This window comes from Procambarus clarkii, chromosome 6 (genome assembly GCF_040958095.1).
Source record: "Procambarus clarkii isolate CNS0578487 chromosome 6, FALCON_Pclarkii_2.0, whole genome shotgun sequence".
In the NCBI taxonomy this organism is placed as follows: Eukaryota; Metazoa; Arthropoda; class Malacostraca; order Decapoda; family Cambaridae; genus Procambarus; species Procambarus clarkii.
Genome location: NC_091155.1, coordinates 30,781,055 through 30,853,143, shown reverse-complemented (window position 1 = coordinate 30,853,143; position 72,089 = coordinate 30,781,055). Strand labels below are relative to the sequence as shown.

The 72,089-nt window shown below is 42.4% G+C and overlaps 4 protein-coding genes across 11 annotated transcripts in view; 2 read left to right on the top strand and 2 right to left on the bottom strand.

Annotated features, from left to right (window-relative positions):
- The window catches only part of LOC123753784 (NACHT and WD repeat domain-containing protein 2), a 73,472-nt gene extending 63,498 nt beyond the window's left edge, over nucleotides 1-9,974 (bottom strand). Inside the window, exons 1-4 of one of the 3 annotated variants that reach the window (XM_069307875.1) lie at nucleotides 9,816-9,974; nucleotides 1,598-1,723; nucleotides 1,191-1,279; nucleotides 1-7 (exon numbers count right to left, since the gene is read on the bottom strand). The exon at nucleotides 1-7 is cut by the window's left edge and continues 110 nt beyond it. In XM_069307875.1, coding sequence (XP_069163976.1) covers nucleotides 1-7; nucleotides 1,191-1,279; nucleotides 1,598-1,700 — 199 coding nt within the window. In that variant the 5' untranslated portion in view covers nucleotides 1,701-1,723; nucleotides 9,816-9,974. Of the gene's footprint in view, nucleotides 8-1,190; nucleotides 1,280-1,597; nucleotides 1,724-8,038; nucleotides 8,312-9,815 lie in introns of those variants that run through there. The other 2 variants (XM_069307872.1, XM_069307884.1) reach the window with 2 other exon arrangements.
- A 4,679-nt stretch (nucleotides 9,975-14,653) lies between these two features.
- Nucleotides 14,654-27,359, top strand: LOC123753967 (oxidoreductase HTATIP2). Of its 6 annotated transcripts, none has more exons than XM_069307857.1 (6): nucleotides 15,020-15,156; nucleotides 16,392-16,473; nucleotides 21,465-21,683; nucleotides 22,001-22,184; nucleotides 23,640-23,752; nucleotides 26,674-27,359. In XM_069307857.1, the coding sequence occupies exons 2-6, from the start codon at nucleotides 16,417-16,419 to the stop codon at nucleotides 26,839-26,841; spliced, it is 741 nt and encodes a 246-aa protein (XP_069163958.1). In that variant the 5' UTR covers nucleotides 15,020-15,156; nucleotides 16,392-16,416; the 3' UTR covers nucleotides 26,842-27,359. The 6 variants fall into 6 exon arrangements, with proteins under 6 accessions (XP_045591951.1, XP_045591957.1, XP_069163958.1 ...); XM_045735996.2 differs by having other exon boundaries at nucleotides 15,022-15,156; nucleotides 16,392-16,452; XM_045735995.2 differs by lacking the exons at nucleotides 15,020-15,156; nucleotides 16,392-16,473 and adding an exon at nucleotides 14,654-14,906.
- A 2,245-nt stretch (nucleotides 27,360-29,604) lies between these two features.
- Pfdn1 (prefoldin 1) lies at nucleotides 29,605-39,674 on the bottom strand. The gene is made up of 4 exons (XM_045736003.2): nucleotides 39,504-39,674; nucleotides 36,960-37,082; nucleotides 35,840-35,968; nucleotides 29,605-30,183 (listed from the first exon to the last, which is right to left on the bottom strand). The coding sequence occupies exons 1-4, from the start codon at nucleotides 39,537-39,539 to the stop codon at nucleotides 30,091-30,093; spliced, it is 381 nt and encodes a 126-aa protein (XP_045591959.1). The 5' UTR covers nucleotides 39,540-39,674; the 3' UTR covers nucleotides 29,605-30,090.
- A 26,053-nt stretch (nucleotides 39,675-65,727) lies between these two features.
- Nucleotides 65,728-72,089, top strand: part of C3G (C3G guanyl-nucleotide exchange factor) — a 268,377-nt gene continuing 262,015 nt past the window's right edge. Inside the window, 2 exon segments of the mRNA XM_069307852.1 lie at nucleotides 65,728-65,841; nucleotides 69,344-69,965. Of these exon segments, the coding sequence (XP_069163953.1) occupies nucleotides 69,569-69,965 (397 nt within the window). The 5' untranslated portion in view covers nucleotides 65,728-65,841; nucleotides 69,344-69,568.

Genomic DNA, 72,089 nt, shown 5'->3' with positions numbered 1-72,089 from the left:
CCACCACCTGCACCACCACACATAGTATACCATCACATTCATATATATATATATATATATATATATATATATATATATATATATATATATATATATATATATATATATATATAAGATAACATAAGATTGTATGCATCCACTCTGCGTCTATTGGGTGGAATGAATGAACATTATGAAGATTTGAGACGGAAATACCAGGTACCCTAAAGGAGTACAGGCAGACGTAAGACTTGATATTGGCTGGTAATAATAAGTTCAATTGTTAAGGCGGAAAGAGTGTAGCTCCCTGAAGATGTAAACAGTTTTAGAACATTTATGAGGATGACTAAGATCCTTTACTAAGAATTGGACAAAGTGAAAGAACCAAGAAATAAATGAGAAAATTTAATTTTGTTAAATGCCACATAATACGAGTGAGAGTAGGCCTACACAGGTCTTCCTAATTGTATATGACAATGTTATCTTCTAAAATAATAATTATCCTGTATACACAAACCACACGATCACTCCATTGTATAATCACAGGCCCCAGGATACATTTCTCATAAACTCTTAAATAACATAACAGTACCCTAACAAGTATTGCAGAACAGGTTCTTCATCTTTTCTTTATGATTTTTCGTGTTGTTATTTATATTTGTGAAGTAAAGCTAGGGTTACTGGGGAAGGAAAAATATGCACAAAAGTGGAATACAGTTATGACAATCCATCTTGTTTATTTCCGTAAATGCGTCATTTTATTTATTATTTGTGTTTTTTGCATTTACTTTTTATTTTTGTTTTTAATAACATATTTGAGGGTGAGGGCTGTCGCTGGATAGTTAGTCATACAGAGACATGTAATCAACAGCCTCCACTGGTGAACTCTGGATGGACGGTGAAGGTATCCTTCAGAGAGGAATACCTGTGGGTTCTCTGGGTATGCAGATGAAAAGTCACAATAACGTGGCTGAAAAATGTTGACCAAACCACACACTAGAAAGTGAAGAGACGACGACGTTTCGGTCCGTCCAGGACCATTGTCAAGTCGATCAACTTGATAATGGTCCTGGACAGACCGAAACGTCGTCGTCTCTTCACTTTCTAGTATGTGGTTTGGTCAACAACTCTGGGTACTCTAACGTACACTACTATTGAACTGCTACTCCTCCTACTCCTGCACCTCCTCCAACCTTGAACACTGGACCCACCTGGAACTCAAGCCCGTGCTTCTCCCTGCAGAACTCCTTCAGCCTCGGGTACACCTCCGCCATCAGGGTGTTCCGCTCCATCAACATGTCTGCCCGACCACACATGTGTATCATTAGAACCAAAACAAACACCAGTTACCTTCATAAACGTTTAGCGTATTAGTGCTTTATTTAATATGCTACAGTTTACCTACAAATACACCTCTGTAATATGTTCTTATGTATATTTTATGAATAAAATTATTATTATTACAAGTGGAGGGTGAGGATAGGTGGAGGGTGAGGACGGGCGGAGGGTGAGGACAGGTGGAGGGTGAGGACAGGTGGAGGGTGAGGACGGGCGGAGGGTGAGGACAGGTGGAGGCTGAGGACAGGTGGAGGGTGAGGACAGGTGGGGGGGGCCGTACCTGTGAAGGTGGAGGAGGTGAAGATGCGACACACCTTGGAGCTGACGGGTGGCAGCGTCTCCAGGCTACCAGAGAAGATCTTGTCTACAGTACGGTCGTCCATCCCTTACACCTGTGGACACACACCTGTTGTAGCAGTAACACACCTGCTGTGAGAGTCGCACAACTGCTGAGAATCCCACATGCACTTATCCAACAGGAAGTACCCGAGGCCAGGAAGAGCAGTAATCGCAGCCTAGGGAGTCCCCGAGGCCAGGAAGAGCAGTAATCCCAGCCCAGGAAGTACCCGAGGCCAGGAAGAGCAGTAATCCCAGCCCCGGAAGTACCCGAGGCCAGGAAGAGCAGTAATCCCAGCCCAGGAAGTACCCGAGGCCAGGAAGAGCAGTAATCCCAGCCCCGGAAGTACCCGAGGCCAGGAAGAGCAGTAATCCCAGCCCGGGAAGTACCCGAGGCCAGGAAGAGCAGTAATCCCAGCCCGGGAAGTACCCGAGGCCAGGAAGAGCAGTAATCCCAGCCCCGGAAGTACCCGAGGCCAGGAAGAGCAGTAATCCCAGCCCAGGGAGTACCCGAGGCCAGGAAGAGCAGTAATCCCAGCCCAGGGAGTACCCGAGGCCAGGAAGAGCAGTAATCCCAGCCCAGTGAGTACCCGAGGCCAGGAAGAGCAGTAATCCCAGCCCCAACACCTTACATCAACACGACTAATGGCTTCCGCGGAACCTGTTGTGGCGACCGGTGCGGACACAGGCACAACAAAGCGAGGGCGCGTGATAGCATTACATCACACGCACAAACTCAAGACCACAATAACACACATTTACACACTCCACAACACATACATGGTCAAGAAAGGCCCACATTTATAACCGCAACACTGCAAAAGAAGAAAGACTTCACGTCCGTTTTGGTTTCAATCGTGTCTTAAACAAACAAGTCAAGAGTCACTATCGATGAGACAAAATAAGACAAAGAAATCTAAACTAACTGGGTAAATATTCCACAAGAGGCGTGTGCGTGTCGCGTGTTCATATAAGCTGGAAGTGCAAAATGCACCCCCCAAGAGCCGGGTGTAAATTAAGGTAACAAGGGGGAGTTCAGAGAGTGCTGATCCAGTCTGTCAGCCAGGCTCCGTGAAGCCTGTTCCAGCACAATCAATGTACCTGAGGCGCTGTCTGTTACCACCAGTCTGACAGTCGCCTTCTGCTGGTGTTCAGGCCTACCCACACCACCGTGCACCTGGGGTAGCCTCCCCACACCACCGTGCACCTGGGGTAGCCTACCCACACCACCGTCCACCTGGGGTAGCCTACCCACACCACCGTGCACCTGGGGTAGCCTACCCACACCACCGTGCACCTATATTGCACAAAACGCATTTTTGACCGAATATCACCTTTCTACAATTTTTCCTTCGCCTGTATTCACCATCATCTTCACTCCCAAAATTCCCCCTCTCCCTTCCACAAAAAACTTGTTGGCGACAGATGGATTCGATAGAATAATTAGGGTTATGTAAGAGGCAGCTATACACGAATTGTTGAGTAGTGGAGGCAGACGCTATACTCGAATTGTGAAGTATTGGAGACAGAAATCAAGCGTGTTTGGTAACGAGAATACCAGTTGATTCAATCCAACACTCACAAACAGGCTAGTAGATAAAGCCCTCGTTATACACACACTAGCCACCAGACAAGTCAAGGAATCGACTTGAAAATGGTCCAGGACGGACCGAAACGTCGTCGTCCCTTCACCTTCTAGTGTGTGGTCTGGTCAACATAATTTAGCCACGTTATTGTGACTCATCGCCTGCATCACTTTGCAAAATATTACAAAACATTGCAAAAGTTATTACACTCAGTAGCATCAGGCATCAATGTAAGACCTCTGATACACGGCAAGATTCTATGGTTTCAGTCAACAGACTGTTCTACTGTGTAAGATATCTTTTGCATGGTCAACCGTTTAACCACTGGCGGTCCACTGGCCACAACTCATGCTACCTCATAACACAGAAAATGGATAATATGATTCACTCAAATTACACTGGCGAGAAAAAGCTGGATGGCGCGAGGTCAAGGATGCCAACATGGTATGCTGCTGATGAAGCCCCGGGGGTTGCCATGGGTCACACCATGCAGGTAAACACGCATGTGTTCATGCGACACTTAATTGTGGCTCGAGGTCGCCACTCGTCATGTACACCTCATGCAATGGCTAGCACTATCGGTCAGGGTATACGGGTCTGTACGTTTAATTTCCTAGTGTCGTGAGTGACACTGGTTTGCTTGTTATTAAGACGTATCCATAGAATTCAATGCAGCAGTCGGAGGACTCTTGATTGACCATGCAATAATTCAGGCTGCAGTCTTGAGAGGGAGTACTTGTTCAAACCCCTGTTTAGTGTTAGAAATGGAGGTGGCCTGTTTTTGGCAAGTGACAACGAGGGATTACGATGTAGATTCAAATTGTAACTTATATAAAAATATTCTTACTAAAGCCAAGGAATGTAGCATACCTTAAAAGTCGATTCGACTGAATATCAATGACTAAATGAATTTTGAAAAGGTCGAAAAATTGGCAAATGTACTGCTGACAAAAGTAGGGTTCAGAGGCTAGGTACCAATGATAGTTACTAAATATCAGCTGGATAGTATTGAAATTAGAAAGTTTAATTGCGAAAAATATCATGATTAGTCATGATTAGTTGGAATTTAAAAAAAAAACAAAAATTATTGCATAAATGTTCGAAATAAGTCAAACAGGATACTGGGATTTTTTCTAGACGCGTTAAAAATAGAACCCTTAATGCCATTTCTTCAGCTATATCTTCCTCTTACAGGCCTATTTAGATTATACAGTCCAATTTTAGTCGATATACTATGGATCGAATGGTTGACAAAGTTAATTCCAGAAATTTTAAACTTCTCAGGGCGCCTGACAGCTGAGTGGACAGTGCTTCGGATTCGTAGTCCTGAGGTTCCGGGTTCGATCCCTGGTGGAGGCGAAGACAAATGGGCAAAAAGTTTCTTTCACCCTGATACCCTGTTCACCTAGCAGTAAATAGGTACCTGGGAGTTAGACAGCTGCTGCGGGCTGCTTCCTAGGGGTGTGTAACAAAAAGGAGGCCTGGTCGAGGACCGGGCCTCGGGGACGCTAAGCCCCGAAATCATCTCAAGGTGACTCAAGATATGGGAAATGGCATAAGGGCAAATGGCATATCTTTCTTCAAGATATGGGAAGATCGATTGAGAAAATTTGGGTAGAAAAAACTAAGTGCTACCTCGTATGGGCTAATTGGCTTTCTGCACTTTTATTAATTCTCATGTTCTTTTGCAAATACCTGCGGCAACGATTAACGCTGCACTAATGATTAGATTGATATACAACTCTAAGAAGAGGAATGATTAAAGGACTAGTTGCGGGTAGCCACAGCCGTGTACAGGACTCATCCAATAACAGTCCCCGTGGCGTAATGGCAAAGCACGGCGCTTCGCGAGCTCTTAGGCCTAGGTTCGTATCCTATCCAGCGAGGATTCACCGGGTGCCAATACTTAACTGTTGCCTCTGTTCACCCAGCAGTGAATGGGTACCTGGTTAAACGATTTGGCGGGTCGTATTTAGTGGGGGGGGGGGATAAGATTAAGGACCTGCCCGAAACGCTTTACATGTAAGAATTCATATTTTATATTATATATATATATATATATATATATATATATATATATATATATATATATATATATATATATATATATATATATATATATATATATGTGTGTGTGTGTGTGTAATTACCTAAGTGTAATTACCTAAGTGTAGTTACAGGATGAGAGCTACGCCCGTGGTGTCCCGTCTTCCCAGCACTCTTTGTCATATAACGCTTTGAAACTACTGACGGTCTTGGCCTCCACCACCTTCTCACTTAACTTGTTCCAACCGTCTACCACTCTATTTGCGAAGGTGAATTTTCTTATATTTCTTCGGCATCTGTGTTTAGCTAGTTTAAATCTAGTAGTGTGTTTAAAGCTAGTAGTGTGTGTGTGTGTGTGTGTGTGTGTATGTGTGTGTGTGTGTGTGTGTGTGTGTGTGTGTGTGTGTGTGTGTGTGTGTGTGTGTGTGTGTGTGTGTGTGTGTGTGTGTGTGTGTGTGTGTGTGTCGATGAACCGATATCACTTCCAGGCTGGCCGGTTCTGACATGAACCGATGTCACTTCCAGGCTGGCAGGTTCTGACATGAACCGATGTCACTTCCAGGCTGGCCGGTTCTAACATGAACCGATGTCACTTCCTGGCTGGCCGGTTCTGACATGAACCGATGTCACTTCCAGGCTGGCCGGTTCTGACATGAACCGATGTCACTTCCAGGCTGGCCGGTTCTGACATGAACCGATGTCACTTCCAGGCTGGCCGGTTCTGACATGAACCGGTGTCACTTCCTGGCTAGCTCATCATGACAGGACATGCAACCTTCACTCGATGATAGCAGAGCAATACCTGTGGATGCCAGCTTTCACTCGGTGATGGTAGGGCAGTGCCCCTGGTGGCAGCCTCTCTCTTGTTACGGTATAACACTAAAAACTGAGACAACAAACACTATAAACCGAGACAACGAGCACTGTAAACCCAAACAACAAGCACTGTAAACCGAGACAACAAGCACTGTAAACCGAGACAACAAGCACTGTAAACCGAGACAACAAGCACTGTAAACCGAAGCAACAAGCACTGTAAACCGAGGCAACAAGCACTGTAAACCGAGACAACAAGCACTGTAAACCGAGACAACAAGCACTGTAAACCGAGACATCAAGCACTGTAAACCGAGACAACAAGCACTGTAAACCGAGACAACAAGCACTAAACCGAGACAAAACACTGTAAACCGAGACAGCAAGCACTGTAAACCGAGACAACAATCACTGTAAACTGAGACAACACTGTAAACCGAGAAAACAAACACTTTTTGCACAATCCTCATGATAGCAACATACAGGCAACAAAGATCCCTGCAGCTTCTCGGAGGACCTGTCTCACAGCTCCAAAGAGTGGTGAAATGAGCAAGAAACCTCAACTGGTGAACCTCTACCACCAGCTGCTTCACACTCAGTTGTTTCGTGCCTGTACAGGGCACATTCTTAGTCAGCAGGCCGTCCAAAAGCTCTTCACTTTGAGTATAGGAGCTCCCACACCCAGTATACACCATATACTCTACTCACCCCTGTCGCTCTTCATACAACCACAAAAATATAAATGGGAGGCTAGGATACTCCTTACTTCTTATAGAATCACTCGGGCAGCTTAACCGTATCACTACACTGACAGTGACACTGAAGGATCTCTCAAATGTTCGGGACGAACGGCCAGAATTAATGCACACGTCCCTTCACTTTCACGGCGTTTGCAGAAATGTACTCAAGCCTATCATCTCCCTAATGTGTTCCACAAGTGTTCAGAAATTATTTGTAACTCAGCCTATGTAGGGTTAATTAACTAATCCAGACAAAGGAGAGACGCCGAAACGCAACGTTCATAAAATGTAATATAATTGAAAGAAAAGCACAAAAGAAAAGATCCGTTAATAGCCTCCTCTCAAAATTGAAATTAAATGACCAGCCGTCTCTCAGCTCATTAGACTGCCATGGCCTTCTAAACTCATATTTTTTTTTTATTCACAAACACTTCCCGAGTGTCATAATGGAAATGAAAGAGAAAACTCTTAAATCTAAATTGACACGGCTTATTTCAACTTTGCTAGTACTTGAAAATCACGAAGCAAATAAATACCACTGGCTCTCCTAGTCGTCTCAGAAATTATAATTTCAACAATAATTATAGGCAAAAGAATGATCAAAGACATTAGATACTCAAGCATACGCCAAACCTAAATTGTTCCTAGGAACCATACTTCTAAAAGGGGAAATAAGGATGGAAATGTTACTAAACAACAGATCCCTGGTGCCGACCAGCTGACCGCCCTTACTTCCGTGTGTGGTCACAGGCGCGCGGGAAAATTTCGCAGCTACTCCCACAATGGGCGCCAATGCTGGTGTCTTGTCACCACTCACTCACTGGTGCGGAGGTCCACTGCAGGCCTTGCGTAATCCAGGCTACCTGCCGTGTGACTATGAGAAGCCCAGGTGCTCACCGTACCTCGTCACTGCAATACCGAGAGGCTCTCACACCTCGAGACAACCTCTTAACACTCGTAGCCAGATACCAGTGACTCCTCCCAGAGGGCTACCACTACTAAATATCACTAGAACAGTCTGTTCACTTGGGCTACTGCACAGCCCAATGTCACTGGAGAAAAATCACAGCTTTTCACTTCTCACGAATGTCTCCAAATTACAATAGGCTATCACACTTCTCTACTCCCTACCTCGTTTCTCTCACTTGGCAAATTCAGGGTTACTTTTGCATGTAACATCTTCATTGCACTTCTTACCTCAGCAATACCAGTCCTCCTAGGCTGGGACTGTCCTCAGAAAATGCGGCACATCCGGAACAAGCTGAAGTGTCCTTTCACGTAGCCTCTGCATAATGGAGTCCGCTCAACTGGGCATCTGAACTTGCAAATTCTTAGAGAAAACTAGGAAATAACCTCCCTGAGGTTAACTAGGTTGCTCCTTGTAATGATACAAGGCCCATAATATTTCACGGCCTCGGCCATCCTCACAATCGACGATTTGTTATAAAAATCCTGGAGCTCAGGGAACGAATCTACTCTCCACCAAATCTCAGAGTACACTGGCAGTTTCCAGCCCAAATGACAGGCCACCACGTTTGTTCTCGCTGATGACGTAACCTTGGTTTCTTCAAGCAACTGCAACCAATCATCTTCCTTTTCTTCATCCTTGTCTCCAACGTTCTCGCCTGTCTCTAGGCGCCAAAAATGTTCTTTCCAGCAACGATGCCGCAACCGCCATCTTGGGAAATGTCACTAGGCTACACCCTCTTGACAACGTAAAATTCGAATTTATCAGAAGTCCTGTAACTCGCAGCCTTTCTTTATTAACTAAAACGTCATGTGGCCGTCTAGTATACACAAGGGGATGGGAAAATTATTCTTGAAGCCGAGAAGGATACAAACAAGATGGCAATCGTAACACACTAAGGCTACAAACACCATAAACTGAGAAAATAAAAACCAAAAATAGACAACACATACTGTAAACCAAGACAACAAACCACCATAAACCAAGACAACACCATAAACTGAGACAACAAACACCATAAACTGAGACAACAAACACCATAAACCGAGACAACAAACATCAAACTGAGACAACAAACATAATAAACTGAGACAACAAACACCATAAACTGAGACAACAAACACCATAAACTGAGATAACAAACACCATAAACTGAGACAACAAACATCATAAACTGAGACAACAAACATCATAAACTGAGACAACAAACATCATAAACTGAGACAACAAACACCATAAACTGAGACAACAAACACCATAAACTGAGACAACAAACACCATAAACTGAGACAACAAACACCATAAACTGAGACAACAAACACCATAAACTGAGACAACAAACATCATAAACTGAGACAACAAACACCATAAACTGAGACAACAAACACCATAAACTGAGATAACAAACACCATAAACTGAGACAACAAACATCATAAACTGAGACAACAAACATCATAAACTGAGACAACAAACATCATAAACTGAGACAACAAACACCATAAACTGTAACAACAAACACCATAAACTGAGACAACAAACACCATAAACTGAGACAACAAACATCATAAACTGAAACAACAAACATTATAAACTGAAACAACAAACATTATAAACTGAAACAACAAACATCATAAACTGAAACAACAAACACCATAAACTGAGACAACAAACACTATAAACCAAGACAACAAACACTATAAACAGTGGCAACAAACATCATAAACTGAGACAACAAACACCATAAACTGAAACAACAAACACCATAAACTGAGACAACAAACATCATAAACTGAGACAACACATACTATAAACCAAGACAACAAACACTATAAACAGTGGCAACAAACATCATAAACTGAGACAACAAACACCATAAACTGAAACAACAAACACCATAAACTGAGACAACAAACACCATAAACTGAGACAACAAACACCATAAACTGAGACAACACATACTATAAACCAAGACAACAAACACTATAAACAGTGGCAACAAACAATACCTGGCGTATATTTTGTTTATCAATCAAGGGAGGAGAAGTAGAGCCGTTGAGCCTGGAATGACCTGAAATACGTTGACCTGGTGAACGTGTGGTTGTCTCAGGTCATGTTGAGCGTTGACCCGCGTTGCCAGGAGGAGACGGGCCCCACTGACCAACACGTAACAAGTACTGACAGACATGCTCTCCTACACCTGGTACCCCGTCTCTCATCATCCAACCCCAACCTGTAAAATATTTTCATCCTAAAAGAGAGGTTTCATTCAATTCAGTTGGGGGGGAGTCATTCTTTATTGTGTACTATATTAAGAAGCAATTAATCATTATAATGTCTGTATTATCTCATATTGCGTAAAATGATTCGTACGTCAGGTAACGAGGTTGGTGTTACGTCATGACGCGTCTCCATAGCAACGGGACGCCACCAGACACCGCACATGGGAGTCTAGGAGCTTCCAGTCTTCACATTTACCATTTTAATTACTTAGCGTCTTACGGATAAAACACATGATAATTATTTAAACAGTAATAACGCTCCTCTGGTAAACCACGGATCTGATTGTTAACCTGTACAATGGGTGCAATTCTTTTAAGTATGTTTTACGGCAATGAATATTCACTTAACTATATACTTACCTAGTTGTACTTGCCTAGTTGTGCTTGCGGGGGTTGAGCTCTGGCTCTTTGGTCAAAGAGCCAGAGTGGTGAGTAGCCAGAGCCAGACTCTTAAATATACCTAGCTGTGTTTGCGGGGATCGAACTGGAACCCGGTGATTGACTGTCGGTTGTCTGATACAAAGTTCCTACCTAGATGCTATCTCATACAAAATTCCCACCTTTAACACTATGAATGGACTTCAGTATCATTCCGCTTCAGAATCAATGGACGTGAGACTCATTCCACTTAGTTGCCTTGACGATTCAGAACTAGTCAGACTTTAAAAGGATGCATGCCACAACAGTTGAGTTACTCCGGAGATACATTCACTGCTAGGTGAACAGAGGTATCAGGTGTAAAGAAACGTTACCCAAACGTCCCGTCCAGCTTGAAAATTAATCGGGACCATTGGGTTGTCAACCGATTACCCGTGTACTGAACATTTCACTTGTTTACTATTTACACTGAACACTCCACTTGTTCATTACCTATACACTGAAGAATCCACTTGTTCATTAAGTGTACACTGAACACCCCACTTGTTTACCAACTATACACTGAACACCTCACTTGTTCACTAACACTTCGCTTATTGTCTAACCATGCGCTGAACATTCCACTTGTCCACTATCCATACACTGAACACTTCATTTGTTTACTACCCCAGGCACTGAACACTCTGTTAGCAGTAGTTTATTGTGCACCCCATGCTCATCCCGAGAGCGGTTGTTTATTGTGCACCCCATACTCATCCCGTGAGTGGTAGTTTAATTATTGTCCATCCTATATATATCTTGTCAGTGGTAGTTTGAATCGTGCACTTGAATGATTCTCCAGGACTAGTCTGGTGACATACCTCTGAGTCTTCCCTAAATTTGTCTTGTGTTTAACTAGGTATGGATTCTAGGCTGAAGCTGCAGACTCCAGGATTGGTCTGACATATGTGGTATACAAGGTTCTGAATGATTCCTTACACAGGTTTCTTAAGGCAATTCTTATATTGGCCAATCTAGCATATGCTGCTGATGATATCTTTTGGATGTGGGCTTCTGGGGACAGGTTCGGTGTGATATCAACACCAGATCTTTCTCTCTACCTGACTCTTGAAGGATTTCACCACCCAGATGGTACCTTGTGTTCGGCATCCCGCTCCCTTTACCTAATTTCACTACAACTTGAACTCCTAATTGTGGAACTCCGCTGATGACATCTCACCCCTCCGAAATCGTTCTTCTCACTCTGTTTTATGTTTATTGGATGGTCCTTTGTCCACTGGAGCATCTTCCTTATCACCTGTCTGCTTCTCTACCAGTGCGCTAATCTCTTATTAGGAACTGTATCAAAGGCTTTCTTGCAATCTAAAAATATGTAGTCTGCCCCACCTTTCAATATCTTGTCTGATTTATTTCGCCCGGTCATAGAAATCCATCATGTTTGTGAGGCTTGAGGGATGATCAATCTTCTGAGGAAGATTGATCATCCCTGAACTCAATGGTAATGGTACATTGTACACCGTCATATCTCCAGATGTGTTACAAGACTTCTTTCAGTATCCACGGTGAGTTTATCTGGTCAAATAGCATCAGTCGTGCCTATCTCCAACAGAAACCTCCATACTTCATCTCTGGAAATCATGATGTCCTTTAGTTCTGACTGGTTTGACAAGTGACAACATCCCACTTAATTCAAGCATTTACCCCATGCTTTATTGTGATGACGTTCTCGAACCTCTTGTTGATTTCCTCACACACATTCTCGGTAATAATGTTCTCGAATCTTAAATGTCCTCACCTTTTCCTGTTGTTTGTTGGAAAACTGTTTGTTTGGAAAACTGTTGTTTTTCTCCTAATGTGGCTGTGGTACAGCTTGGATTGAATCTTTGCTCTATCTGCTAAGCCATTTTCAAAAGTAGTCGCCATGTTATACTCATATACGATATCACTCCTGGCCACCCCTGACACCTCTCTCTGTTCTTTGTTGCTGTCCCTGTGGTTTCTCCGTGCTCTCGTACTTATAAGTGCTTTGCTTCTGTACACCTTTGCACCGTTGAATAGCCATTTTCTTTTCCGTGAAATCAAAGGTTTGTTTGACCGTTCCTAGGGTTAGGTTGACCATGTACTTTAACACTATCTGCAGTACTGTAATTAGATCAATATCCGTGTAACTTGATCACAAATTTCAAACAAATTAAAACTGTTTACCACAACTGAAAATTTCTTAGCTTAATTAACGAATATTTTGGGGTTTAATGAATGACCGCAACCTTAACCACCACCACACATAGGATAGGCATTAGGGTTTATAAAACTAATTAAACTACCCCCTTGACACGTGGGTGAGGTAATCCTTCACGTCTTGTGCAGGATAGTCCTAAGGCCTACTTAGCTACGCTATTCCTAATTGATATGATACTTTAATATTTAAAAATGCAAGCCCATGCATGTGGGGCATAAGAACCCATGCCACGACTACCAAACTAATAGCATTACATTACAGCAGATTGGTGAAGAAAAGGACCTTGGAGTCAAAATCCACCACTCATTAAAAGTTGCACAACAGGTGGGTGCAGCAGTCAGAAACGCTAACCAAACTCTTGGGATAATCAAACGTATTTTTATACTATAAGGAAAGGAAGATAATGGTTCAACTGCATAAATAATAATAATAAATAAATAAAAAACATTTTATTCAGGAAAAGTACATATATAGTTGATTTACAAACATAATGTTGGATTTTATTTATTTATTTATTTATATACAAGAAGGTACATTGGATTTGTGAGAGTACATAGTATAGTATTTACAATCTTGTAAAGCCACTAGTACGCGCAGCGTTTCGGGCAGGTCCTTAATCTAACAGATAATTTTAAGTAGGTAAATTCTAACAGAATTAATAAAATGATAACAGATACATTGCAAGAAAAAAATGGATTTATAGATAGAGCTAGTACATGCAATACCTAAAGCCACTAATACGCATAGCGATTCGGGCAAGGTGGGCCGGCTGGCCGAGCGGACAGCACGCTGGGCACGTGATCCTGTGGTCCCGGGTTCGATCCCGGGCGTCGGCGAGAAACGATGGGCAGTTCCTTTCACCCTATGCCCCTGTTACCTAGCAGTAAATAGGTACCTGGGAGTTAGTCAGCTGTCACTCGCTGCTTTCTGGGGGCAGCGAGTGTCTCCGCGGCCTGGTCGAGGACCGGGCCGCGGAGACACTAAAGCCCCGAAATCAACTCAAGATAACCTCAAGAAGGTGTGAGGGAAAAAAACCCCACTTAGACTAAAACTTAATAATAATTATGATTAGGTATAAATTGTGTTGTAAAAAGGAATAAAAAATAAAAAGGGGGAGCATGGCAGAAATCAGCAATTGTACAAGTTGGTGAACAAACAGCATTGTTTAACAAAATCAAATTAAATAAAATGTTTATTCAGGTAAAGTACATACATACAAACATACATACAGACATGCCCGAAACGCTTTGCGTAATAGTGGCTTTAGGCATTGTATGTACTAGCTCTACCTATAAGTCAACCAATCTTTGTAAAAATTTCTTGTATGTATGTACCTTACCTAAATAAACATTTATTTATTTATTTATTTACATTGATGATGTTGACAAACATTGATGGAAGCATAAATCTCAGGTGCTCTGGTGATACTGTGTCCATTTGGATTACTGTATCTAAGCATTGAGACCTCATTTCCAGAAAGGCATAGCTGCTCTGGGAGAGGTTCAACATCAGGTAACAAAAGTCATTCCAAAACTAAGTCATCTCCTCGTAGCCTGGTGGATAGCGCGCAGGACTCGTAATTCTGTGGCGCGGGTTCGATTCCCGCACGAGGCAGAAACAAATGGGCAAAGTTTCTTTCACCCTGAATGCCCCTGTTACCTAGCAGTAAATAGGTACCTGGGAGTTAGTCAGCTGTCACGGGCTGCTTCCTGGGGGTGGAGGCCTGGTCGAGGACCGGGCCGCGGGGACACTAAAAAATAAGCCCCGAAATCATCTCAAGATAACCTCAAGATATCTCCCGTATCAGGAACGCTTGAAGGCCACTAGATTAGGCTACACTGCAAACCAGGCATGACGGCAGATCTCATTGAAACTTTTAAAATACTGAGCAAGTTAAAGGATGTTGATCCATATATTTTCTTCAGAAGGTCAGATGTAACACAAACAAGGAGCAACAGTTTCAAACTCAACAAGCCACAATGTAGGACTGAGAACAGGAGATCGATGCTTTTTCACCCACCGGGTTATTAACCCGTGGAACCGCTTACCCGTCGAAGCCGTAACTGCCAAAACTGTGTTGAGTTTTAAAATATACCTAGAAAAGAACAATGCAAATGAGGTGGAGGGGGGGACCTTCGACAAGCCGCCGGCTTCCTGTCTTTGTCGAGGCCACTAGGGTTAGTGGCCCCTCAGGTAAAAAGGTAAATTTAATTGGACTGGGGCCATAGCAGCAGTGACTGGCTACCGTGGCACCCGTCAACCGTAATTATGTATGGTACTGTTATTTAAAGTAGAGTTTATGCTTGGTGGGATCAGATAAATCTGTATCGAGTGGTGTAGCTGGTGGGGCGGGTAGAGGGGGCCGGGGTGCAGCAGCCAGCTCACCACCAGCCACACCAACCCCCACCCATACCACTCCCCCAGCACAACTTTAACCCCTCCAACACCCAGGTACGACCGTGGACGTTCTAGTTTCTTGTTGTAAAGAAGTGTAGAGGATGGTTATGGGCCCGGGGCATGGTGTGTGAGTGGTGGTAGTGTAGAGGGACGGGTGACAAGGGCAGAGTGTGGGGTGAGCGCCCTGCCTTCACCTACAGGCTATCTCTGCTCTGGAATGCCAAGGATTTGAATATTTGTAATCATTATATTCAAGTCCTTAAAATGTTGGAAGAGGAAGGCGTATACCCGTGGGCACTTTTGTGAAGGCGTTGGCATATGACGAGTGACTTTTTTTTGGTATATATATGGAGACTTAAGGTGTTGAGTCAGTACCATGGGTGACGATCTAGTTCCTGAGTTACTCATTATAATTCATCACGTGAAGCTCTTTCATGTATATTAGAGCAGTTGCATGTTTCCATCATCAATATACAGTATTATCGTGATCAAGTGCATAATGTGAATATGGATGGCGTTGTGCCAGTTGGTAAGATCAATGATGTTCACTGCTGTCATCAATCACATCACTGCTCCCTGTCAAAGCCTTAGCCTTACTGTTATATTCTTGTTTTAGCCTGACCCACAGCAAGTGGGCTCATTAGGCCTACATAAGTAAGTACACAAGATTGTATGATGTAGTGTATTATTAGTATTAATAATATTACATCAGGCCTGTCAGGTCATTGATGCTTAACCTTATTTATCAAGTGACATGCACATCATCCACTATACAATGCCACTGTACACAATGTATAGCTGTTAAGCTGCTTTTAATTTGTAAAATACAGTATAATTGCTTCCATACACAGTGCATACAGAATTGTATCATACACAGGCTCCATCTAAATTATTTGTAATAATTCATGAATATTTTGTGGGTGTGGCAGAGTGGCTGATTTGTTAGGCTGAGCACCTTTGAGTCTGGCTAATAACTAGGTGGGTGATCTTGCAGACTGCTTTGCCTTTGGCTGGGTGATGGGGGTTTTCTCAACAAGCCTAATAAACTTCCTGTCCCCTACAGTGGAATGCCTATACATATACTGTATATCATAAGGATTTTCAAGTAAATTTTAGCATTAGACCTACAGATGGAGTTTTAATTTGTTCCTTGTGGTGCACCATTGCATATTTTCCATTATTTAATTATTTAGGTGATGTATAATATTGAAGTGTGATTAGTGAGTTCAGTATTATGTGCTGTTCATAATATCATAGTGTATAATTTGCAAATTTATCATTATTGGCAGGTATTGCAAGAATTTATAAACTTCTATGAGGTCTCCTGTCTTTCAGCGAGTCAATAAAATTGTAAGTTGGTCGGTTTGTCAGGTAAGAGATCAGTAAGGTGATACACTCTTGCCTGCTGTTTAGTCTGTGCTACGATGATAATTGCCATGCCAATTAAAGCACTGGAACATAGAGATGCAAAAATAAAAATTACAAATGATAAATTTAGAGCCTCTTACGTTATTCACCTACATGAGGTATAGAAGATATAGCTTTTGTTTTAAACATTGTTGTCACTACCATTATAGATATAATATGCATATACAGTATATGTATTCATTATTAATACTGTGCATTCTTGTTCTAGTTTGTGTAGACCAAAGCATTTAGTAGTGTTAAATGTATGTTGTGGTTTATTTAGTTACATCCAAAATTGTACACTAATGTTGAATTCCAAGTACAGTATTGCACTATACATAGACATGCCCTCATTCTTAGATGATAATTTCCCAATATCCAGCTAGATAGCACTTGCAAAAAGTTAAAAATTTATCTTTAAAGGGATGCCTATTAAGACAAATTTTAAGTTAACACCTTGGCTATGTAGTTAGATGTCTAAAGTGTGAATCATTTCGAGAAGTGCACTTTGAACATTTGAATAAATGTTTAATGAAGATAAGTTCCAGATTCTGCTCTATGGAAAACTACATTAATGATATTTTTCAAGACACTACTGCTCTCTAGGATGGAATATTGTTGCACAATAACAGCCTCATTCAAAGCTGGAAAAATTGCTATCTGGAGAACATGCAAAGATCTTCTAATTCTAGAATCTGTTCAATAAAAAATAAAATATTGGGAACACTAACAATTTTAAATCTATATTTTCTACAATTCAGACAGGAGAGATATATAATATTCTACACTTGGAAAAATACTAGAGGAACTATGCAGGCGATGAGTCACAATAACGTGGCTAAAGCATGTTGACCAGACCACACACTAGAAGGTGAAGGGACGATGAAGTTTCGGCCCGTCCTGGACCATTCTCAAGTCGACAATCGACTGTCATATCGGTCGACAACCGAAACGTCGTCGTCCCTTCACCTTCTAGTGTGTGATCTGGTCAACTTAGAGGGACTAATTACAAATCTGCACACACAAAATTCACCACATGAAGCCAAAGGGTATGGCTGAAGTGCAAAATAACCCTATTGAAAAGCAGTGGTGCAATAGGTATGCTGAGAGAGAACTCGATCAACATTAAACACCCAAAATTTCAACACTCTTCCTCTAAACATAAGAGGCATAACTAGCCAACCTCTCATGATTTTCAAAAAGAGAACTTGATAAACATCTCCAAAGAATACCAGGCTGTGATTAAAGCATATGGGAGCGAGCAACCACATCCAACAGTCTGATTGACCAGAGCACTAATCAGGAGGCCTGGTCAGAGAACGGGCTGTGGGGATGTTGATCCTCGGAACCAATGCAAGGTAACCGCAAGGTAAGGTAAGCTCTTATTGAGAAAAGCTAGAGTGTCATCAGTAGGGAGTCATGTAAAGTTCATTTAATAAACAGTGGGAATGGGTGGTGCATGAAATTAATATGGGCCTTTCGTTAAATTCTTTCAAGGACAGATTACCTTCAAAGTCCCAAACTAATATAGTACAGTAATTAGATGTATTTATATTTTCCCGACTTCAGAAATAAATGTTTTGCAAAATAAAAAGGAGAAAGCATTTCTTTGAATTTTATTTGTATATGCACCTAGACAGGAACAAAAAATAGTGCACAGATAAAGGGTTTAAAGTGTCTTAGCCACCCATCACTATACAGTACAATGCCCGATATTGTTAATTTTCATATGGAAGTACTTTGCAGTCTACATGAGCAGCCATCCTGGTACTTAGAGATTTTTGTTTTTAATATAAATTATCCTTCACTATTCCCACACAGCAACAACAATCTTTACTTTAGCATGACTTTAGCCTTTTTCCTCTGCATTACTTTATCATTTTCATTTACAGTACCTTGTATTCAGTACATATCAGAGTTTTATGGACTCTACTTTGCTCTAAATTGACTCCTAATTTCTGCTCAAAATTCATTATAGCATGTACCCTTTGTGTATTTGTTGATGGCATAGATGCCTTCATTAACTCATTTCCTGTACTTTAAGCTGACATGGTGATAGGCTGTTCAGTATTTTCAACAAAATATCATGAGATGCAAGTTGCAAAAAACAAGCATTGAATGCAAGACCTTTCTGGTAGCTACATAGTCATCTCGGCTTTGCACCTTCTTTTGATAATTACTTACCTCTTTCTGGTTGAGGCCTGGTGGCTCCCTGAAGCTATGTTGCTGAGATGGCTTCCTATGATGAGTCACATTAGACATAGGCATCCTGTTGGCCTACCAAAGAACTGGGGATTCATTTAAATCTCCCACATAGAAAATGACAGGCAGGAGCTGCAGCTGAAAGGACTCAAGTGACAGCATCCTCAAGAAAAATGGAGGCAGCTGAAAGCTTACTGCCACCACCTCCCAGAGGATGAGGTGACCAACTTGTGTAAGACTACCAAAAGTGGCTCCACAGACAGCAAGGCCTCAACTCTTTCTGGGAGCTTTTCAGCAAGAAGTCCTTCACAGTCCAAAAATGCATGACAATTGCCAAATTGGTATGAGCCCTGTGGTCATCTGCAAAAGGACTTCAGAAAGCACAGGCAGCTGCACATGGAGCCGCCACTTGCCCACGAGCAAACAGACAGTCCTCAAGCAGAGAATAAGAATAAGTTCTCCTAAGAACACTAGAAAAATGAAACTCACTTGTCGTCAGTCAAGCTTTCAAGTTTGACAACCCTTGCCAAGCCCCAATGAAAAAAGGAAGGGTTGTCAGCCAGCCAGGATGAATTTGAGAAATTATAACGGCCAATAAGCTGAGGCAGACCTGTACTCAAATGAGGACAGGTCCATCAATGAAGCAAAATTCGAATCCTATAGGAGGTACAAAAACAAGTCTACAGAAGCCACAGATTGCACAACACAGGATGACAGAAACCTCCAGAAATATAACAAGTCCAAAGCACCAAATGGCACATGGGATCAAACCCTGTGAGAGCCACCGAGTAATCAAACTCATACATTGAAGGGGGATAGGAAAAAATCATCCCCCAGGTGCAAAATACCCTCTGCTGAAAGAACTAACATCCAAGGGTTGAAGGTCATCCATGGACCCTACTCGGGCTTCCTCCAAACCCAGAAGCCAGCCATGTTGACCTGGGGCAGAGCCATATTTCACACCTAATGCCTGGGATAGAAATGCATTGTCCCAAGGACCAAGGAGAAGGATTGGAGCCAAAGAAGTGTGAAGGTGAAGGCACTGCATTCCCGGTGGGTAGAGAAGGTTCAACTGCTTCTGCTGTTAAAGTGGATAGGGCCACCCTCAGACGAAAAACGAGCATCATGCTGTTAACTATGAATATGGTAAAACCTCGCTCGTAAAGGGAGAGCTACTTGGTAAGCTGTCTTATTAGAAGCAGGCGCTGAGAGAATACTATCTAGCATGCACATATATTGCTTGACTGCGTTGAAGGCGTTATTGATCCAAAAGGCAGCATGACAGAGGCAAAGAAAATTATTGTCGGCCAGTAGCTGGACCGAGAACCCTTCAAACTCGTACTTAGCAAGTGTGGACTCGGCAGGTCGATCCACGAGCCACGCTGTAAACTCGCAGAGGAATCACTAGGGCCTGAAGATCATTAACCAAGCAGGACACCCAGGCATTAGGGACACTTCCCTATAGAGACAGAATATAGCCTACAAGAATTGCTATGAAGGGTGTCTGTAATGCCATATAAACAAGTGCTTATGTTCCCTAGTGCACCCCACACAACTAAACAAGACACCCCCAGCCTTGGGCCTATGCAGAGTAGTCAACAGCTCATTCACTTTCCATGGTGAGGCAGGAAGTAAATACACAGATGCACCAAGTGCAAAAAAGAAAAGAACAATATAACAAGTAAATGGCCCCCTGCATAACAAAGTTCAAAGGATAACTGGCACTTAGCTTGAGAAGCAGTGGGACCCACTGCAACAGTTGGTGATTCAATACTGGATTCAATCACATCAGTTACAGGACTGACCTTTGAACCTGTTATGGGCCTAGAGTTCTAGGCTGCCATCTGTATTAAATGGCTTGAGATATAGTGTTTCAAGTGATCCAGTTATTTGGAATGAATTGTTTGTGGAGTTGCTTTGGCTGTTTTGATGCTTTGTTTTTTCTAGATGTTTTCCCAATGACGAGAATGATAACCATCCCCCTTCCCTGTGCCTCTGTAAGGTGATGGGGGGGACCAGGTTCTGGCACTGGTCTCTGGTAGGCCAAACATGATTCCTGTGAATGATATGACCCAGTAGTAGGTTGGCATGTCAGCGAGATAGTTTCAGGAAGTCACCTGAAGTTGAGATAGCTTTGGGGAGTTGCATAAAAAATAGTACAGATACCAGTGCAACTGGCTGGTGACAGTCGGGACACACTGTAGTTTCATTACCATTTCTTCCCTTTTCACGTAGTGTATGGTTAACATCTTTTTGTATTTAGCTACAGTGCTTCAGCCTGACTAATGGTATGGATAGAAATCTTTCCTACTTTATATTAATACAGTACACTTAAATAAAAGAAATGTCACAAATCATTCAGTATTCACAAGATTGCCTAATGGTAATACACAAGGAAAATAAAACAGTGCACATAGAGGAAAAACATAAACACAACCATATATTTTATGTAATTAAATGCTTTATTATTCTATTATGAATGATGTACACTATACTTTTACACAGATACAGTATTAAGGTTTTTGCCATACTGTATTTGGGTATACAGTTCTATACAGTATTATATTTTATTGTTACTGATAATGAGAAGTTCTTGTCCTAAAAAATGTCTGGCGGTTTGACCTGAAAGGTTATGAAAATATTAGTGCATCCTGTGTTGCCCAATATCCCCACACACAATTATCCTTTAGATCCCATTTTCTGAATAAAAAAGCATTACAGTATTCATGTTTATCAATGCATAATGCTTTCAGCCACTAAGCATCATGAGTGAAGGGATGACTGCATTGGTGCTAGGGGCTTCAGGGGAGATAGGCAAACAACTGGTCCGAGAACTCATCAACAATGCTGCATTTTCCCGCATCACATTAGTGACAAGACGCCAGTTAGATGTTAACAGTGACAAAGTAGAGCAAAAAATTGTTGACTTTGAAAAGCTAGATGACTACAAAGAAGCATTTGAAGGTGCACAGGTAAGCAGTGATGCTCTTGGGATTTAGAAGTACAGTACTGTACTATGCTGTTTAATTGTGTGTTTTTGGTTGGTTTTATTCTTAATCCTTTTGGTTCCTCCTGGTAGGATAATTTCACAGCAGAACCATTTTAAATTTTAGCACATTAGTGCATATTAAACTGGACAACTACCAGATTGTATATTTAACTACAATATTGTATGTAGGTTACCTTATTTTATCAATTACTATACTGAATAACACATGAGCCAGCCAATATAATCCTTTGTGAAGCATTGATCAAACTGTAAATTTTAACAATGCTGCCAATCTCTTAGGTTGGTTTCTGCTGCTTGGGAACTACAAGAGGGAAGGCTGGTGCTAAAGGGTTTGTTCATGTAGACAGAGACTACGTGTCTCATGCAGCCCGACTATTGAAGGAAGCAAACTGCCCTCACTTCCATCTGGTTACCTCGAATGGTGCTAATAAGAATTCATTTTTTCTCTACACTAAAACCAAAGGTAATAAATAATTTAGTATCAAACCTAGAGATAATATTCTGTAATAATAAAAATATAGGAATCCCTAGATGACATGCATGTTCTCATACTCTGTTACTGTGTTAAATGTAATATTAAATTGTTAATATGCCCCATGTTCAGCTGCAGTTTATGTATGAAAAATAATGTTCATATTTTTGCAGATGTTATTAATACTGTATTATGTTTAGGGTCTCTCTCTTTAACCCATTGGCTGCTCTAGGTAGGTGATAGCAGTTGATGTAATGAAAACGGACACGACGTGATAAACGACCTCTGTTAGTGTGCCTGGTGAATATTGCCAGATGTCCCATCATTGCTCTGGGCTATCATGATCTTAGCCTCCAGAGCAACGGAGATTTCTGTCCAAAGGTTATGTCCCCTAGAGCCCATGCTGCAGTCTTGTTCCAGGGCACCAGCCCCAGAACACTGTAGATACATATCAGCTCCACAGTCATCCTTCAATGCTGTGCTCACAACTGCTGTGAATAGTGTAGCACACTAGGAACATCGTCCCAGAGAGGGTGTGTGTGTTTGCATCCACACATTCCAGACCACTTGCCCAGAATCCACACAACTTCACCAACATACTCAAAACCATGCAGCTGTCATCATCTTCCTCACGAATTCGCTTCGTCACTACTGCACATAACCTCTGAACATAACTACTGCATCTGTAAAAATATTCCTGTCCCCCTTGGCTCTGAACACATTAGTAAATGTCAACCCCCTTGGCTCTTTACTCTATTTCCTTTTATAATCTAAGCACAGCTGCAAATCAATACAGCTGGGCCTTATCCCTGCTTTATCCCTGGGTTGGGGGCAATTCCTGCCCATACTGTCACATTGGGCTTCTTTTCCATCTTTTTTTTCTCTCTACAAAGAGTAATTACCTACGTGTAGTTACAGGATGAGAGCTACGCTCGTGGTGTCCTGTTTTCCCAGCATTCATATAATGCTTTGAATCTACTGATGGTTTTGGCCTCCAACACCTCACCTAACTCGTTCTAACCGTCTACTCACTATAGTAGTGCTGAAGACCTAACTACTGTACTGTGTTCCTAATTTTCCAGTTATATTTTCCTTGCAATTGTTTGTTATAGTGAGCTCTACTTTTCTGGTGATTTTCCTCTGGGTTAATCTAGTATCCCTAACTCTGTCTCTCTCTCTGAGTGGCCAGAGAAACCTCTTTCTGTCTCTGGTCTTTAGTTGGCAATTACGATTTGCAGGGACTTGGTGGGGCATGATCCGTGTAGGGCTATCCAGGTGGAAACCTCCAGGAAACCTCTAAAGGGGTTCCCCCATAAAAAGTTGTTGCAGCCAAAGTGTTAAATGGGTAAAATGCAACTAAAACTTTTAGATTTATCACTATGAAAAATATAATCAAATCTATGAATGATTTATGTAATTCTCCATTGCATCTGCCTTTCTTCTCAGGTGAAGTGGAGGAACTGGTTAAAGATTTAAACTTCCCCCATCTCACGATATACCGGCCCTCATTACTTCTGTGCGACCGTGAGGAGTCCAGACCTTTAGAGAAGGTTGCACAGGTAATTATATAACAAAGATTTCTCTTTACATTGAGTGAACAAATAGCATGGTAATTTAAAAATAGTAATTATTTATATTAAGTGTTATTTTAGTGTTAGGATATCCTCTTGTAATTACTTAAAAAAAATAATTTTAGTAAGATTATTATTGGTAGATATTACCAATTTAATATACAGTGGAACCTCAGTTGACTACTGTCCTAAAGTATGAATTTTTTGGTATACATCAAATTCATTGTAAAATTTGAATTGGTGTATGACAATTTACTTGGAAGATGACATCTGTTCGTACATGTATGGGTCAAATGAGCGCTTGGTGCAGGGGGTGCAGGGCAAGGCACTCTCAGCTTGTTTACAAGTCTATCCCGTGTTATCTTGAGGTTATCTCGAGATGATTTCGGGGCTTTAGTGTCCCCGCGGCCCGGTCCTCGACCAGGCCTCCACCCCCAGGAAGCAGCCCGTGACAGTTGACTAACACCCAGGTATCTATTTTAATGCTAGGTAACAGGGGCATAGGGTGAAAGAAACTCTGCCAGGCCTCCACCCCCAGGAAGCAGCCCGTGACAGTTGACTAACACCCAGGTACCTATTTTAATGCTAGGTAACAGGGGCATAGGGTGAAAGAAACTCTGCCCATTGTTTCTCGCCAGCACCCAGGATCGAACCCGGGACCACAGGATCACAAGTCCAGCGTGCTGTCCGCTCGGCCGACCGGCTCCCTGATAGTGATAACCGCGGCCATGCTTGAATTCCTTGCAAAGAATTTCATTGTTTGACTGTTTTTTTGCTTTTATAACATAAAAGTTCTTATTATATATCACACCATGGATCTCAAGAAAGTCAGTGGTAAAGTTCAACCAAAGAAAATAATTGTGAGGATAACCATAGAGGATAAACAAGTGTTGCTAGACAGGTTTTTAGTGAGAAAAACAGTGAGCCAAAAGCAGGTACTAGTGGTATGCCTGCAAAACTTAGGAGAGAGTGAGTACCCCAGAAGAGTCATCACTGCCTGATGTTATAATGGAAGGGAACTCTCCTTCCAAATACTAACCCCTCTCCTCACCGTCTTCCATATTCCAACAAGAGTCCTCATTCAAGGTAAGATACTGTATACATACTGTATTGTAGCTAATACAAAATGAGTGTTATTCAGTATAAACTGTATTTTTAAGTTATTATTTGGGGGGGGGGGGTGTTATGGATTAATTCAATTTACATTATTTCTTATGGAAAAATTAGTTTTGTTTGATGACATGTCTCTAGGAATGGTTTACGATCGTAAACGAAGGTACCACTGTATAAGTATTAAAAACCTGTCTGGATACCGTAACATAATAATTCTATTATTTTCTTCAATAATTGCTTCCTTTATATGCTGTATATCCATTACTGAAATGATGTTTACTCCATTTACTTTCAATATATTCCACCCTTTACTACAAATTCAACATATAAATGCATCTTGATGACCAAGTTGTTAGGTACATTTTCCATATAGATTGGGAAAAAAAAGAAAAAAAAATTCAAGGCTAATGCAAACTAGTACAGTGGCTCCCTCCGTTTACGAATATAATCCATTCCCAGAGATGGTCAGTACCCAGAAATTCGCAAACCGAAGCAAATTTTCCCCATAAGAAATGATGTAAATTAATCTATTCCACACTCAAAAATATTAACTTCAAGGTAAATTTTATACCTAATTCACCCAAATCTTTAGTACTAAAGTATCTACAAGTTATTGCTTACCTTTATTGATGACTCTTGTTGGCATATGGAAGATGGTGAGGATGTGGGGGGGGGGGAGAAGTGTTTGTAAGGGGAGTGCCCTTCCATTATAACATCAGGCAGTGATGGCTTCTCTGGGGTACTGTCTCTCCTACGTTTTGCAGGCATACCACTAGGATCTGGTTGTGGATCACTGCTTGTTTGTCTCACTAAGAACCTTTCCATAGACTTGTTTTCCCTACATTTTAACACTTCTGTAGTGAGACAATCACATTGTCATTTAAAAAGGTCAATGCAACGGCTTGCTACAGCTTTATCTGGGCGAGTTTTTTTCAACAAAACTTTGCAGTTCTTCCCCATACTTCACACATTTTTCTTAATGAGGAAGGGACATCCTCTACTCACAACTATTTTCCTAAGTTGAACCTTACCACCTACCTGTACTTTCTTGGGAGCTATGGTGAGATATATAATAATTACTTTTATGTTCAAATACTCAAAAATCTGAAAAAAAAACACTGAAATTCTTTACAAAGAACTCGGGCACGATTGTCACTAGGCAGGAGGGACTGATAAACTGAGGTGCAGTCACTGTACTACCATGTGCTCGGTCGGCCATAAGTTTAAAACTCCATTCGGATTTTATGAAGAAATTAGGCTTGTAACTTGATAAATTCGTAAAGAGGGGCATTTGTAAGCCGAAGTGTTACTGTAGATGGTATCACCTCAGTGTATACTGTAGCAGCTTTAGGGAGTCATCAGGGCTTACCCAGAAATTGGTGTTTTAATACAGTCAATACTGATTTTATGCTTGTAGCAAGTTGGTACATTGGCATTTTACTGTTTAAGTGAAATGACTCCAATGATGGAACATCGCAGAGCTGATCCCATATAGTGTATGACAGTTTGTAAAAACAAGGTTGCATTACACCTATTTGAGTAGCCTATATTGCAATTTTTTGTAACTATTTTGTCCTATTACATAATTTTTTTTTTATATTCAGAAGTTTGTACATATTTTGTATGCATATCTGTTCAGTTCCTACTCATTTGCAATTTTCTTTACAAGCATTCAACTTCAAGGTCCATTTCAGACAAAGATACTGTTTACTATAATATAACTTTCAGATATTTTGATTTATGATGTAGCCATAAGTACAGCACTTTCTTATTTGTCTCTTATTTCACCGTTGCAGATTGTAGTTCGAGGTTTTGACTGGCGAAACAAAGTCAGTGTTGGAACTGACACAGTTGCTAGTGCAATGATTGCCAACACCTTAGAATCCCAAACATCTGCTAAGTCTGAGGAACCCAAAGTGGAAATTTTGGAGAATACAGACATATTACGGCTTGGAATTGACTAGAATTATTTTGCAAACTAACAAGCGTTGTGATTTTTATGCATTTCTAGTACTAAGTCATATATTGCTGTTCATAAATGTGTTGAATGTATTAGTAGAGTATTTTTTTTTTTTTTTAAGTATTTGCAATTTATATATTTTCTCTAAAAATGCAGTCTCTGAAACACATTAAGGTTAGTACAGTAGTTTGAATGCAGTGCTAGAAAACTAAAATTATATTTATTTATAATTCATTATGCTATTGTATTAAACAGTAACAGGTAGTCATGGTTTGTAATGAACAGTATATTATAAAAAAAAAAAAATTGTCAAATAGACGAGTTTGATTATTAATGAAATTATCACTGTGGAAATACTAAAGGAAAAGTATATACAACACAGGATAAAACTTTTCCCCAATTTTCATTCAAACTAATGTTTCAGTATTAGATCTGCCATGCATTCCCAAGTTTGGTGCTAGCCAATTAATATTTTAGTGCTATTTTGATTTTGTTCTTTATTAAATGGCTTTATTGATTTAATATTTTTTGGAATTTAGTCCTACATTCTCTTAGTCCACTCTTTTTGTAACTGAAGTGTCCTTATTTATTTGCACAAATTATTGTCGTGTGTGTTTTCACCGTAATCTATGGGCTTTCTGCTGCAATCACTTGAACAACAATTTTCTCCTCCAAGTGACCCACTGATGCGGGACAACTTACCAGTCTGCTTTAAACTTACCTGATGCTGCAAGTGTAATCTGAATCAGCTGGACATGACATTAGAATAACTAGCACTGTATATGTAGGGTACTGTTCGTCATGCACTAGGTGACTTGATTAAAGAAAAAATGTCCAATTTACTACAAATAACATTTATTTTGTGACATGTAATAGCAACCAGATATTTCCTAATGCCCCTTAACTATAATTAGAAATTAGTTATGTTGCTCTGAATAAAATTATGGAATTTACTACCTTTGTGGGAAGGTAATTTAAAACTTGTGCAACACAATAATACGACCACAGTCCAGGTCAGGTATGCATGCTCATGGCTGTATCTAGCAATGGAATAAGTCTCAGAAGAACTACCACCTTAGTTCCTCCCATGAGAAATTCCATTAGTCATGGATGTGCTTAGCCGAAGTCGTTTAACGGAGGAATTTATACTTGCCATATCTTGTACTGTATATTAACACTGTGCCAGCAGTAATAATGATTAAAACATGCAATAATAATAATATCCAAATAAATATTAACAGTAAGATAAGCTGGTTATTATTGCACACATGCCACACTAGGCTAAGCTCAAAAGTAAATAACATAATACAGTGCAACCTTGGTTGACGACTGCCCTAGAAGACGAATTTTTTGGAACACGTCAAATTCGAATTGGTACATGATGGTTTGCTTTGACGGCGACTTCTGTTCATACGTGTATGGGTCGAACAAGTGTGTGGTGCTGGGGGCGAAGCACTTTGTTTACACGTCTATTGTATGTAGTGACGACTGCGGCCGTGCTTGAATTCTTTGTGAAGAATTTGATTGTTTGCCTGCTTTTTTGCTTTTTTAACATAACTTTTATTATATATATCATGCCATGGGTCCCAAGAAAGTCACTGGTTCACTGGTAAAGTTCAATGTAAGAAAATAGTTGTGAAAAAGACTATAGTGTGAAAACAGGAGATCATTCTTAGGGAATGAATGATGTCTCTGCTACATAAGTGTTAAAACATAGGGAAAAACAAGTGTCTTTAGACAGATTCTTAGTAAGACAAGCAAGCAGCGAGTCACAACCTTAGCAGGCCTAGTGGTATTCCTTCAAAACGTAAGAGAGAGAGAGTACCTCAGAATTGTCATCACTATTGTTATAATGGAAGGGGACTGCCCCTTCCTAACACTAACACTTCTCCTCCTCTCCATCTTCCATATGCCAACAAGTCCTCATTCAAGGTAAGATACACACAACGTATTTTATTGAAGCTAGTACAAAATCAGTGTTATTCGGCATAAAATGTATTAATAAGTTAATATTTTTGCCAGTGTGAAATGTATTAATTCAATTTATATTATTTCTGATGGAAAAATTCGTTTTGGTTGACAATGCGTCTCTGAAGTACTCGTCAATGAAGGTACCACTGCATAGGTCAAGAAGGCTTATTGGCCAAATTCTCAGGTGGGTTCTACCCCCCCCGTCACTTGCCATTGGAGCTGGCATACTATGACACCCACTGACTACAGCCACCTGTACAGGTAATCTGATCAACATCTTTAGGAGTCGCCCATGTGAGGCCACCTTGTGTGGGTTGATCTTGAGTTGGGAGGGGGGGGATAGGGTCTTTGTACTAGAATGAATGAATATTTGATACAGTAGATCTCTCGTTGAAAAGTGGGGAAGTGCCATTTGGGACAAAATTCATTACAGTACTTAATTAAATATGAAAAAAGTCTGAAAATTAACATGTTTGTAGTTGACAAGAAAATCTCCAGTTTTTCACTAAATCTACCTATCATTTACAGTTGTCCAAAATGAACGTCAGTAGCTTCTTGTAAACTTGATGTCTCCCCCACCTTTTATTGTCAAAGCATGTAGGTAGGCAAGTAATTATCAAAAGAAGGCACCAAGCCAGGAAGGCTATGTAGCACCAACAAATGTGCAGGATATTCAAAAGGCGCTAAATATCATTAAGGATGCCAATATAAGAAAGCATGTAGGTAATATTCATACATCAATCACCAATAGTTAACAACTTTGTGTTTAGTTCACGTTTAGGGTTTTGAAAGGCTCTTGCAAATTAGAATTTGAGGTGCATTTAATAGATTTTCTTCATAAAACACTGTACAACCTATAGGCTGGATATATTTAAACAAATAAAGCTATACACCCCACCTTCAAGATAAAGTCAATGTACATTACTGTACCTTTATCAAAAGATTATCAATGAACAATTACGTTATTATGCTGTATAACAACAATTTACTTATAAAATAAATAAACACACTGCACAGTATTCAAAATGGAAATACTGTACATGCCAATAAAAATGAAAGTAAATGGAAAAACTAACTGGAACACAAAAGAAGGTGCAAATTTTAATTAATGATGATGATACAAGGTACACCCTTGCTAAGCTTGCACAAGAGTAAAGAATTCACCAAGTGGCAGCTTGTGTTCATTAAACTTTGCTCAAATGTCCATCAGTGCAGATGATGCCTCCCGGAATTTGTGATACATTAAACTTGGCTCCAGATTGTCTTGTTTCCACTTGAATCATTAAGCTGCACCAACAGACTGTTTTTGTTTAATGAGCTCCCTCAGGTTATTCTGGCTCTCTGCCATACTTCGTTCCAGGTACTCTTTGTTTGCCTGCCATAAGAAATTGCTCATAGTAAAAGGGATTAATAAAATATAAAACATTATAACTCTACAACTTATGCATTACAGTGTTGTACAGTATTTATATTAACATATACAGTAACTATAAAAGATAAAGTTGCCATTTAAGAATGGTAAAAAATCCAGCATTGAATGTAATGAAATGCCTTTTCCTGAGTGAGACCCGGAGGCTCCCCAGAGTTATCCAGGCTGATATTGATACATTAGACTTTGGCATCAGTCAATGTGCATGGAGTTCTACTCCTACTGGGGACCACACGCCAGAACCTGGCCCCCTCAAAGAGGCACGAGGAGCAATGGCCTATAGAAAGCCCCGTGTGGTTGGAAGAATTCTATGTCTGTCATTGACCGTGTCAGGAACCCAGAAAGGTAAGCGTCCCAAAACAAACCCCTATTCTGATTAACATTCCTACTGAAAACTGTACTAGTGGAGAGAACTCCTCCAAATTAAAATGAGCAAACGAGCATGACGTCACCACGTTGCCGCCCTGCTGTCTGCACAACCCCCCCCCCCTCATCCCGGGAGGGAAAAGGGGGAGCCCCAGACCCTCACACCGGCTACCCACACCCCAGTTCTGAGGCTGGATGTCAAAACACGCAAAAAAAAAAAAAAAAAAAAAAAGCCAAACGGAGGGAGGGTGGGTTGCCAGAGCACCTCCAGGTCTCGCCCAGAAAATGGCGTTTTATTACATTCAACGCTGGTTTTCTGGGTGAAGCCCCTGTGGCTTCCCGGAGCTACTTACCGAGAGAGAAACCCAAACAATAGGGATTTACCGGGGAGGCTGTCGGCTCTTGCTCCTCAACTCGGAGTCGAGGCAACTGGCCGCTACCCGACAACACATGATGCACCCCCGACCTAACCAACTAAGCATCAACAACCCAAAGACCCCTCTGGAAAGCAGCAGATTCATTCTGGTGAAGGCTGCAAATGAACAAACCTATCACCAGGGCCAAAAGAGCAGAAACCCCCTGCACCGGAGTAGACTATGAAGTTCCCCAACCCGACTCCTTGAGACCAATGCCAATAGAAAAAAAAAGAGCTTTAGAAAGAATCCTGAACTGAAGGGGCCACCACAAACCGAGAAGAGAGAAAGGAGAGCACCAGGTCCAACGACCAGGACAACTCGGGTGGTGCATGAGCAGACTAGAGGTGAAACAACACACGAGACAGCTTGCGTAACAGAGAAGTAACATCAATACCGAACGCAAACTGCAGCAGCTCCGCTAGCACCGCACGATATGAGACGACAGTATTCAGCATACGATGACAGTCCTGGAACAACCACGAAAGGAAGGACAAGACAACCCTATCTGAGACACGAAATAATGGAAGGACCACCAGGAAACTTCATACTGCCGCCGAGATGAAGCACACAGGTGGGACACCATCAACAAAGCCACCTGCGCACCATACAAATGATGATAGACCCGAGTCAGAAAGTCCAGATGCAAAAACTTGAGGAGAAGAGCGAACCAGCCACGTACCGGGCTGGACCGATGTGCTGAAAGAGGCAGAGCCGCAGGAAGACCCTTGGGTTCGGACACCGAGCAATTAGGGCCTGAAACCAAGGCTGGGCCGGCCACCAAGGAGCCAGAAGGACAACTTTTCCCTGGTAAGTCTCCAAGCGAGCTAGGACCTGGAGCAACAGCTGAACGGTGGGGAGATGTATAGGTAACCCCACCTCGTCCAGTCCTGCCTGATGGCATCGACCCCTGACGGCCTTGCATGTGCCCCCCCCCTCCTCCCAGAAGCAACAAATCCGACATGGGACGGCAACTAGAAGCAGCTGCCTGCAGATACTGCAAACAGAAACAGGCAAAAAGGCTTAGAAATCCTTAGAACCAAGGCCGAAGCGGATTCCACAGAAGCAAACACTGCCTGCCGACACGCAAGACGGGAAGCAAAAACAGCGACACCTCAACCCACAGGATTGGCGTGAACAGCTCTAACAGAGCAGCCTACGCACGCACCACTGAGGTCAACACACCAGACTCAGGAGCGGCCCCAAGCACCTTCATGTCCTCCTCAAGTCAGTCCGAGGACAACTCGAGAAGGAAAAAGAACCGCAAGATTGAATCCAACAGGCCACGGGCACGCAAGACCTCAGGGACTAACGCAGCCGAAAGGGAAGGTACCTGCACTACATGGACATCCCGAGGAAGGGAAGGAGTGAACAAGCATGCAGTGGGGGTGCTCAAGCTTGCCCCCCCAGAAAAACCTGGACCCTTGGAAAACGTATGAGCCTCGCGCCACTCAAGCGTGCGAGACCAACAGCATGAATGCCATGCCTCCAGCAAGAACAAGGGGCAGTCCGCAAGCCAGGACAACTCTGGAACCTCATAAAGAGACCCAGGAGGACCCTGTAGGGACACGAAGAGTCATACACGAAAGTAGGAGGATCCATTACAACGGTGTAATCCGGGTCGTGAGGAGGTAAGCCACGATGGCCTCCTGCACCACATGGGACGGAATGCTGGAGGCCGAAAACCCTGGAAAGACGGGACCGAAGAACCCACGGGACTACAAAACTGAACCCTAGGAAGGGTAGATGCCAAATACAACTCGTACAAGGATGGGAAGAAAGAGAACCCCAATCCCTGTAACACCAAGCCACGCTGAAAAGGTACAAAAACCCAAGCGGGGTCCAACGGAGCCCAAGGCTCCCAAGTCGACCCCTCCCCTGCCCCGGGAACCCCATCACTAGGACCCGGGGCTGAGCTGTCCTCCACACCCCTGGTCTCAAAAGAAAAGGCCGAAGCAGCCGAAAAAGCAGGAACAAAGAGGACCCACTGGTCAGACCTAGAAGCTCCGGCTGGAAGACCAGGCTCAAATGCCTCCTCCACCACTCCGAAAAGGGCATCCCCTGAAACCGCCCGAGTCTCAACACCAACTAAACCCTGCCCCAACTTCGAAACCCTCAGATGCTTCAGAGCCGGAAGCTAGGATGGAGGAAGGACCAGGACAAACAGAAGGGGAAGGACAAGGGGTGCAGACATAACCAAAATCGAGGTGACTAGGCGAACTGGAGTACGAACAAGGAACACCCACAAGACTATGGGTTGAAAGTGTCACCGACCCAACAGGCAGCATGACAGACAACCGGTGAGTGTCACCCTGAGACAAGGGGGACAGAGCAACCTGCAAACTTGCATGAAGCTAGAGGGGACCCAGGGATCGCATCCATTGGACCAGAGCCCTTGCGGGGTTTCCCAGGGCCCTTGGTCGCATTATCTCGCTAAGAAAAGCCTAGGCAGGGTACTACTAACCAGCGCCCAAGACTACTAAGCAAACTGCTAAAGCTGAACCCCCGGGTTCAGCTTTGTACACTCGCGGGGGCCTAGCAGAGGACCACCAAGATACAATAGGGTGTGACGAAACCAAGGGGCAGACCCCTACCAGGCAGGAAAACAAAATAGAAAAAGAAAGAAAACCCCGCAAGAGAACAGCATGCCTAGGCAGAACAGAGCCAGCGGCTATGAGAGGTGATAACTAGCTGCACAGTATCCTGCACTCCAACCAGTGACAAAAACTAGCCCCTACCCAGAGGCAAACAAGGAAGCACAAGCACCCAGCTGACTCCAAGGGCAGTCAATCACCGAGCAGCAAAAGATTCAGCGGAGGTACTGTAGATCTTAAGATGACTTGTGAAAGGCGGCCCCAAGACCAGTACTTACAGGGCACCTAGGGAAGGTGACCCTAGGCGCATGCAGCCGGAGTACTTGTGAAATTATTCCTGGCTTGCACACCACCAAAAACACAGTGCCACACCACAAGGCTCAGAGCTGGAGGACAAGAAAACAGGCGTCAGAGACACACGACCATTGCCAAGCACATCAGCCAAAGAACTGGGGTGTGGGTAGCGGTACGACGGTCTGGGGCTCCCCCTTCCCCCTCCTGGGGGGGGGGGGGGTGCGCAGACAGCGGCGTGGCGACATGGTGACGTCATGCTTGTTTTCATTTGGAAAGTTCTGTCCACTAGTTCAGCTTTCAGTAACACTGTTAACCAGAATAGGAGTTTGTTTTGGAGTGCTTACCTTTCTGGGGTGCCTGACCTGGTCAATGGCAGACATAGAATGCTTCCAACCACACAGGGGTTTCTATAGGCCATTGCTCCTCGTGTCTCTCTGAGGGGGCCAGGTTCTGGCTCGTGGTCCCCGGAAGGCCTAGAACTCCACTTAAATTGACTGATACCAATGTCTAATACTGTGTATATCCATATCTAATACTGTGTATATCCATATCTAATACTGTGTATATCCATATCTAATACTGTGTATATCCATATCTAATACTGTGTATATCCATATCTAATACTGTGTATATCCATATCTAATACTGTGTATATCCATATCAACCTGGATAGCTCCAGTGAGCTGCAGGGGCTCCCCCAGAAAAAAAATTTGGACAATTAAGCGATAGTGTTAAGTGCCATATGTTAAAGATCAGCTTAATGACAGATATGTCATAAGAACATGTTTTCATTTTTGTCACTATGCCATTTCATGAGGTGGGAAGGCATCGGCATAAAAGAAAATGGAGATGAATGAATATAAATGCCCCAATCATTTGCTGCATCTTTAACATTACATACTGCAGCAGCATGTAAAACCAGCAGTCAATTCAGTAATACATTCTACATTCACAGCAGCCACCCACCACTTCACTCAACCAGGTATGAGGTGCTTCCTATAAGTTTCTATTAAATAAATTCAAACATTTACTTCACTAACAAAATTATTTCATCTAATTTTATTACCTACCACTTCTTCACTGCTTGCTTGCTTGCAATCCCTACTTCCTTATGCACTTAAGCCAGTTCTTCTATCTCCTCTTCAGGCCTTCAAATTCATTCTAATATACTCTCTTTACTATCATTATCCATTTTTTCATTGTGACCAAATCATCAAACACTGTCCTCAGTCTTATTATTCACAGACATTTGTGTTACACATTTCTTATTTTCAATCTGTATTCTAATTTAACAGAAATACATCCCAATTTCTCATCTTGACATGCTTGACACAATCATGAAAAATTAAGGTATGAGAACTGTAGAAAGGGACAATTAAGATGCATTTGCAACCACCAAACATACATCTTGCCCTACCTATTCTTCCTGCCTGTTAATTACCTGTTGTTTTCTATAGTACTTTCCATCAAAGCCTAGCCTGGGACCAGCCTTTCCTTGTGATTACCTGATCCATGAGACAGTTTGTGCTTGTAGCATGCAAGGTCACAACCATCACAGGCTGATCCAGTACCTCCAAAGGATACTTTTAAACTTTCTTCTTTTCAAGCTTCTCCACTTGTTCCAGTGATATTTCCCTTCAAGTTATAACTTCCCTTCTAATGAGCCTCCGTTACAGCTCTTACCATAAATTAGGATTAAAATTACACTAACAACTTGGTACAATTACTCAAGGCAAATTTAAAGAGAATAAAGAAATAAAGGTGGTGAAACTGTTAACTGTATAGTTTCCTATCTAGTACTTGTACTATATAGAAAACTATTGTAAGCAGTTTACAATTTACTATACAGTATAGAATTCTCTCCATTGCTTGATAATAAACATTTTGCTCATAATCGTCCTTTATTTAAAAAAAAAGGGCAAATTGTCAACTTACCTGTAAATTTGTAATTTTGTCGTTGCATTTTGAAACTTTAGCCTTTAGATTCTCACGTACCATCGGAATGTCAGTCAAAAGGAACATACGCCCTATACTTTCATATACTCGAGTGCTTTCACCAAGAGACTGGAAAATGAAAGACTATTATTCAAAATGTTCATTGACTATACAGTACAACAAATGTTACTGAAACAATAATAAACACATTACAGTGGTACCTTCATTAACAAATTTAATCCATTCCCAGAGATGGTTCATCAATCAAAAATTTGAAAACCGGAACTAATTTTCACATAAGAAATACAGTAATGTAAATTTAATTAATCCATTCCACACACCAAAAAATATTAACTGAAAAATACATTTTATACTGAATAAAACTCATATTTTGTACTACAGTATACCTTCCCTTTATTGATGACTTTTTGGCATATGGCAGACAGTGAGGAATGGGGGTAGGAGGAGAGGTGTTAGTGTTTGGAAGAGGAATCCTCTTCCATTATAACATCAGGCACTGATGACATTTTCCTACATTTTGCAGGCATACCACTAAGACCTGGTTGTGGCTCACTACTTGCTTGTCATACCAAGAATCTGTCTATAGACATTAGTTTTCCCTTACGTTTTATCACTTGTCTAGCGAGACGTCACATCTCTCGTTTTTCCTCTATTGTCATCCTCACAACTATTTTCTTAGGTTGAACTTTACCTCAGGCTTACTTGGGACCCCAAGGCGTGATATACAATATAATAATTACTCATGTTCAGAAACCAAAAAGGAACAAAAGCAATGAAATTCTTGACAAAGAATTCAAATGTGGTCCTCATTAGGCGGGACACACTGGTAAGCTGAGGTGCGCCTTGCCTGCGCCACCAGAACCATATGCTCGGTCAACCCATAGTGTATCAACAAACTCGAGAAGTAAGGCAAACCTCGAATACAGTCGAATTTTATGAAGAAATTAAGCTCGTATGCCAAAAAAGCTCATAAAGAGGGGCATTCGGAAACCGAGGTTCCACTGAATAAATACTGTACTGTATATCTAATGTGAAAATTTATCAAAATATTGAGCCATGTCATATTTCATGTTCATGGTAACAATATTACTTAACTGACCTGTATTTCCTTATCTGTAAGTTGAGCATGAACGATCTGCTTCTTGAGACTCTCCACTTGAACATCAGCAATGCGCAGCTTTTGGTTCGTTTCCTGCATTTTGCCTTGTAGTTCCATAAAGGCCTAAATGGCAAACATATTTCATGAATTATTTTGACAATACATTACACTTATTAACTCTATAATATAATGTATAGTACAGGTAAATTCAAGTAAATAACCCTAGAAAAACAAAATTTAAGGAAAATCTCAAACACTCAAGATTAACTTTCAAATACAGTGGTTGTGTAGATGGTCTGGGGTAGAAATGGAGACCCTTTTAAAGAACATGTGGCCAAATTGGCAATAATCTTCTAATTGAAAAAATTATCTTGCATGTCCATGGAGAACAAAATGGGCATTTAAAATAAAGTTTGTTTACACGACCAATTACTGTGCTTCTGAAATGTCTTAAATGGGACAGCTTTGGGAATTATACATTACTAATAACTGGTAATTCACAAGAAGTATAAGGAAGAGTTCTATTGATTATTTATGTGCATTAATTGTTTTACATGGAGAAATCACACTATAGATATATCAATGAAAAAATCTACTGGCACTCAGGTGACACTCTCCGGCAACCGAGAAAGATTTGGCCACAGACGCTGACCACTGAACCAACCGGACTTGGTGAAAATTATTTTCAACCAGATTTCTACTGAAATCACAGTAGTCTGGAGGCCTGGCTTCAGTAGAGGCCTCCAGATTTGCTGTGATTTCGGTAAAAATGCAATTGTATCAATTTCATCAGGTCAGGGTGGTTCAGTGGTTAGTGTCAGTAGCTGGAAGAGTCTCGGTCGTGGGTTTGAGTCACCTCAGAGCTCCGATTCTCATTCATTATTTTAATACTGTATTAACAAAAATATAACTGATTGAAATGAATGATAGTATTTTAGAAAGCCTGCTCCAAAAAAATTAACAATGATTTTAAAAGACAACTGAAAAACATCCTTTATAAATAATACTGTTATTGTACCTTATAAGCAACAAATGTGAACCTAAACTGCATCTGATGGTTCCGAGAGTAATGCACGTAGGACTGATATCATCATTAAGCTCTAAATTGTCATAATGGCTTAGCACTTTCTCCTGATAATTGCCTTACCTTACCTCATCAGTACGTCTGTGCCTATAATTAGGCTTGAAAAAATTTATCACTGAAAACAATGCCTCGCATGAACATGTGGATGAACAACAGAAATGATAATCATTATATCGCCTGTATATTCATTTATTTATGGGTGGGGTTTAAAGAATCGAGAGGCAGCACTGAATATTGTGTGCCTCTTTGGCTTAGGCTCAGTTACAAGTATCTCTGGTAATTCTCATTATCTGTTGATGTAGACCTGACCAAATGTAAACTGTCAACAAAATTATTTGCACACCCTCCGTCACTATGTGACGGAATGCGAAAAGATACATGAATTCAGAGACAATTCTATAACAAATGTTCCAGAGATGTGTAAATATTTCATTTAAAATTATCTGCTGCCAGAAATAAGATATCTATTAAGGTAAAGGTATATACAGTGAATACGAGTTACAATGTTGGATTAATAGATATAGCCAGTACATACAAGGCCTGAAGTCACTAATACGCACAGCGTTTCAGGCAAGTAATCAAGTTAAAATTTTAGCCAAATATCTCCAGTTTGCTAACTGTAGGTAGTAACTAAGTGATTGTAACCTATCCACCACTGCCCACTGGATGGGGGGGGGGGGAAGGCGGTGTGCAGGACAAACATATCAATTATGACACTAGCTCTCCACATATGTCAGTTGCTCAATTTAGAAACTGTACTTATTTATTTATATACAAGAAGGTACATTGGGTTTGTGAGAATACATTGCATGGTAATTTACAATCTTGTAAGGCCACTAGTACGCGCAGCGTTTCAGGCAAATATAGTTGTGGTCGATCTCGAGCCCATTGTTGATGTGACGACTTGCACTGAATTTAGTAACTAGCTCATCACTTGCTTAGCTAAGTGAATTGTGGGGTTCAGTCCCTGAGCCCATTATGTGCCTCTAACCCTTTCCACTACCACCCACAAGATGGGTATGGGGTGCATAATAAGTGAACTAAACTAACAATAAATTTTAAAAACCTACTATAGCGTTCATCAAATCTACCCTAACTCAAACAAACCTAACAACACAAAGCCATAAAATCTTACTTAACACCACCTACGTTAATGCATCCTAATCTAACAATATGTAAAGTTGTAAGAGTTAGTTTAGTTCATTTATTATGCACCCCATACCCATCTTGTGGGCGGTAGTGGAAATGGTTACTGAGGCACATAATGGGCTCCGGGACTGAACCCCACAGTTCATTTAGCTAAGCAAGTTACAATCTTAATGAGCTAGTTACAAGATTCAATATAAGTTGTCACATCAACAATGAGTTGTAAGAGAAAAAAAATATTAGTCATGTGGAATATTCGTGAACAATTTGGCCCAGCCCCCCAGAGTGCCGTAGCTGCTGCTGGCTAAACTAACCCTTTTTAATTCTTGATCAGGCTCTCCCTTCGACATTATAACCACGTGTTGGTGATGACTGAGGGAGCGACGACGACCTCCAGATGACTCTTGTAACCAGGTGTAGTGACCAGTCTCTGCTATAACGGCCTCACGGCGAGTTAAGACACAGTCACTGTTGCCAGCACCTAGTCTGGGCCTCAACACCGCACCTAGTTCTCCTCCTACTTATTATCGCTCTTCCATATTATTCATCCGGTATTTATTAGTATATATTAATTAATGTATTTTAAAGTATATAATTAATCCTTCTATTTTAATATTTTGTATTAATTAATGCAAAGAAGGAATAAATAGCATTGATTTATCGAGAAGTGGAGCATGGCATCAGTGCTAAGAGCTCGGCGGTGATATTTTGAGGTTTATCAATAATCTTAAGGGATCACTTTACACATTTATATACTGTGTATATGTTAATCACGTGTTTATTTTCGTGATATACACACATATACTGTAATATATAAATGTAATTTAAACGACTTTAAAGGAGAAATTGAGTATAACCTTAGATTGTCGATAAGCAGTCTGAGAGCAATAGTACACCAAAAACTTCAACAAAATCTTATAGATATGAGGCAAAGTAAAATCAAATAAAGATTTACCTTGGTATCAAAGGATAAAGACTGGTATCAAATTATCAGTCTCCATGGTGTAGTGGCAAGACACTTGCCTGGCGTTCCGCGAGCGCTTTGTCCTGGGTTCGTATCCTGGCAGGGGAGGATTTACTGGGCGCAAATCTTTAACTGTAGCCTTTGTTTAACTCAACAGTAAAATGGGTACTTGGTTGTGAAAACGATTCTTCGTGGGGGTCGTATTCCAGGGACCATAGGATTAAGGACTTGCCCGAAACGCTACGCATACTAGTGGCTGTACAAGAATGTAAGAATTCTTGTATATATCTAAAAAAAAATCGACACCAGTAATTCCATCTATCACCATACTATCATGCAAGAGGAGCCACACATCTATGGATCATCCAATAAAATCAGCAGACTTCTAGATGTTACTACTGCTCAGCTTAGATTCGGTTACAAGTATCTTTGGGATTTCTCATTATCTGCTGAAGTAGACCTGACCTAATGTAAACTGTCAACAATATTATTCGCACACCCTGCGTCACTATATGATGGAATGCGAAAAGATACATGAATTCAGAAACAATTCTATAACAAATATTCCAGAGATGTGTAGATATTTCATTCAAAATGATCTGCTACCAGAAACCTTAGCCAAATCTCTCCAGTTTGCTAACTGTAGGTAGTAACTAAGTGATTGTAACCTATCCACCGCTGCCTAGGAGCCGCCTAACCACGTTCTGTTTTCGCGTCTTGGCTTTGCTACTGCCGTTTGGCATCCCTATTCAACGGTCTTGCTGTATGACGCCTGGCGCACATATCGCCTTGGGTCACGGGACTGTTGATAGATTTTTTTTACGTGCTCTGGCTGGTTCTCCCGGCAGAGTGACGGTGTTCCGGGACCGGCTTGGCCGAGAGGTCCCGGGGTGTTGGTGGGTCTTGGTGAGCTCCTGATGTGCCCTCAGACGTGGTGGGCGGCTGGCTTCTGCTCTGCCGGAGAGCACTGGATGACTTTTGCGATTTAGTTGGGGGCCGAGTTTTTGGTTTTGGCTGTGTGGGGCTGTGCCGGTGCCTGCTACTCTGAGGGACTCCTGGGGCTCCCCAACCGTCTGGCTGTCTGTGCATTTATTGGCCGCGACGCATATTAGTTTCCGGTAATAAGCGTCATTCGTTTCAATTCAATTTCTTTCTTTATTATGCACCCCATACCCATCCCAGCACACTGGACTTGTGATCCTGTGGTCCCGGGTTCGATCCCGGGCGCCGGCGAGAAACAGTGGGCAGAGTTTCTTTCACCCTATGCCCCTGTTACCTAGCAGTAAAATAGGTACCTGGGTGTTAGTCAGCTGTCACGGGGTGCTTTCTGGGGGTGGAGGCCTGGTCAAGGACCGGGCCGCGGGGACACTAAAGCCCCGAAATCATCTCAAGATAACCTCAAGAAGATCCCGTGGGCGGTGGTGTGAAGGATTACAAAGGCACATAATCGGTTCAGGAACTGAATCCTCTAGTTCGCTTAGCTTGTAGCGAGTAAATCTTATACTCGCTCCATTATCTCATTATCTTAATAGCATAACTAATTAGCACTAATTACAGATGCTACAATCCTTTCTCCAATTACAGGTAATACTCTTCTCATCTTGTTGGAGGGAGCTGAGGTGTAATCACCATATAAGCAAGTGATATGAGGAATAGCAACGGGAGACATCTCCCGTCACGCAGGGTGCAGCCGCACCTCCACAAATCTCCAGTATCATATATTGATACTGGTAATGACTCAAAAGGGCCAGCACTTCCGGGCTATTCGTGCCCGTGCCACCTTTTGGATGGCTTAATCTTCATCAATCGTCAATCAATTGGACACATTGAACGGGAGACATCTCCCGTCACGCAGGGTGCAGTCGCACCTCCACAGATCTCCAGTATCAGCTCTTGATACTGGTAATGGCTCAAAAGGGCCACCACTTACGGGCTATTCATGCCCGTGCCACCTTTTGGGTGTCTTAATCTTCATCATCATCATCATCATCGGAATAGCGAACAGTACAATTTCCAGTCAAGAATGTAGCACTTGGCGTAGGCAGTTCTAATCGTCTACAAGACGCTATAGCTTCGACACAGAACAGACAGCAGACCAGGACCACATCGAGCTACAACGCTCTCCCACATAGAGCTCCGCGACTCCGGCCACACTCAGCTCTCTGCGCTGCTCCAAGCTCCGTCTCTACGTCGACGACACTGCTGCATCCAGGTCTACTAAATAAATATGAAACTCACTTAAAACTGTGTATCTCATCTACCCAACAACGTAATATAATCGTACGTTACAAGCTAAGCAAATAACAATCTTTTGACGCTAGTTACAAAATTATTAATGTTTTATATACATGTACACATACTCATGCATACATGTACATATACATACGTATACATATATACATACACATACATATTTAATCACCCACACAAATACACACATCAATAATCTTTTGTCACAAGTGATCAACAAGAAGCTCACAAGTCACTATACAAGGCACTTTACATCTATGGTGAGTCACACAGTTACTAGTCTTGCTGCACACCCACCCAACTGGGCGGCAGCTTTACAGTCATGTGCATGCATTACCTACAGTAAGCAAATTTTGGATACTTCGCTAAGATTCCTGGCAGCACATCATTATGAATGAAGTACTTACCCATTTCTTGGACACTATTGATGGTGTTATCTCTAAATTCCGCGATTTTTTCACATTCCATTATATAATGACGCAAAGTATGCGAATAGTTCTGCTATCAGAGTTTACATTTAGTCAAATCTACATCAGCAGATGTTACAAATTCCCAGAGGTACTTGTAGCCGAGCCTAAGCCTAGCAGTGGTAGTATCTAGAAGTCTCCTAACCCTATTGTCATTCGTTTCGCAATTATGCTTCGCGATTAACCCTTCATGTGAACGCCAGGGCTCATCTGATCCCACGATCGTAGTCGCCCCTAAATTCACTACACCATCAATAATACTAGTAATATACACATTGTATACTTGTCTTACCTTTTATGTTGTATGACATTTCTTGATCAGTAAACGCCGGTAGACTTCACTTATGTACATTTATGTAGACAAATTGGAATTAGTTTCACATCTTTCTAACTAAAGGGTCGTAAAGAGTAGTACAGTCGTTCGACTCACAATATAGTAAATTCCGGGCTCGAATCCCGGGCGGGACAAAAATGGTTGGGCGCGTTTCCTATTACCTAATACATCTGTTCACCTAGTAGTAAATAGGTAGCCAAAAGTTAGTCAATGTATGGGGTTGCATCCTGGAGAAGGTAAGTAGTTCGCCCCTGGAGGGTGGGGGGGGGGGCGAACTCGATATAAGCCTAACTTGTATAAGTGCACTGGCTGCCTGTCCCCGACACAATGAATTAAAACAATTTATATATTCTATTGATGTTTTGTTGCTATACATACTGACCAAGCCCGCAAGTATATGTTTGGGAGCTTATGTTTTAGAACATTAATCAGAACTAATATTAACTCAGTGTATATTTACCGAAAAATTGGTTACACTTCACGAGGCTGTAATTTAATATATTTACTTTGCACCTCATACCCATCCTGCTATCGTATGGTACTGGAAAAGGTTACATTCATAATGGGTTCAGGAATTGAATCTCCATATTCGTTTCTCTGTGTTCACCAATGTAACGTACGATTATGTTACGATATTTGGTTGATTAGATACACAGAGTTTAGTATTTTTTTATATTTATCTAGTTACATACAAAATAAACTGCTGCTTGGTTACAGCAGTCGGTTGTTGGCAGTGTCGTATAAGTTAAGACGAAGCCTAGAGCAGAGAGCTGAGCGAGACTGGAGTCACAGAGCTCGATGCGGGACGAGCAACCCGTCCTCGATTCAAGTCCATTACATTCAGCGGTCAACCCCACAGACGCATTCATAAATTTTAATATGCTGTTCATTCAAAACGGGAATTTTCTCAAGTATAAATTAATATTATAATATATTAGCATATTGTGCATATATAGGCATAGGTTAGGTTAGGTTAGGTGTTTAGGTTCTGTTGGCGATTATTTGTATTTGTAGTACGTGGGTGAAGCATTTATAGCGTTGTGATTCGAACAAAATTCGTCAGTGAAACATTTGTTCCGGATATGTTCGAACGTCAGCAGTTGTGAGTCGTCTGTAAACCGCTTTTCATTCATAAACAGGGGGTTTGGCGGGTGCATGGAATCACTTTTGGATCTTTGTTTGGAGGACAGGCTGGAATGAAAAGCGGTTTACACACGAATCACAACTGCTGACGTTCGAACATATCTGGAACAAGTGTTTCACTGACGAATTTTGTTCGAATCACAACGCTATAAATGCTTCACCCACGTACTACAAATACAAATAATCGCCAACAGAACCTAAACACCTAACCTAACCTATCCTATGTTTATATATACACAATATGCTAATATAGTATAATATTAATTTATACTTGAGAAAATTCCCGTTTTGAATGAACAGCATATTAAAATTTATGAATGCGTCTGTGGGGTCGACCGCTGGATGTAATGGACTTGAGTCGAGGACGGGTTGATCAAAGTTACGTTCCGGCAATTTTACAATATTATGGGAGAGTAACATTTGGGAGAGAATGGGGTAACATTTGTTCACTGAGACACTTCTTAAGAAACACTTGATTTTTAAGAAATAAGATTTCGCAATGGAAGCGCGGAAATTGGGAACAAAAGGTTGAAGAGCAAGGAAGATTGCAGAGAAGATAACAAACTGGAAGGTACGAAATTAAATCGAAGTTGCTATATCCAAAATTAGTCATTGACTCAGCCCTGCTTAAAGCAAAAAGCACATTTTATTATCACACAACTAGAGTTTTTCCTGTTGTCAAAAACTCATTTCTACAATATCCCCACATTTTCAAGTCTTTTTAGTGTCAATTTAGTTTAACACAAAATTACAATAAAATTCATTATAATTAGGAACTGCCCTGCTACGTTAACAGCGTGTGTGTATTGTGTTCCTTGCATGGACTCTAATTTTGTTTATATTGGTCATTCAGGAAAATCTTGGTAAATGTCTTCCACAACATAAATATGCGATAATTACTTTGCAAGAATCTAATGCACTATTTTTGCATGTTAGCCAGTCATGCCGTCAATTTAAGTTCATTACAGTGCATTACCTATAGCAATGGATTCATTGCAAGGAATTTGATTAGAGTCACCCCCTCATTTACCACTGGATAGGGATTTATCACTGTCCTAATAATCTCCATATTAGCCAAAATTTATTTAAATTAGACCCCCACTAGGTGTCTTCAAAATTGGCAGACGGTATAAACTTGTTTATTTTTCAGCTTTTCCGCTGCTTTGCTTCATTTGGGCAATTATCATTAGTTATAATGAGTCCCTTTAATGTAATTACTCTGCAAATACATTACCTGGACTTTTGTTGAAGGTGTAACAAGTTATCGTAACATTATGTTCTTCTTATACCCCTATTTTGTTGTAATACTTATCCCTGGTTCTGGTACGCCATACCTGGAAAGTTGGAATACCTGAGTCTACCCCATAAATTAAAAAAAAGCATTTTCTGTGTAGACCGTCTGGTCCATGTTTGTTTCATGAACAACTGTGATAATTTCCTACCATATTAAATATAGGAATGTTATTTGAGGCATTTTTTACTTTGGTTTTCGCACTTTGTAATGTTGTTTTTCCTTACTATAACATGGAATTGTTCGTCATATTATATTTTTTTAGAGCCATACTGTTGTTTCACTGGTTTCTAATAATATATTTTCTGAGAGGGGGTAATGGGGCGACGGACAGATTTTTTTTTTTTTTAGATATATACAAGAGTTCCTTCATTCTTGTACAGCCACTAGTACGCGTAGCGTTTCGGGCAGGTCCCTGGAATACGATCCTCACCGCGAAGAATCGTTGTTACAACCAAGTACACATTTTACTGTTCAGTTAAACAGAGGCTACAGTTGAGGATTTGCGCCCAGTAAATCCTCCCCATCTGACCCGCGCCACATTTATACCTGGCGCCACCAACAGCTAAACACAGACAACAACTGCCTCGTCGCAGCACTAAGGATCAGCTGACGCCATAAACACAACACACCGCCCTACGGTGCAGCAAGTCTCCCTCTAACACACACCTCTGTTGTAGTCGCCGCTCCTCTGTCTACACCACAACGCAACAAGCACTTTTGAAACTCTTATCATCCTCAACATAAACGCCTCTACCAACATCTGTACTGGTGCAGTCATCGGGAGGACAAACCCTTCATGCAAACTGCACTTGCTATCAAGAAGAAGAAGAAATCCTCCCCGGCCAGGATACGAACCCATGACAGCGCTCGCGGAACGCCAGGCGAGTGTCTTACCACTACACCACGGAGACTGTAAATGGTAAATGGTATAGATAGATAAATGGATAGACAGACAGGCCTAGGCAATGCTGGGTACCCCTCTAGTATACTATAAGAGAGAGAATATCTGAGAGAGAATATGTCTGTCTGTCAAAGGCTGGAGGCCAGATGTTAGGAGTTAGCCTCCCCCAAATTTGCAGGGGGAATGGTCTGGGGGTACAACCCAGACAATCAATGGTCGTGGTAGGCAAGGCAATTATCAGGAGAAAGCGCTACGGCATTACGACTATATAGCGCTTAGAAGGATTTACATTAAGTATTTGGGATGAGACAGGGGTAGGGGGTAAAGGATGCTGCCCAACCACTTGGACGCACGAGTTCCAGCCCCGCTCCTGTGCCAGGTAAGTCCACTACGGGCTCTCCATAGTCAGTGCTACTTTGGAACTTTTGTTCTAGGTAGTTGAATCTAAAACAACAACTTGGACGGTCGGGGATTGAACGCCGACCTGCATTAAGCGAAGCTGTCGCTCTATCGTTCAGCCTATAAGTTAAATGCTTTAGGAATCTTTAGCAATTATAAACATCCTCTAGGCAATTATCATTAAGTCTATCTTGGAGTCAAGTGTGAAATATGGCATCTGATTAACGTGTAGTTGTCTCTGAAAAGAAAATTACAAATTAAAAAGAAATTATCTTCATAATGCACTTAAAATTTGCCAGTGCAAGTTATTGATCATATACCCCCCTGTATGACTAATTATCCTGCGAGATGGGGATATTTAGCATCACGTAGCTAGTCCTCGACACAGTTTGTACCCCCCTTCATACAATCTAGGGTAGTTAGTCCTTGACACAGTCTGTACCCACCTTCATACAGTCTAGGGTAGCTAGTCCTTGACACAGTTTGTACCCCCCTTCATACAGTCTATGGTAGCTAATTCTTAACACAGTCGAGAGATTGAGAGGTGAGACCAAAGAGCCAAAAGGCCAACCCCCGCAAGCACAACTAGGTAAGTACAGTCTGTACTCCTCTTCATATAGTTTAGGCTAGCTGCACAAATGAAGTTAAACCTAAATGTATTAATACAAGAAAAAAGAAAGAGCGCTAGATAGAGAACAAGATATGGAGAGAGAGAGAGAGAGAGAGAGAGAGAGAGAGAGAGAGAGAGAGAGAGAGAGAGAGAGAGAGAGAGAGAGAGAGAGAGAGAGAGAGAGAGAGAGAGAGAGAGAGAGAGGTGAGACACACTTCTATCGAAGCCCCCCCCCCCCACAAGGTCGAACTACTGACCCTCTCTAGGATGCAAACCCAGAACAGTTGCCTAAGTCCCAGGTACCTATTCACCTGCTAGGTGAACAAAGGCATTAGTTGAAAGAAAACGTGCCCAACATTTTCTCTCCCACCCGGGAATCAAACCTGGGATTCCCGATTGTGAGTCAAGAACGTCCTGGATATTACCGCCCTCGTAAGAGAGCTCCGACACATGGGGTCCAGGGTTCGAGTCTCCTGGAGCCCAGCGCCCTCGTCTGTGCATGAAAAGATAATATATAACTCAGCTAACGTTATCTAACAGTATCAAGTAAAGTTTAAAGATTTAAACAAATTCAATTTGAATTTTAAAAATATAATTTCAAAATATTAAAACCTTACAAAACAGAGATTAAACAAGCCTAATGCCACATTTGAAAGAGACAAACTTGTGAGTCAGGAAGGTATGGAGGATTTAGAGTTGCTTAAATCAGGTTTTATTTCATTTTAATAATATGTATACACTCTAGCATGTTTAGTTCCTGACTTATATAAAAAATAGAGAGAACAATGAAGTCTTAGAAAGTGAGAACGTATCATTAGAAATGTTGTTATCACATATCAACGAAGAGATAACTATAGATACTTATGTCTTGCTGTGTTTAAACTTCGTGAAGTATTCCATATGTTTCGGGTCGTACACGTTCAAATAAATCACACCTAATTTGAGATCAAATGGTAATGAAGCTTTATTTTTCTATGTGGCGATTGTTATGCGGTTTTGTAAAAAACAATTGAAAGCTATTCCTGTGGAAAAGAATTTATCTGATGTAAAGATAAAATCTTGATCAGTTTTTAATCACTTTACGCTTGCAAAATGATCTCTCACCTTCACAGCTGGTACCGTATTTACAATTATATTCTAAAAGCAACATTAACATTTGGAGAGTTGTCCACGAGCTCCTTGGTGGTTTTGAGTAATTTTGACAATACTTGGCCGTTGGAAATATTTACTTAAATAACCAAAATTCCTCAGGGAATACGGATTCAATGTCATCCTTGTTGACATCCGCCATTTCCCTTGGCATGCTTGTAATTGTTTTCTTTGAGAGTGAGGAATCAAAGAGGAAACACAATTTTGTTTGAGATTTTCACATACTGAGCGTCGCACGGCTGGCTGAATGTTTGACAGTCGCCATAAGGTACATACAGTGACGCATCACGGAATTTATAATTAGGGGCCTATGATAATAAAGCGCCGATGGCTTACAAAAAGTTTTAATCCGACTTTGAGGAAAGGGAGGAGAGAGAAGCCAGACACAGTCGAAGGGAATACCCAGGTAGGGGGCCGGGACCTGGGTCGACTGGTACGCTCACCTGAACAACTGGGTTAAGTCGACCCGGCACCACCGCCTGTAGCATGCATCTCTTGCTGATCCTTGACACTGGCTCTCCTGGCACCCGCTGACGTCCTTGAGACCTGCTGACATCTATGGGACCTGCTAACATCCCTGAGGCTCGCTGACTTCCATATGGGAACCGTTGACGTCCTCAAGACACGCTGACCTCCATGGGAATAGTTATTGAACACTATAAGCTCGTATAGCTAAATAGCAACTGAAAAGAACCGGGGTACACAGATGTGCAAATAATATATTACTGAAAACTAAAATTAAATTATAGTTAAATTTATTAATGAATGATTTAACGATGGTTAATTCTTTAGTCTTGCCCTAATAACGTAGGAATTTGGCGTAAAATAACAGCTGGCCAAATTCACAGTCTGTGAAGTAGGTGTTTGTGCAAACTTCGTCTCGCTGTGCTGACAAAACCCTCCTGGCTCGCTTATGCATTCATAGCCTGCCATGTCCTGTCTGGCCGCCGGAGGATCAACTGGAGAGTTAATTTAAAAAGTATATTTATACAACTTTCCTCCTCTCCCCCAACACACACACACACGCACACACGCACACACACACACACACACACACACACACACACACACACACACACACACACACACACACACACACACACACACACACACACACAAGTTAAGTGAGAAGGTAGTGGAGGCCAAGACCGTCAGTAGTTTCAAAGCGTTATATGACAAAGAGTGCTGGGAAGACGGGACACCACGAGCGTAGCTCTCATCCTGTAACTACACTTAGGTAATTACTTAGGTAATTACACACACACACACACACACACACACTAGTGAGGCGAGTACAACTCCCCCACTCACTCAAACTCCCCTTCCCTGTCTCTCTTTTACAGCCTATTGCAATATTCAACCAAGGCCGACTAAAATATATAAGCCAAGCCCAATGCAATATTCAAAATTCAAGAAGTTTACTACAATATTCAAGCCACGCCCACTACAAAATTAGAGTTACGCACACTATAGTATTAAAGCGATGTCCGCTGTACCATTAAAGCTACTCCCGGCGTAGCATTTGAGCCACGCCCACTACACTGTGCAAGCCACGCCCACTACACTGTGCAAGCCACGCCCACTGTAGTAAATGCCTATAAAAGCCTCATTAGTAATTAGTTTGCGTCGTGATTTTTTTTGCGTAAATGCAATAACGAAACCAGCGTTAATAATCTTTAAAAGATTAATTGAGTTACATAAGTTCGCTTGAACGTCGGTACAAGAACGTGAAATTAACTCTGCTTGGTACATGATTAGCCAGGTATTTATATTATGACAAATATTATAGGTTCCTGAAAAATATTACTTATAATGACATAAACAACAAATAATATAATCAGAAAGCAAATGTGCAGCATTCATTGACATATTAGTGTTTGTATTTTTTTAAGTAACATTGTATAATATTTAGCAAATTAAGCCTGCAGTTGAAATGTAATCCTATGTAAGGGCCTGTCAGCGGCATTGATCAAAGGAGGCAGGGCCCGGCCCACTCGTCTTATTCACACCATGGACAAGGACAAGGCCAGACAATCGACCATCTATTTGCTCTAAAATTTGCTGTGTCAAAGTAAGCCTTTATTTTTCGAAAACTTAGATTAATATAAGTTAAGAGGGAAGGTTAAGCAGACAGGGAAAAGTTGTTTTAGAGATAATTTGAGAAAGAGGGAAAGAGAGCCAGTGAGAGAAGGAGAGAGCGCGAGAAAGGTTCCTGGCAAGGTCGTAGTCCATGGTGGGAAGAACAGTACCGGGAGGAGGTAGTTGCCCGGCCTGCCAACAGATGGCGGGCAGTGTCCAATCAATCCAAAACATGAAGTGGTCCTAAGGTGTTGTCCCCTCTTGTTTCACTCTGTTTACTTGCTTTTCCGGGAATTTGGCGCCATGGGAACCTAATTCGCGCATCACTATCGGTTACCTGAAGACAACGAAGTTTGTCAACGAAAGGAGAGATGTCAGGGAAGAGCGACAGAGAAGGTAAGTGTCAGGCACTATGAAAAATTATTCTTATGTTGGTCACAGCTGATAAGGACAACGGACGTCCTGATTGTCTGGTTCTTTGCAACAGGAAAACGGCGATAACCTTATCAGTTTACGTTACATTACGCATGTGTTGTTGTTGTTGTGTACAACGACTGTAAAGAGCGACTCTGCTACATGAGTGGTGAGGCTGAATTACTGTAGTGCAGCCTCGAATCATTATTCTTGCTGTAATGTGGAGGACAGTAAAGATAGCCCGTAGGCCTATGTTATTTAAACTTGTTATAATAGAAGTTACCGAGAGAGTTTGTGAGTGAAGTGTTCTCCTTGGTGCTTGGCTCAGTAAGCCTAACTGCTCTTCTAAATTGCAGCTCGGCAAAACTAATAGGCCTACTGTGGCTCAAATTGACTTAGGAAATTATCCTATATATCTTTTTTTTTTATTCTTTTGGTAAGGGTAGGCTTGGTTTATTATCACAGAATGTGAATATACTGTTTTACTTGTTGGAATTTGTGTTGATTAAGATCTGAAATCTTTAAAGAGTTGGAATGAAGAATACACTTGTAGGCCTACAGCATGTTTAGACATTTTGCAGTATGGCATACATACCATGTTCTGTTCATTAATAATACAGGATATCTAATATTGTTGTATAAGTCTAAGTCTTTAGTAAAACACCTAACCACACCACCCTTTACTACTGAATGTGCCAAATAAAGTGACAATTGTAAGATTCAGTTTGGTAATAGGTTGGAATACTTTGCAAGCCCAGTTATAAATTTTCTACTCATGCACTATGTGTGTTACTATATAGAGATATGCCTATTATTATCTAAGAAAGGACTGGTGGGCAACCTTGGTAGAGTATTGTTGGATCACTACTGTCCTTGTAGTTTAGTAATTGATCATATATACCACACGTTAAACAGGATGTTTCAGAACCATGCTATTTATTTTTGTAGTACTGAACCTGTATTATTAGTGGGTGTGGCAGCCTGATAGGAAGTTTGGGCCTATGTCTAATACTTGAAGGAATTATATAGTTTGTGGGTCTGCTTTGAATTAACTTAGTTATTGTGTAATTTTTGTAGGATTAACTTCAAGTATTTAATATAATTATGTTGGATGGTGCAGAAAATGCTTATTTGGCTTGTTATGACTTAAGAAATGCTTATTATAGTCATCTTGCAATTCTTGCTGCTTTGTTATATATATACAAATAATTTTCACTTTCAATTTTAACTTGAAATATGAAATTTCATATTTGAAATATGAATATGCTGTAGGGCCAAAGATACAGTTTTTATAAAATTTTGATGTACAGTATAATTTATTGATAAAACAAGAATTTAATACATAATCTGGGCCTAACGGCTGAGTGGACAGCGCTTGGGATTTGTAGTCCTAAGGTCCTTTGGAAACAAATGGGCAAAGTTTCTTTCACCCTGATGCCCCTCTTCACCTAGTAGTAAAAATAGGTACCTGGGAGTTAGACAGCTGTTAGGGCTGCTTCCTGGAGATGTGTAACAAAAAGGAGGCCTGATCAAGGACCGGGCTGCGGTGATGCTAAGCCCCAAAATCATCTCGAGATGACCTCAAGTAGATATTGGTTTTAATTTTGCATTAGTTTCACTACAGTAACTACTGGTATATTAGATGCTAGCTAGTAGTAATACTGTATAATTATCCTAACTAGTAATATACCAGTAACTACTGGTATATTACAACATACATACAGTTCTGTATACAGTATATGTTAGCCATCCATATTATGATTACCTACAAAATCACTTAAATCTTCCTTTACCATATCTCTGAAAAGGAAGGTTAGCTCATGATATGCCTTTAGCATGACAAGTCAATGAATCATGATGCACACTATAATAATTATCTGTACTATGCTACCTGATTATGGAATTGACATTATTCCTTATGAAGTGTGCTCTAATGTAAAACTAGAGGACTCACCCAGAGCCTCATATCAAGCAGAACTTGCAGGCGCTTTAACTTAGGCTTAACTGCATAATTTTTTAAAGCAAGAATTATTCAGAGCTTTTGTGAGTACACAACACCCAGTAAATGTATAAATTTCTTAATTTATTATTTCATTAATCATTTTACTCCAGAATATTAACCTAGCCCAGAGTGCATTAGTATTCTGTATTAATGTCTAACAAATCACTTATATTAATTACTTTGCATGGTTCAAACTTGGATACACATTATTGCGTTAGGAGCCGTTGAAGTGATAATGTTTATGGCCACCAGCTTTTTTGCATTAGAAGTGTCATAATTTTTTAATATTTCAGATGGTACCATAATCCTAATAATTCTTTTGATTCAGTGGGACTGTGTGTGTCTGGTAGTTTCTTGTAGTACTGTGTACCTTCTATTTTGGTAATTTATTCTTGAGGAAGGGAGTTGTGGAGAAGCTGTGTATGTGCTGTATCATACTCAGTATTGTATGAGGATGAGTCTGGATGTGCCTCATGAATTGGCTGCATTAGACATGTTTTTTATTATTGTGAGTACTGTATTATTATTTGTGCAGTATGTTTCCCTGTTAGGACTCTCTTGTGGTTTTGTCATCTTTATTTTGTTTTATAATTTGTTTGTCTTCGGTACAGTACATTCAGTTTCCATTAAAGAATGATGAATCATTTACTTACAGTACAGAATTCAATTAAAGATTGATGAAGCATATATTTACAGCACAGCATTCTTTTATTCATTTGTTTACAAGAATGGATTTTGTAAATATTTTGATGTGCACATGGTACATTAAGTAGGTTTATTTTCGTAAATTCACTTTAAAGTACTTAAGTTTGAAGTCATTGTTATTGATATTTAGCAGTTTTACACCCAAGCAACTAGTATTTTGTTTGTCTTGAGACAGCCTGCTGATTTTTGTTGCTTGTGAGATGCTTCTATTTCCCATTGTATTGGCTTGAAACATACAACAATTAAGTAGCATCATTACACTTTGCAACCTATAGTTATTGGGTAGTGTAGCCCCTGCCAATAAACCATTGTTCAATATTTTATTATATAGCAAAATACAATACTGTATCCTAGATTCATACACAATATTTCAAAATGTGAAGGTGCAAATTCAGTATAGTATACTGTTTAGAGTTTATAAAAAAGTGAGACTGTCACCTCACCTAACCACACCGTCTGTCCACCACTCAACCTCATCACCTGTCCACCGCCCAACCTCACTGCCTGTCCACCGCCCAACCTCACTGCCTGTCCACCGCCCAACCTCACCGCCTGTCCACTGCCCAACCTCACCGCCTGTCCACTGCCCAACCTCGCCGCCTGTCCACCGCCCAACCTCACCGCCTGTCCACCGCCCAACCTCACCGCCTGTCCACCGCCCAATCTCACCGCCCGGCCACACTGCCTGTCCACCAACAACCCAAACCCATTACCAAACCTACTTCTACAAAAACAAATCCTGCTGTATTAAAAAAAAAATTGCTGCTGCTCACCCATGAACAACAATCTTGCACCTTCCCTTCCAAGCTCACCTCACCCCAAAGTTCAACCCATCTAATTTTTTTCAAAGTAGGCTAGCCTACATAAAATTTTCAGAATTTGTATTTGTAAGAATGTTAAGTAATGTTGGTTATATTGTGAGAGATGCATTGCATAAGTATAAGGGGAATTTGGATACTTCTCTCAATCACGTGCAATAGAAAATAGGTATTATTATTATTATTATTAATGGGATTAAGTAACCCACAGTAGTCTGGTTACCTGACCAAAGGTATCCTCAATAAGGATGTGTAATGATTTTTGTCAAAAATATTGTAATTATATTTGTCAACACCTACGGTTTCTGAGTGATATCTGGTGTATGTCTTTGTATATCAGTTTGAAACTTTCAAGACATCTGTACAATGATGCAAGAGATTCCCTATTATTATTGAGCTGTATAGTCATTTGTTGGTTGATATTAGAGCCATGTAAAATAATGTGTGAGGGTGTGGGATATACAAGCAATAGTTCTGAAATTAATATGCATACCCGGCAGCAGTATAAAAATTGCTACGCATGTGCTCCAAGGCCAGGGAATTCTCCTGTTGCTCTCTGTTGTAAACAATACCCCAAGAAGTTTTGAAATGGTATTATTTATATGTGATATTTTATATTGCAAGAAAGCTCCAAAACTATTATAATTCAGAATGTGCAGGCCTATGTCTTAGAACCTTGATATACAGGAATTTATAATGTCATGGGCTTGCCTAGTAGTTTTATCATTGTAAATTTTTCATTACTGTTGGTTCAAAACTATGTCAGCCTCAGGTGATTGTGATGTGTTTTAATATTGCCGTGAACAGTATAAATAACTTTTTGCTAAAGCCTATTACAGTACTGTAAACACTTACCTGATACTGTACCTCACCTTCCTCCCTCTTTTCCATTATTATCTCAGCACACACAGCCACAACACCACATCACACCTCGTGTTACATCACTGCATTACATCTCATTGCCACAACACCACTACATCATGCCTCCTGCCACAGCACCACGACATCACACTTCATTACCACAACACCACATCACACCAAGTGATACAATATCCCCATATTACATCTCATTGCCACATCACCACATCATGCCTCCTGCTACATCACCACCACATCACACCTCATTGCCTAATTTTTCACCACATCACTAGTATAACACAACTACATCATATTATCACTGCCACATTACCATTATAACACGACCACATCAGATCACTACTACAACACCATGTTACCAGCACCAGTTCCTCACACCAGATTACTCATTATGATCCTTGACTGTATTCCTGCACCATGTAAACATTGCACCCCTGCATTTATTAAATCACTACTCGTATTCTGGGATATGCTGGCACAAGCATACCTTTATCAGTCTGTCACGTGCAGTCAAAATCTATCTTGTTATGTTTGTGTCACTCTCTTTCATATTAATATTATGTATCAATATGTTCTGTCCACTGAGCAAATCACCACTTCCTTTGGGAATGCATATCAAATGCTTGTACAACTTTATATGTACTACATAAATAAGACTGAATCTAGTCGTCTTTTGTAAGGCATTTAATTGAAGAATCACGAGATAGGGCAGGAGTGGTGGCCAATCATGCTGAACCCAGGCCAGGGTAGGACCCAGCATTTAATAGCATTGTACAGGGTATTTGGGAAATGTTTCAAAACGGGGAGCACAGGGCTACTGTACTTACTCTACTTTCAGTAGAGTAATTGTGATTACACAGTTATTGTGTAGTTTGTACTTGTAATTGATAGAGGCAACAGGCAATATGTTACTAGAATGTACAGAGAGGATGAAAATTCAAGTCGGCTGTCAAGTGTCTCATTTTAGTAGCAGTATTTTATGTAAGCTTGCATTGTACCGTATACCAACGAGAAGTGCAGCGAACTATTAATCTAGGATATTAATGTAATTACGTTATATTGATATGAAGTAATATTGGACATTCGAAGTTAAAATTTATTAGGAAAATATCCCACAGTTGGTAGGTTCTTTGTTAATTTTGAAACCTCAAAACAAAGGTAAATATTTCGCATACGAATTTACTTCCCGTTCCCCGTTTATGAATTATAAACACTGAAACACACACGACACGCGACTCAAAGCTGTTGCCGATTAAATATTTTTCGAACAGAGCTTCGTCAACGTCCTGTATTGGAATCGGACCTGAGGTAAATGCTTCACCCACCTGCTACGAATTCAGATAATTGCCAACAGAACCTAAACACCTAAGCCCTAACTATTCACTAATAATATTATATATGTAAGAAAGTACCGACTTTGAATGCACAGTACGTTAGAATAGATGAATGCGTCTTTGGTCACGTCCGTTGCATGGACGAACATAGCCTGTGGACGGAGTGGAATTGAATAGCAATTTGTATTACCAAACCTAAAGGTTATTACTATGTCCTTGGCTCTTGACGAGGCTAACTTTTGCCGTGTATGTGTGTACTCACCTAGTTGTGCTTGCGGGGGTTAACCTCTGGCTTTGTGGTCCCGTCTCTCAACTGTCAATCAACTGGTGTACAGATAATCATTCATATATATCAGAAACAGAATAGGACCGAGTACAGAACCCTGCGGGACTCTGCTGGTGACAGTACGCCAGTTTGAGGTCTCACCCCTCACAGTAACTCTCTGCTTCCCGTTGTTTAGGTACTCCCTTATCCACTGGAGCACCCTACCACTTACTCCAGCTTGTTTCTCCAACTTATGCAACAGTCTTTTATGGGGTACTGTGTCAAAAGCTTTCTGGCAGTCCAAGAAAATGCAGTCTGTCCATCCTTCTCTTTCTTGCTTAATGCTTGTTGCTTGGTCATAGAATTATATTAAACCTGTGAGACACGACTTGCCTTCCCTGAAGCCATGCTGGTGACGTGCTACAAAGTCCCTTCTCTCCAGATATAGCTCATTTACTGGACATTTTCTCGCGATCTTCATCACCTTGCATGATATACAAGTTAAGGATACCGGGCTGTAGTTTAGGGGCTCCTGGCTATGTCTCTTTTTGTAGATTGGAACTACGTTAGCTGTTTTCCAACTATCTGGTAGGTCTCCCGTTTCCAATGACTTGTTATAGACCGTAGATACACAAAGAGCTTCTGCCCCCTCTTTTAGCATCCATGGTGGGATTCCATAAGGTCCAACAGCCGTAGTCACATCTAGGTCAATCAGATACCTCCTAACCTCATCTCTGGTAAATTCAATAACTTCCAAATCTGCTTGGTTTATCGCCACCCCTCTTAGTTTATGGACTTCCCCTTGTTTTATTTGCTATGTCATTTTCTCACTGCCTCGCTGCTTCTTTTCACACTGAGGTACCCGCTAGGTACTCTGGCTCCTTGGTCCCGCCTCTCAACTGTCAATCAACTGGTGTACAGATTCCTGAGCCTACTGGGCTCTGTCATATCTACACTTGAAACTGTGTATGGAGTCAGCCCCCACCACATCACTGCCTAATGCATTCCACCTGTTAACTACTTTGACACTGAAAAAGTTCTTTCTAACGTCCCTGTGGCTCATTTGGGTACTCAGTTTCTACCTGTGTCCTCTTGTTAGCGTACCACCCGTGTTAAACAGTTTATCTCTATCTACTCTGTCAATACTTCTGAGAATTTTGTAGGTAGTGATCATGTCTCCCCTTACTCTTCTGTCTTCCAGTCATCTTGTAGCCTCATACTGTCTTCATACTGTCTTCGTCCGTCTTAATCCTCATCATAATTTTTGCATCGTCAGCAAACAATGAGAGGAATGATTCTATACCCTCTGGGAGATCATTTACATATATCAGAAACAGTATAGGTCCAAGGACTGACCCCTGCGGGACTCCACTGGCGACGTCTCGCCAATCTGAGACCTCACCCCTCACACTGACTCGCTGTCTTTTGTTACTTAGGTACTCCCTTATCCAATGGAGTACCTTCCCTTTCACTCCTGCCTGCATCTCCAGCTTTTGCACTAGTCTCTGGTGTGATACTGTGTCAAAGGCTTTCTGGCAATCCAAAAATATGCAGTCTGCCCATCTCTCTCTTGTTTGATTCTTGTTGCCTGATCGTAGAATTCAATTAATCCTGCGAGGCAGGACTTGCCATCCTTGAAACTATATTGGTGTGTGTGTGTGTACTCACCTAGTCGTGCTTCCGGGGGTTGAGCTCTGGCGGCTCTTTGGTCCCGCCTCGCGTGTGTGTGTGTGTGTGTGTGTGTGTGTGTGTGTGTGTGTGTGTGTGTGTGTGTGTGTGTGTGTGTGTGTGTGTGTGTGTTATTAGCATAATTGGGTACTAAAATTCCCTTTCGGCCGGAAGGTTTGACATATAGTAACATGATCTAAAATTAGTTGTTGGCGAGAATGTAAAAATCACAACAACAAAAATAACAACATTTTATTAATACAAAATATAAAGGAAGTGATTATAAAGGAAGAGTGATATCGAGGCAGATAGACTTGTGTGTGTTGTGGCGCCCCAGCTTACTGCGGGAGGTGTGCGGCACTCGCTAGCTCAGCGCGGGGGACGAATACCCCAGACATGGCGTTCAAGATATTTAAAGGAGCCGGATACGTTTGCCACATGGCCGAACCTTCAGATAGTGCACACACGCTGGCACGTAGCTGCCCTACTGCCGCTAGTGTGCACGAATATGTTAGCCGCCTCATAGCCTCCTTGGAACACCTTCCACGTCACGAAAGGTCTACACAGCCCGCCTGTACGTAGGCTACGTACATGTTTGAGAATAATAATAGTTAATTGTGTCGCGAGGAGGGGTGGGGGGGGGGGCATGTTATTGTTTAGATTCAGTTAATTGGAACAAAAAGTTCCAAGTAGCACGGGCTATGGTGAGCCCGTAGTGGACTTACATAACACAGGAGCGGGGCTGTGCGGGGGACAGGCAGCCAGTGTGTATATATACACATGCTAGGTCCCCCTAAGGTCGAACAACTGACCCTACCCAGAATGCAACCCCCACAGCAAACTAACGCCTGGGTACCTATTAACAACTAGGTCAACAGGGACGATAAGAAACGCGCCCAACCATTTCTGTCCCGCCCGGGACTTAACACGGCACTCCTGATTGTGAGCGGTGAATGAACCCGACTGTACTACACGGATTATATTTGGAATCTCGTGCATCCTGCCCCTGCAATCTTGCCGTTTGTTTTTGGGTCCTTGATGCCGTATTCGTGTTTGGTTGTGTTCGTGTGGATTGCTTCTCAAGTCCTGTGAGTAATAACTAGTCATGTAGCTGGTTAATGACTGGATTTTATGTTACACTATTAGCGTGTCGTACACTTGCTACTTTACTCCCACCAGAAGCGTGTCTACCCTTGCTACTTTACTCACACCAGTAATGTGTCTACACCGCTACTTTACTCACACCAGTAGTGTGTCTACACCGCTACTTTACTCACACCAGTAATGTGTCTACACTGCTACTTTACTCACACCAGTAATGTGTCTACACTGCTACTTTAGTCACACCAGTAGTGTGTCTACACTGCTACTTTACTCACACCAGTAATGTGTCTACACTGCTACTTTACTCACACCAGTAATGTGTCTACACTGCTACTCTAGTCACACCAGTAGTGTGTCTACACTGCTACTTTACTCACACCAGTAGTGTGTCTACACTGCTACTTTAGTCACAAAAGTAGTGTGTCTACACTGCTACTTTACTCACACCAGTAGTGTGTCTACACTGCTACTTTAGTCACACCAGTAATGTGTCTACACTGCTACTTTACTCACACCAGTAGTGTGTCTACACTGCTACTTTACTCACACCAGTAATGTGTCTACACTGCTACTTTACTCACACCAGTAGTGTGTCTACACTGCTACTTTACTCACACCAGTAGTGTGTCTACACTGCTACTTTAGTCACACCAGTAATGTGTCTACACTGCTACTTTACTCACACCAGTAGTGTGTCTACACTGCTACTTTACTCACACCAGTAATGTGTCTACACTGTTACTTTAGTCACACCAGTAATGTGTCTACACTGCTACTTTACTCACACCAGTAATGTGTCTACACTGCTACTTTACTCACACCAGTAATGTGTCTACACTGCTACTTTACTCACACCAGTAATGTGTCTACACCGCTACTTTACTCACACCAGTAATGTGTCTACACTGCTACTATACTCGCAATCCTGTACACTGAGCGTTGGTATGCCAGCCTTATCCCAAGACACAGGTACCTCATGTCAGGTGTCTACGGATCGGTGTTGGCATTGACAGTTGAGATATCGTGTGTGTGGTGACACACGACGTCTGGTTACACTAGCAGATGGCGGTTTATACATCTGGCCGGTACAAGCAGGAAATGCACATGGGTGCATTCCACCGCCATAACTTCAGCTGGTTAGTGTAGCAGGCTGCAGAATAGGTTACAGCTGACGGGACCTCGCCAACTGTTCTGATAACCCTTCCTCCACCACTCTCAGTGACGTCACAGGAACCCATAGTCCATCCAGTCATATGTTAGTGATAGTAGAAACTGTATTCTGATTGGTGTTTTGTGTGGAAGCCTGTCTGTGACGAGACATTAGGACGAGTTCAGCCATCTCGCTTTGAGCTTCATCTCCTCATTCTTGTTGAAGCTGTAAAGGCGAGAAGATGCGGCAACTCCTCACAGAGCTCCTCTAAGATACAAGTACTTATTGACTTGAGAATGGTCCAGTCGACAATCGACTTGAGAATGGTCCAGGACGGACCGAAACGTCGTCGTCCCTTCACCTTCTAGTGTGTGGTCTGGTCAACATTCTTCAGCCACGTTATTGTGACTCGTCGCCTGCATACAAGTACTTACAACCGTTCATACTTACTCTACGCATCCTCTCAGAGACGACTCCCATTTATCAATAGCTACAAATGATAGTCGTGCGTGTGAATGTGTGCGGTGTGGCTGTGTGTCGAGTGTGAGTACTTTGTAATGAATTGCATACGCATCTTTTAACTTACATTTTCATAGCGCTAAGTGCGACCCAGGTGAGCCGGGGTGGTAAGTCGGGTCCCTCGTCCTCACACTGAACCCATTACCATGAGGAAACCACACCCCCTTTAAACCACCTGGATAGTTATCTAGATATCTGCGATGGTTAGGAGCGTTCCCTACCTGCCTCATGTCTTAGACTGGAGGCCGCCTGTGTGGGCAAGAATTTCTCAAGACAAGAATGGATACCAGCTGCAGAAGACTCGTTTTTGTGGGATACAAGGAAATATTGGTGTGGAGGCAGGCTTGTGGATGAGGGGAATGTCAGTATTATTAAGACAAACAGTTCAACAGGTTTCCATAATAGATTGGAGACTATATGTGGGTGAGACTATATGTGGGTGAGAGTATATGTGGGGTGAGAGTATATGTGGGGTGAGAGTATATGTGGGGTGAGAGTATATGTGGGGTGAGAGTATATGTGGGTGAGAGTATATGTGGGTGAGAGTATATGTGGGGTGAGAGTATATGTGGGGTGAGAGTATATGTGGGGTGAGAGTATATGTGGGTGAGAGTATATGTGGGGTGAGAGTATATGTGGGGTGAGAGTATATGTGGGGTGAGAGTATATGTGGGTGAGTATATGTGGGTGGAGTTCAGCTGCACCTGCCTTGTATGGCCCAGTGTGCCAGCTTCGGTCCTCCCTGATGCTTATGTTCTTCGTATTATGTATAAGCTTGAAGAGTCTAGTATAGGCTGTACCTTTTGTTTTGATGAATGGCTTATTGTATAATTACCGCATGGGTAAATATGTCTTCATTTATTCTTTTAATTTACTGTATTTGTTGACATAATTAGTAATGTATTTATTAGCCGTTTGGCAGTTTACTGGCCGTAGTGTGGCGACACAACTGGCCGGAGTGTGGCGCAGGTCGCTGTAGGCCAGGGAGTGTGTGGACGTCACTGGCGTCTCACAAGATGCCTCACAAGTGACGTATTTTCATGTCAGAGGGACATTGTACACTTCCGGTCAGGAGCAGAATCATTCAGTGTTACTAACATTATGAATGAGGATATGAGAGCACTAACACTTGGGTACCTTAATAAGTACATGTATAGGGGTTTTGTAATACCATTTGTGCTTTATTCGCTCGTGTTCTTGGTGATATCTCAATATTGCATTAAAAGTTTGCCAATGTTGACTACTGGTCACAAGACCCTGTATGACTGACGCTCCTGTGAGATGGGGAATTTGTTAGCATCACATAACTCTTGACACACACCACGTAACCCTAAATATACTCTAAGGTAGCTGAATAAATACAGATTTACCCGAGTGTGTTAATACAAAAGTGTTGTACTTGGATATGTAAAGGATTGCAACCGTTGTGGTAGAAACACTTTCCTGGCCTGTACTTGTGGTCGGTCTCGAGCCCATTGTTGATGTGAAGATGCGCATTGAAAATTGTAACTAGCTCATCAAGATTGTAACTTGCTTAGCTAAATGAATTGTGGGGTTCAGTCCCTGAGCCCATTGTGTGCCTCTGTAACCCTTTCCACTACCGCCCACAAGATGGGTATGGGGTGCATAATAAATGAACTAAACTAACTGGCGTGTGAACACTAAACATGAACACCCTGAAGGCTATGTACAGAGGAACTGGGTCACGACCCTGACTATAGCATGTGTGTGTGTCCTTACCACTCTACGAGAACGTCTCTGGCGTGAAGAGGGCGTTGCAGGGGTGCAACACCCTCTGCACCCATGCAACTTTGTTGATTGGCTCGCACAAAGGCATCCTTGTCGCGGCGGCGGACCTGACCTTCCTGTGTGTGTGTGTGTGTGTGTGTGTCGCTGGACCTGGCTTGCGGTCACTCCTCGCTAAGACATCAACACATCAACTCGCTCTCTACTATTTAAGTAGAAAATAGACACAAGTCGGTAAAGATTGAGCGAACGGACGAGGTTACAGACATATGGGGCTGTAGAGTGAGGTCACTAAGACGTGCACAGACAGACGTGGTCACTGCGACTTTAGCAGACAAGGTCATCGAGGCTTTATGGCCGCCATCAGCAGTAAGTTAGGTCATTAAGCCAGTTGGTGGAGCCATTTGCATAGTCGCCACCGGCACCGGGAACTGCAGGGGCGACACTAAGGTAGGAAGGAGAGGGTAGGGAAGAGTAGGGGGTCGGGGAGGTATTGGGGAGGATACGTGGGGCTACAAGGGGAGGTATTGGGGAGGATAAGTGGGGCTACAAGGGGAAGATATTGGGGAGGATAAGTGGGGCTACAAGGCTAGATGGGGAGGATAAGTGGGGCTACAAGGGGAGATGGGGAGGCTATAACGTTGGAGGTGAGCGTAGGCTAGGGAAGGGAAGTGTGTCGAGGATAATGGGATTGGAGAGCAAAGGAGAATGGAAGAAGGATGAAAGCTTAGCGTGATGGGGAATAGGGCATGGAAGGTGCGACTTGGATAGGGTGTAGGGAGTGGGGGACCGTTGGGAGTGGGGGGACCGTTGGGAGTGGGGGAGTAATGACAGGTGGAGGACGCTGGAAGCATGACTACAAGTGTTGAATTATGTAAACCTCTTAATACCACCGCTCTTCTCCCCTACCACTACCCTTACCCTCCTCCTTACCTTTCTGCTCCATACTCTTTTGACTCCATTTCCCCCACACCCTTTACCCTTTTCCCCATTCGCTTAACACCATCGTTCTTCGTACCCCATAACTACTTTTTACAGCCAGTACCCATATCCTTCCTCCCCACCCCTGCCTCAACTTCCGGTTTGTATCTTTTTTCCCTTGTCACTGGGGGTGGTGGGGGGGGGGGGGGGGGGTGAATTGAAATTGAGGTTTTATTGAGGTTTCAATACACGCACAGGGGGATGAGGTAGCTCAAGCTGTTCTCACTATTGAACACGTTGTTCAGTACAACGTGTTCATATATATATATAATATATATATATATATATATATATATATATATATATATATATATATATATATATATATATATATATATATATATATATATATATATAATATCAACATACTACCGAACATTCTGAGTGATAAACATATACATTTCTGCAGAAGACAATTTGCAACAGACATTCAGACAGTTCAATAAAGTTACAGTCTTGATGCAAAATTCTTATATCCCTCCAGAATATCATCAATCATTCCGTTGTGACACACACAAAGCTATTTGTTCAGGGAATGGTCTTATAGGAGATAAGAGTCTTATCTCAGAGTTTCTATATACATTAATCAACGGACAATCAAGAACATAATGGGCGAGGGTGTGAGACCTTAACACAGCGCATAGTTTGCACTTCGTGTCATTATCATTAACATCTATTGCATATTCCCCGTAATATTTGTACCTAAGGCTGAGCCGCATGTGTACAGTCACTCCAAGCAGTTCTCCGTGCTCTGAGAGAGAGAGTTAAGGGGTGTCAGTAGGTATGATTGTGTAAGGAGAGGATTTCCCGGGGTCCGTAGAGTTATCACCTTGGCTGATAGTGAAGACGGTGACAAGTGGGTGGTGGAGGAGGGCACTATCACAGCCCTTGTACTTCTCCGCTAACTAAATGAAATCGCGACACGTCTCTATGACTATTTATCGTTACAACTAAAAAACATATATTGTCATAAATATGTATATCCGCAGTTTTATTACACCTGTCTTTGGTAAGGGTTCGAGGTAATCAAACGATTGTCTGTGACTCGGATCAGTTTTAAAGAGATTATTAAGAGGGCAGGGGGACGGGGGGGGAGGGACGGAGGGATGTGGCAATTATGTATGAAATAAATTATCTTATTATAAGACGTTACCCGCAATAACTGTGGGGCAGAGTTCCTGGGAGAACCTGGTGCCTCTGAGATTATAGCCGTCGTGTTATTTTGTAGCAGTCTTGTGTATACTTATGGTGGGAGCGAGTGTTGCTGGCGTGAGGGCCGGGGAAGAACTTTTTAACGGGAAAATGTCAGATAAGAGCGTCCGCCGTGGCATGACTAGTGCAGGGGGAGACATCCTCGCTAGTGTTGTGACACCCCTGAAGGCGTGCGTCCACGCTACACTGGGCGTAGCTGTCAGTAGCATTTGTGCCTTCCTTAACGAAGGTGCGTGTAGCGGCGTCACCATACTGCCGTCACCGTGGCGTAGGTAGTCGTGGATTAGTCCCTGGACGCTTGTGACACAGAAATTTGTGAGACCTTGGGACATGGACAGCGACGGTACAGCTACGCCACATTATACGCTCAGTGCGCTCTACGATTGTGAAGAAAAAAAGAGTACATGGGTGCGATGTGTTGTATAGAAAGGGTGAGAGACGGTGTAACTCGTGCGGTGGGTGTTATGGGGCGAATGTGAGCTAGTGTATAGGTCGTGTATTGTGTTGGAGATAAAGTGAACGGAAGCCTCGGCACGTAATCTTTCTCAGCCACCCCCGTGCCACACCCCTGGGCCTGCCTCTAGCGCCCCGGGAGCGCCTGACGTACCGCCCAGAGCATCAATGTCTGCACCTGGATAAACGGGGCACCTCGGCAAACTGTGCTGCTGGGCCCCTTACAACAAGTTGGAGGGCCCCCATACCTCATCCTGGAGGCCAATAGCTGCGTATCAGCTGCTCCTGGCCGCACTATGAGGGCCCGTACCGCATCTTATTGTTCATCTTTCCCTTCTGTCTTTGACGCACGTTTGACGCAGTTAATTTACTGGACTGATTCTACTTGACCTGATTCAACTAGCCTTAACCATGGTGGTGTTAGCGACCTGACCACGGACGAAGTACCTCATGGGTGCCAGTCTGCTACTTTAGTGCCAGAATGCTAGAGCATTCAGGCATACTTGAGCACTTAGGGTTGTATTCCTTACACACACACTGTCGCATAAGGAAAGGTGAAAGATGGGCACCGCAGTTGAGGCTCGTGACACAGGCCTGGACACACACACACACACACACACACACACACACACACACACACACACACACACACACACACACACACACACACACACACACACCCCTACCTACCTACCTCATGATGTGGTACAAAGCTGGCGTAAGACGCAGTCATGTGTGTCGTCAGTTATACGCCACATCAGCTTCCTCTCGCACATGATCACACACATCACACCAACACACAGCTTTCAGAGACTTAGCGCCAACTGTCCATTAGCCCTAATCTTTAAAAATATTGCAGTATACACAACTTGAAAGAGAAAAGTAAAAAAAATCAGCAATATATACAGACGATGAGTCACAATGTGGCTGAAGATATGATGACCAGACCACACACCAGGAGATGAGACGACGACGTTTCGATCCTTCCTGGACCATTATAAAGTCACATGTGTGACACGACGACCACACACATGACTTGACAATGGTCCCGAACGGACCCAAACGTCGTCCTTTCTCCACCCTCTGGTTTGTGGTTCATGCTAGAGATGCTACTATCTACAATAGATGCTACTATCTACAATAGATGCTACTATCTACAATAGATGCTACTATCTACAATAGATGCTACTATCTACAATTAGTAGAATTTGGAACTATTCTCTCTATAGAGTCCGGAAAAAATAGAGCTAAAAGCCAAACTTATATATTACTAAGCCTAGTATAGTACATATATGTAGTATAATGAACCTCAGCGTATATTAGGCCTAGGATGGTTAAGTTAGGGTTTTATTAGCAGCATAAATACAAGACCTTTCCTGCTTGGTCCAAAGTTAGTAGTACTAAATTCTACTTTCTAATTGTCCATTGCGTCAATATATGTACGGTAGCCCACCTGGTTATTATATGTACCATATAAACACGAGGGGAGACTGCTATATTCCCTCTCACTCACCTTTATTCCCTCTCACTCACCTTTATTCCCTCTCACTCACCTTTATTCCCTCTCACTCACCTTTATTCAGCTTTCAGGCAGGCATGAAGAGGCTTCGTAATCCTCATTATGTTAGAATAATCCATCTCTTGTTGGATTACCCATGGCCAGAGTTGTGGATGGTGGTGTGGATTAGTGGTAACCACTATTCACAACTCTGCTATCCGTGTGGCAGTGCAGCTGGAGATTACCAACAGGAAAGCCGTCGCCACCGTCGCCACCGTCGCCACCGTCGCCACCGTCGCCACCGTCGCCACCGTCGCCACCGTCGCCACCGTCGCCACCGTCGCCGCCTTCCTAATATATTCACAATGACGTACTTACTGTATAAACTTTTAAGAAATATCTCCTTTTATTACCGACTAAAAGAAAAATTATGTTTTATTTCAGGCTTCGCGTTTTATGTTGAAATATGTTTTTCATACAGTTGTAAACTTAAGCAGTTTGCAAAAGTGCATAAACGGTTGTCGAATTAACCTAATGTATTTTTCGTTTTTTCCTTTCTTCTACTCGTCTTCCACCTCATTTACTTTGTTCCTGCCTTTCATATTCTCTTAGTAACTTCCCCTATCTTTCCATCTCCCTCAGTTACTTTCTCCTATCATTTTATCTCTATAATCTACTGTTGTCTGTTTTCCTTACAATGCTTTCCATGTCAGCAGCCAACCTCCTTATCCATCCTTCTCGTCAAGTCCTCCTTCCATCTTTCTCATCTATACTACATTTACTATCTTCTGTATCTCCTTAATCTGCTTTCCCTCCAATCTCTATTTCCCTTCTCTCTCTCTCTCCATAACACATATCTACTTTCTCCTTTTTTCCACCTTTCATCTAATTTCCCTTTGCGCACAAAGAGAGAGCACAAGACAAGATGCAGTTTAGTGGTGTGAATGTCGTGACCTTTACCGCTGCTGCTATCTATCCTTTACCCGGTGTATCTTTATAATTAGGACCAGTGGTGGTGCTGGTCGCGGGTGAACACACACACAGTGGTCCTTATAAAGAGTGCTGCGGCTGGGTGCCTCTCACTCCCAGCCCTCAGTTCTGTATTCAACGTTGTACACGCACGCCGTTGTTGAGATTTGCTATCGTGCTCAGGCCCCAGGCACGCGTTACGCATCGCATACTCATGATGCGTAATTTGTTTATCTCATTGGATAACACGACGCAAACGCGCGCGTGTGGGTGAAGCAAGGTATTACATTGACGCAGACATGAGACGCAGGGTTTAACTAGGACGCAGACACGTGTCGGCGTCGAGCCATGACTAGGTCGTGTGTAAGACGCAATGGACGCCATGTGACGGACTTGACACACACACACACAGCGTATTTATAAACAATATACCTCTTAACAGTGACGCACTTCCGGTACCATTACTCCTGTTGTTATTCTCGAGTGTGTTTATGGCCGACAGAGAGAGTGACAAGTGTTGAGCAAGGCCTCGCCTTCTCTTTTAACATTATTACTGCACATAATTAAGAAGTTGTACTAGTGTAGCAGTAAACGAGTATTTACTACTCATAAACTACAGTGTACCATTGAGAGGTCTGCGGTGCGCCGGAGGGGTTCCGCTCAAGGGAGCTCCTCGGTGTACCACAGGGGTTCCAAAACTTGAACCTGTAGGGTAGTGAGAGAACCCGTGGCTTAAAAGAAGTCTGTGCGCTTACGTAATAAACCCGTATAAACAAACACAAAAATCCACTGAGATATCTAAACCAAAGAGGTTTAAAGTAAGAAATGTTTACCACTGATAACCACCCAGATTAGAAACCCCGCGAAAGGAGGATAACCAGTTTAGAAACCCCCTTTAATTGAATAGTCCCCGGCTTAATGAATCCTCGTATGTGAAGGACAGCCAGTTAAGAAATCCCGAGAAAGGAGGTTACCCTCTTAAGAAAGCCTGGTAATTGGAGGGCAGCCACTTAAGTCTGGGTGAGACGGGTGGGGTTGTGGTGTGCTCCGCTGGACGAGGACCAGAGCGAGCACCATGTCACGCAGGAAGGCTTCAGTGAGCAGCCTGCTGGGGGACGTGTGCAGGAAGATGACACGGAAGATGACCATCCATGACCCGTCAGCCGTGGCCTCCCTCATCAACACGCTGACGCTGCAGAACCCGGTGGTGCACACCCTCGCCGTCGGGGAGGCCGCCGAGCCCCGCGCCAGAGCCAGCTCCGTGCCTCCCTGCTTCAGGAATGATTCTGAACGCCGTCAGGACGAGGAGGATATGGCAGTGGTGAGGCGCCTCCACTATCGCCAACACCACCATTCAGGGGACACTTCGCCCCGCTCAGAGTACCTCTCCAGCGACGACGACGACGACGACGATGACGATGACGATGACTTCGACGAGTACATGGAAGAGTACCTCAGGGAGCAGTGTGAAGGTAACTATTGCCACAGCTTTCTTAGCAGGTCTTGGTGTTCTTTCATGTTCTCACTTATGTTCAACATTATCTTAAAACTTGTACGCCTAGGAAATGTACATACTCTTTTGCATGACCTAAAACATCAAAAAACCTTTTTCTCTTAATTTTAAGCCATTATTATTATGATACAAATGTTTTGATAGTATATTGGTTTATGATCACATCTTATGTGATCATAAACCAAGTGCCCAACCACTTGGAGGGTTGGGGATTGAACGCCGACCTGCACGAAGCGAGACCGTCGCTCAATCGTCCAGACCAAGTGGTTGGGTAAAGGGAGGATAAAAAGAGTGGGTGGTGGTGAGGCCAGGTAGGCAAGGTGGTGGGACGCGGGTGTTCATAACATTACCATCAAATACCTCTCTCCTTCATAACACCTGCCCGGATGCTCCTGGTATTCTCTGGCTCTCTCCAGATGTCTGACTGCCACCCCCCCCCCTCTCTCTCCATTGAGCAGGTGCCTGTCTGCCTGTTTGTATCTGATTGGCTGTGTTCATGTCTTCCCGTTGATGTTTGTCATTGTGTCTGCTGCCTGTATGTGTGTCTGCTGCCTGTATGTATGTGTGTGTGATTCCGCTTCGTTAGTGTGCCTTTGTGTCATCCTTCCTCTGTGTATATGCGGCCGGGGCTCTGTGCCACTATGTCACCTTTTAATAGTTTTTTCTCTGACTCTCCTAATTCTGTTGAACTTCCATCTACCGATTATCATCATCTCCGTGTTCTTAGTGTTGCCTTATAACATCCCTCTGGCACCGTTTGTTTTGGTGAACTATGTTTTTCTTGGTATACCCAGTGGTAGTGAGGCCTCGCTTGGTATACCCTGTGGTAGTGAGGCCTCGCTTGGTATACCCTGCGGTAGTGAGGCCTCGCTTGGTATACCCTGCGGTAGTGAGGCCTCGCTTGGTATACCCTGCGGTAGTGAGGCCTCGCTTGGTATACCCTGCGGTAGTGAGGCCTCGCTTGGTATACCCTGCGGTAGTGAGGCCTCGCTTGGTATACCCTGTGGTAGTGAGGCCTCGCTTGGTATACCCAGTGGTAGTGAGGCCTCGCTTGGTATACCCTGCGGTAGTGAGGCCTCGCTTGGTATACCCTGCGGTAGTGAGGCCTCGCTTGGTATACCCTGTGGTAGTGAGGCCTCGCTTGGTATACCCAGTGGTAGTGAGGCCTCGCTTGGTATACCCTGCGGTAGTGAGGCCTCGCTTGGTATACCCTGCGGTAGTGAGGCCTCGCTTGGTATACCCTGTGGTAGTGAGGCCTCGCTTGGTATACCCAGTGGTAGTGAGGCCTCGCTTGGTATACCCTGCGGTAGTGAGGCCTCGCTTGGTATACCCTGCGGTAGTGAGGCCTCGCTTGGTATACCCAGTGGTAGTGAGGCCTCGCTTGGTATACCCAGTGGTAGTGAGGCCTCGCTTGGTATACCCTGTGGTAGTGAGGCCTCGCTTGGTATACCCTGCGGTAGTGAGGCCTCGCTTGGTATACCCTGTGGTAGTGAGGCCTCGCTTGGTATACCCTGTGGTAGTGAGGCCTCGCTTGGTATACCCAGTGGTAGTGAGGCCTCGCTTGGTATACCCAGTGGTAGTGAGGCCTCGCTTGGTATACCCAGTGGTAGTGAGGCCTCGCTTGGTATACCCAGTGGTAGTGAGGCCTCGCTTGGTATACCCTGTGGTAGTGAGGCCTCGCTTGGTATACCCTGCGGTAGTGAGGCCTCGCTTGGTATACCCTGCGGTAGTGAGGCCTCGCTTGGTATACCCTGCGGTAGTGAGGCCTCGCTTGGTATACCCAGTGGTAGTGAGGCCTCGCTTGGTATACCCAGTGGTAGTGAGGCCTCGCTTGGTATACCCAGTGGTAGTGAGGCCTCGCTTGGTATACCCAGTGGTAGTGAGGCCTCGCTTGGTATACCCAGTGGTAGTGAGGCCTCGCTTGGTATACCCAGTGGTAGTGAGGCCTCGCTTGGTATACCCTGCGGTAGTGAGGCCTCGCTTGGTATACCCTGCGGTAGTGAGGCCTCGCTTGGTATACCCAGTGGTAGTGAGGCCTCGCTTGGTATACCCTGCGGTAGTGAGGCCTCGCTTGGTATACCCA

What these genes read in the sequence shown, in the direction of transcription:
- LOC123753967 (XM_045735995.2), top strand. Translation starts at nt 14,814, where the DNA reads ATGCAAATGAGGTGGAGGGGGGGACCTTCGACAAGCCGCCGGCTTCCT. An exon ending in AAGCATTTGAAGGTGCACAG is followed by an intron (nt 21,684 to 22,000) that starts GTAAGCAGTGAT and finishes CCAATCTCTTAG; the next exon opens with GTTGGTTTCTGCTGCTTGGG. An exon ending in TCTCTACACTAAAACCAAAG is followed by an intron (nt 22,185 to 23,639) that starts GTAATAAATAAT and finishes CTTTCTTCTCAG; the next exon opens with GTGAAGTGGAGGAACTGGTT.
- Pfdn1 (XM_045736003.2), bottom strand. Translation starts at nt 39,539, where the DNA reads ATGTCGAAGGGAGAGCCTGATCAAGAATTAAAAAGG. An exon ending in CTGATCAAGAATTAAAAAGG is followed by an intron (nt 37,083 to 39,503) that starts GTTAGTTTAGCC and finishes TTTGCCATTTAG; the next exon opens with GCCTTTATGGAACTACAAGG. An exon ending in TTACAGATAAGGAAATACAG is followed by an intron (nt 35,969 to 36,959) that starts GTCAGTTAAGTA and finishes TTCATTTTCCAG; the next exon opens with TCTCTTGGTGAAAGCACTCG.